The sequence below is a fragment of the Poecilia mexicana genome, unplaced genomic scaffold (genome assembly GCF_051168715.1).
Source record: "Poecilia mexicana isolate PSO_F unplaced genomic scaffold, ASM5116871v1 scaffold_5, whole genome shotgun sequence".
Classification (NCBI taxonomy): domain Eukaryota; kingdom Metazoa; phylum Chordata; class Actinopteri; order Cyprinodontiformes; family Poeciliidae; genus Poecilia; species Poecilia mexicana.
The window spans coordinates 15,874,422-15,943,149 of record NW_028263374.1 but is presented as its reverse complement, the minus strand read 5'-3'; the positions used below and the strand labels follow the sequence as shown (position 1 = coordinate 15,943,149).

Here is a 68,728-nt window from a genome sequence, read left to right as displayed (position 1 = left end):
TGTGTGTTAATGATTTCAAAAGAGAAAAAAGTATCAGAATCATTAAACATTTTCATAACATGATCCAAGTGGATGAACTGACCTGTTGTCTTTGATGTTGAGAAAGTAGAAACTGAGCCTGAAGTTTTGACTGTGGTTCTTTCACTTGGATCTGAAGAAAATAAAGTAAAACAAAACATTTTTCATGAATAACATTTTTCAAAGGTTGAAGCTGACGATGTTTCAGAAGTTTTGACTGACCTGTCGGAGCAAATAATGTAGTTTTGACTGATGCTGGGGGAGGAGAAGATGGACTTTCTGTTTTCACTGTTGTCCTAAATGTTTCACCTGATGGATAAAGACAAGGCAGCTAGAAAATACAATTATATGTGTTTAATAATGTCTGGTCTTGGTGTTAGAAAGCAGATATCATCTGCAGTCACTCTGACTGTTGTTACTCTCTGAGATGTGGTTGAATCTGTTTCCTGAACATCTGGAATTATAGAGAATAATGAGCATTTAAAGACTTTCACATGTATGTGATAAATATAAACGTGTGATACTGTTAAGGAAGAATTTCTAAAATAGTTAACTTTGGAAAAAAAGTTGGCTCTCTCTCTCTTCCTTTAGATCCCAGGTCCTCTCGGCAGGCCACGTGTGGCCACAAGGAAAACAACAATGCGTGTTGACATCACAGAATTACAGAATTTAATCCAATATAAGACAATGCATAAACTTAGAAGTAAGACAATGCACAAACTTACACCAGAAACTGCAGAACAACGGAGACATACATTCATTTACCTGACATAAATGGAAAAGAAAGAAAAAAGAAAAGCAAAGACGTGGAAAGACATCTTTGGAGAATTGCAAGGGCAAATCTGATTTGTTACTTCTGTGTAGAAAGTTTTATCCTCTTGTATTTAATTTATTCAAATAAGGCGTATCTTTGCTCATCCAACCAGGAGCTATCTCTGACCCTCTCTCAAGCCAGAAACCCCTGCCGTGTTTACGGCCTTTCACAGATGAGTGTGAAAAGCTACAACTTCCACTGTATTGTTTTTCCCACAGACAAAAGGCAGTTCAAACGATCCTAGCAAACCATCTGCTGTAACTACAAGTAAAATAAAGGTCAATAGGCCAGAATAAGTTACTAATTTCAAAACCACAATTAGGCCATTTGAATCAAGACATGTTAAGTTTTAAAACTAGCTTATTTTAAATTTATTTTCTCAACAATACCAAACTAATTAATATGTCAAAGATGAAACTATATGAAGATGAAAATATATGAAGAAAACTGACAGACATGAATATGTTTTATATTTAGAGAACAAAGAAGAGGAACAGTTTTTAACTCACTCTGGATGGAGACTGAAGTCGTGTCACTGTGTGGAGACTGATGCGTTCCTCCACCTGGACTCTTCACATTGTAATAACATTTTAGTTCAACCTCAGCAGGTGAAGTTTGAAATGTCATCATCAGGAGCTCACTTCCTGTCAGTGTCTGCTCACAGGAAATGCTTTTGGACATCTTTGATTTTATGAAATATAAAGAACAATTCTCCACAGAAACCGATGAAGGAGTCCCACAGTTCACTGTGACTGAGTCTGTCTCTGTCATCTGCTGTGGATTCACAGTCAGTTTAGGTGGAGGAACTGAAAACATAAACAAGATTAAATAGTTTAACATCATAATAATCTGTAATAGTTCATCACAGCTGTTTTTACTCACGCTGTATGATGATGGTGAGCAGGTTACTCTTTGGAGATGGATATAAATTCAGGTAAAAACATGTTACATCAATGTTAGCTGGTGAACTTTGTTTGGTTGAAGACAGAAGATCAGCTCCTGTCAACGTCTTCAGACAAGAATGTTTTTGGGCCATTTTTTCTCTCCCAAAGTTGAAAAAACAATCAGTCACAGGAAAAGATGGTGGAGGCTGACAGTTTAACGTGACTGAGTCTGACTGTGTGATCACCAGAGGATTCACTGTCAGTGACGGAGGAGGAAGATCTGAAAATAAGAGTAAAGAAAAGCAGAAACAAACAGGTAAAAGTTAAATACATGATGGATGTCCAGTAAGTTCATAATCAATGTTGCTACAATCTTTGATAACCAGATCACTCACTGTTTATGGTGATGGTTGTTGGTTCACTGTCTGATGATGGGACATTGAGAGCATCATTCTTTTTAATGTAGGAACATTTAACTTTGACATCAGCTGGTGATCTTCTGTTTAACTTCCTCAGCATCTCAGATCCTGTCAGTGTTTTCACACAGGAGGCGTCTGAAGACATCTTGTTGTTTTCAATGTAGAAATCACACCGAGACACAGAAACATTTGGTGGAGCCGAACAGTTTAATGTGACTGAGTAGGTTTCTCTCATCACAAGTCGATCCACCGTTAGGTGAGGTTGAGGAAGAGCTGAAAGTTCAAAACGTGTTTAGGTTTCAACTTTTATTAACAAATCATAAAGGAGATATTTTATGTAAAACAGAGACATTTCACTGAATCAAACCTTCAGCTTTGGCTTCATGAGACAAATCTGTAGAAAATGAGATAAAATTTGTGTCTTTTCTGACTGGGAATTATGATAAACAGTTTGTTACCAAAATAGCAGAAAATAAATAAAAACTCACACTTTATACTAAAGAAGAAATCAACGATAATGACAATAAAAATAAACTAAACTTACTGAGGAGGATGAAGATCAGCAGCTGTAAAGCCATGATGAAGCACTGAATGTCTTCGTCTTGTAACTTTTACCTACATTTGGTTTCAGAAGTTGCTGTTAAAAAAAGCCACATGATCAGTAGAGGATCCTCCTACTGACCACAGGAACAAAACCCACATGATGAATAGTTCTTTAGTATTTAGACTCTACGTGTGTGCATGTATGTATATACAAGCATGCAAATAGATAAAACTTACACAGGAAAACTCAATATTTAATCTCACAGACAGGTTTCAGATCACAAATTTAAAAATAGTGAAATGCATCAATAAAACTAACTGCATTACTTTGTGTGATTCAGTCTTATATGAACCAGTCACTATTTGAACTGGGTGAAGACGGATGCTGTCAGCAACATGTTGATGTTTTTATTATCTGTTGCTGTTCTCACCTCTTCCCAGCCTTTAGCATATTGTCTGCTTCACATCAGCCTCAAACACAAAGTGAGTCAGATTTTCTGCTCCAGATTAATTTCAAATAAAGCATATTTCCTAAATCTTTCCCAGATACTTTGGTTGTTCTGCAGTTGTTTACTTGATTGCATGTATCAGACCAGATGATGTAATCAAAGGTTCAGTTTCTCTATAAGCTCAATGTTGATGTTCCTGTAAACAGGCCTAACATGAATAAAACACACAGCAGAATGAAAACAAATGAAAAATGTATTTTTATAGGAAAATATTTGGAACTGATAACATGATTCACAAGAAATAAACTCAACAAGGTAAGTAACCATTAAAAAAACTAACAAAACACTGACCAGTATATCTCAGGATTATGGAGAACAAACATATAAACACAATAAAACATGTAATCTAAAAGGCTGAGTTACTTTTTCAAGTCAAAAACTAAAATAAAAAATCTTCTAATTTATTTATTCTCTTAACAAATCTGGTAGCAGTAGAAATGGTTCCTAAATATAATCCCCAAAAACACTCATAAAATAAAGATGTAACACACAAAATGCAATGTCATTACATTCTCCTTCTATTCATGATGGTTTTTACATTTTGTATTATTATTATTGTTGAGCAAATTACATCTTATTCCATCTGGCATTTTTAACAGATCATATGTTCTTTTTTTATTAAAACATCTAAAATCATGGTTTATGTTATGCAGTGAATTCAACTAACTTTGTTTTTAAAATGCTGTTATGATATTCACAAAGGGACATTCATTTAAAAATACAGATTTACAAATTACACAAGATAAAACAATAACTAATATTATACATGACTTTAATTTACAGTCAGACTTCCTGTGGTTCAGTTGGATGAGGTTCTGCTGTTCAGTCGTCACTCTGTGAAAACAAAGAAACATTTTTAAACTCTTATTCAGTTTTGTTTTTACAAACTGACATATTAAACTGGTATTGTTAAACTTTAATATTGTTACTTTTAAACTTAAGAAAACATGTGATTTATTTATACCTTAGCAAATGTCAGTTTCTACAGAAACATTTCAACCGTTTTCAGCAGAACAGCGCCACCAAGTGGCCAAACTACCAATCAGTAACCATTACACTTCATTCACAGAGACAAACTCAGCTCACCAGAGTTACAGCAGCAGCGCTGCAGGATCGTCACATCCTGCCTGTAAATGTTTTAATAGATGTTTGAGGGAAGCAGGAGGACAGTCTCCACTGAGACAGAATAACTCTGTGATTCATCATTTTAGCAGAAGCAGATATTTAACAAACCGTCTCTGTTGTTCAAACTGGACATCTGGATCTGCTCCTCTGGAAAATGACCAACAGGAAAAATCACACATTGATAGAAATGCCGTCTGGTAGAGACATTAAAACACAATTTATTGTTGATGAGCAGCAAACTTTTTGTTTTATTTACCTGAATCTTCATCTTTTGATCTGTGGCAGCAGACAAGAATTAATTTGTTGTGTTTTAGATAAAATGGACATAAAAATGTCTGAAAATGATTTTTATCTATGGTGAAGTTTACACTCAAACCAGCAACATAAACCCAAATCATCATCTCTGAAAATTCAGGCTTGACACTTGTAATGAGGTTTTATTCTCATAATAACCTGAGTTTAGTTTAAAAAATAAAAATAAAAAGTCACATTGGCAATAACCTCAGGTATTTTTACTGTAGTTCAGTCGGATGTAGCTTTGCTAACCTAAGCTGTGAGGCCACATTCATTTTTCTTTGTTAACTATAATATCAGAAGATGAAAGCATTAAAACCAATAACCTTCCTGCAGGGAGCCATTAGATAATATTTAAAATAGAAGCAGAGGCACACAGAAAACATTTAACTGATATTTTAATAGTGTGGCTGTTGATTTTTAAACTTCTTCATTGTGAAATTAACATTTTTATTGCTACTGGACTTAAACAGGACTTCTTGTGTCCATATCCAAGACAATGTAAACCATAAAAATAACTGAGATTTTCAGAAGGCATCAAACATTTATGCAACAATATTTAGAAAATATGTTTTCCTACCTTTTTGAAAAACATTTCCCTAGAATAAAAAGACAAATAACAGAAATATTATTTTTTTTGTACTGTGCCAAATAATTTGTTTAATGTAGTTATTATTTAAGTAGATGTAGATGTAACTTGTACATGAAAAGGTATTTAAATTGAACAGTTAGTGCTATATAGTATTATGTTTCCATTCTTACCCAATCTGCTTGTACAACATTTCAGAGTCAATCCAAAAAGGACTAAAGATGTAATTCCAACTGCAATGAACCTCAAGATCATCATCACTGCATGAAGAGACAAAACAAGTTCAGCACTTATTTTATAAATAATCACATCTTCATAATTAAGTAATATTTAAATATTACAGGACACTAAAGTTGTTCCGTATGTCTTTAATATTTCTTGTTTCTTTTAGGATGTGAACTGTTTATTTTTATGGTATCCATTGTGAAGCTCAAATAATTTATTTGTTTCCAACTATTGATAAAAAGGTGACTTTTAGATTCATAGAAATAAAGTTGTTACATCCTGATGTAATAAAAACTGTTGTTCAGAGTCAGATCCTACCAGTGGACACTGGGAAAGCTGGGACGACAGTCTGGGATGTTGTCCAGTCTTTCTGGACGGGGGTCAAAGGTTGTGTGAGCAAATCTGACTCACTTACATCGGTTCTGTCTGGAGGAATGAAAACCCAAAACCATTCAACTCAAGTTATATAGTTTAAAAGGCATATATGTTAAATAATAAATTATGTATATGAACTTCTCCAGAGAAAGTAATAAAAGATGTTCATAATAATACAGTGTTTAATGTTTGGTTTTTAGCAATGGGAGGTATTTTAGAAAATCCTAACTCACAAAGAGAAATTAAGTCTAATGTAAAATCAGGTAGAGAGAGGTTTGCAGTCCATGTAAACATCTGGTTTTAAATATCTATATTAAAATTTGTGTGATGCTCTAAACATTTAGTCAAGACAGAAAAGCAAAAAACAGAAATCTGTAAGAGGAAAAATACTTTTTCACTGCTATATTAATGTGTAAACTATAGCAAAGTGTAACACATACAGCAGCTTTTAAGTGTTAATGTTATTAAAAGAAAAAGTATCAAAATCATTAAACATTTTCATAACATGATCCAAGTGGATGAACTGACCTGGTGTCTTTGATGTTGAGAAAGTAGAAACTGAGCCTGAAGTTTTGACTGTGGTTCTTTCACTTGGATCTGAAGAAAAGAAAGTAAAACAAAACATTTTTCATAAATTTCATGTTCAAAGGTTGAAGCTGACGATGTTTCAGAAGTTTTGACTGACCTGTTGGAGCAAATAATGTAGTTTTGACTGATGCTGGGGGAGGAGAAAATGGACTTTCTGTTTTCACTGTTGTCCTAAATGTTTCACCTGATGGATAAAGACAAGGCAGCTAGAAAATACAATTATATGTGTTTAATAATGTCTGGTCTTGGTGTTAGAAAGCAGATATTACCTGCAGTCACACTGACAGTCGTTACTCTCTGAGATGTGGTCGAATCTGTTTCCTGAACTTCTGCATTTACGTTTAAACATTTACGTGACAAATAAAAATGTGTGATACCAAAATTACATGACCCTTGTTTTCTGTCAACGGTCAGAAAACAAAACTTTATAAAGCTGAAATTATATTAACAAAACATAATTGACAGACTAACATATATTTTACATTTAAAGGTAATTGATCATAGAGAGAGTTTTTAACTCACTCTGGATGGAGACTGAAGTCGTGTCACTGTGTGGAGACTGATGCGTTCCTCCACCTGGACTCTTCACATTGTAATAACATTTTAGTTCAACCTCAGCAGGTGAAGTTTGAAATGTCATCATCAGGAGCTCACTTCCTGTCAGTGTCTGCTCACAGGAAATGCTTTTGGATATCTTTGATTTTATGAAATATAAAGAACAATTCTCCACAGAAACAGATGAAGGAGTCCCACAGTTCACTGTGACTGAGTCTGTCTCTGTGATCTGCTGAGGATTCACAGTCAGTTCAGGTGGAGGAACTGAAAACATAAACAAGATTAAATAGTTTAACATCACAGTGATCTGTAATAGTTCATCACAGCTGTTTTTACTCACGCTGTATGATGATGGTGAGCAGGTTACTCTTTTGAGATGGATATGAATTCAGGTAAAAACATGTTACATCAATGTTAGCTGGTGAACTTTGTTTGGTTAAAGACAGAAGATCAACTCCTGTCAACGTCTTCAGACAAGAAAATCTTTGTGGCATTTTTTCTCTCCCAATGTAAAAATAACAATCTCTCACAGGAACAGATGGTGGAGGCTGACAGTTTAACATGACTGAGTCTGACTTTGTGATCACCAGAGGATTCACTGTCAGTGACGGAGGAGGAAGATCTGAAAATATGAACACAGTAAAGTTACACATATGATGGATGTCTAGCACAGCCATATTACAATAATCTTCCTCAACAGAAACTCAGATCAGAATAAGATCCCCTATTAAATTAGGCTGAATATCTGTTTACTCACTGTTAATGGTGATCACTGTTGATGCACTGCCTAATGATTGAGCTCCATCCTTTAAAGTGTAGACACATTTAACTTTGGCATCAGCTGGTGATCTTCTATTTAACATCCTCAGCATCTCAGATCCTGTCAGTGTTTTCACACAGGAGGCGTCTGAAGACATCTTGTTGTTTTCAATGTAGAAATCACACCGAGACACAGAAACATGTGGTGGAGCCGAACAGCTTAATGTGACTGAGTCGGTTTCTGTCATCAGAAGTCGATCCACCGTTAGGTGAGGTTGAGGAAGAGCTGAAAGTTGATTTTCAAAATAGTTGATTAAACAATAATATAGTAAAAACAGTAAAATTTATATTAACACTGACCTTCAGCTTTGGTCCCATAAAGGGAATCTGATAAATAAAATGTTGAAAAGGAGACAAAGAAGCACCAAGATTTAAACATGAGAATATTTGCCTTGCTTGATGGCAAAGTGCTTTGGATCATTTCAATAATAAAGTAATTTACTGCAGGATAAAGAAATCTATACTCACTGAAGAGGATGAAGAACAACAGCTGTGCAGCCATGATGATGCCATTGATGCACTGATACAGACGTGTTCCTGTTTCAACTTTCACCCACATTAGGTTTCAAAAGCTGTTTCAAGAAAAACGTCCACATAATCTGAAATGGACACTCCTACTGACCATAGTGGCACAATCCAGACATCAATCCAATTGTGGTTTGGGCTGAAGAACTGAAAGTTTAGAGATATTCATGAACCACTTGGCCACATGCACATGAGCAGTAAGAGTCATTAGACGTGGAGCAACAATGTTTGCTTAATTTCTATTCGTTTTGGCAACGTTTAACTAGATTTTACTGTTTAACCCTCCTGCAGTTTTAGCTTGACGCTCAGGAAGAGGGCAGCAGATGTCACGGTCAGCCAACCGGTTTACCGTCTGCTCCTCAGAAACCACAAAAAACAATAACCTTTTACACAATTTCCAGATGTACTATGCTTTTCTCAGTTTTTTTCTCCTAATAACCCAAATTATTGCTGTTAATATTTGACTGTAACTTTACAAATGGGCAGCAGGCTAACACACGGGGAGCCGATTCAACTGATCACTTGTTCAGGAAATAAATGACAGATAAATTTAGGATGTTCAGATTAAAACTCAAAACTCAAAATGGTTATGTATTAATGTTATTTACAATTATTGTTGTCATTGGCAGCCATACTGAAAATTGTCACTGTCTATAAGTTAAATCAATCAATCCTTTATTTATGGATCATTTTCATATTCTAAGGTCAAATATAAAATATTAAGAGGCTTGTATATTGGTTTTCAACTTTTCTTTAAAGTTCTTTAAATTCAAGATGTAGATTAAATTGTATTATAAAAATATTCCATCTGAGCTGCTGGTCATCTTCTACATGACCAGGATTCATCGGAGCCTGTCTGTCCATCACTGTGTTATTTGATTCGTCCATAAAACAAGAGAGGACCAAACTGCAATGAACAATAAAGTCTGCATCAGACCTCAGGACACAAAGTGTTTAATCAAGACTATTTAGATTAAAAAAAACGCAACAAGAAACAAACAGAACAAGATTTAATGATTGTCTAAATGTCCAGTTAAAAAGGCTGCCTAATTATAGTACAGGAAAGTTAAAATATTCTGAACAAACAGACTGCAAGAGTCTATTTGCTCATACAAATTATCAGACAGAGGTCAAAACTAAATAAAAATGTATTTATTAAGCACATTAAAAGCAATTTATTCTGACCAAGGTGCTCTACAAAGACACAGAAAGAAAGGTTGCCCTCATAAAATATGAGAAATCTCTGAAATAAACAGGTTGTGCTCTCTAAGCAGTGGCGGTTTAGAGTCCTCTGTCCTACACGCTTGAATTAAAAGGCAAAACTGCCTCACTGACATGCAGTCAAGCTGCACAGAGCTCTGCTGATGAGCTAATATTGGAGCCAGATGTGATGAAGCAGAGAGACGTCTAAAGGTTGCAGAACTCCGGCCGTTTGGGACTGGAGCCCGCCGCTCTACACCCCGTCACCGGTAGATAATGGAGGGGGGATGGTGTAGTACACACTGTCCACGTCAGGCTGGAAAACAAAAACACCAGGATGTTTTTACATTTATAACATTTACACACAAGTTAAGTTCACAAACATAATTTTGTTTTTGTGATCATTTTTTCGTACGTCTTCAGCTGAAGAATCTTCAAAGGTAGATTTATCAGAATCTGGAAAAGTAGAAAATACAACATGAGTCAGTATCAGGTTTGACTGTTCACTTTCTCTGATTATGAAGAACAAATCTGTCATTTCTGTAGCTATAAAAACAGCATAAATTACTTTTAGGAAATATTTTCTTGTAAATTGTATTTTAAATAAACTTCAAGTGGGAATCAAACTAAAGAAACTCACCTGTAGACCAGTCAGCAGCAGGTGCAGATGTGACATTACAGTAGACGGTGTCTCTTTGTAACTTGAAACAACAGAAAAGATATCAGTGGAAAATAAACAAAAAATGCAACATAATGCAATGTGAATGATGCAAAAACCATTTATTTACCATCTCTGTGTTATCATTCATCTGTACAGACTGATCTACAACAGAGATTAACATGATTGATAAAACTGTAAAGACTAAATACAAGTTAATAGGACAAACAGTAGATATTTCAAGATCCTAGTTGTGTATTACCTGCAATGTTGGTTTGTTTTCTATGCAAAAATAAAAAAGAAACAGATTTATTTAGTCAATTATAACACTAAGCAGCAAAGCAAAATCAGATTTGGACAAATTAAGAGTTTATTCCCTGACATGTGAGCATTTCAGAGAAAACTAAATGCAAAACCTTCTGATTTCTGAGGTCAAATTTACTTTAAAAACCCCCATTAAAATATGAATTAATTTTAAAGATAAAAATAGATCTAGCCATTAAGAAAGCTTTTAAACATCCATAAATTAAAGCAATATTAAGGAGGCCCACAGATCCACAAAGTCAGATAAACCAGTAACTTTATATTTCTCTCTGAGCTATCATAAACAGATTTATGTTTATTTATCAGAACCTGAATTTGATAAAAGAACAATAATAGAAAGTCTTACCTCTTCTGTGATTCATTTTCTGTACAAATAAAATGTAAACTGAATCAGATGACTTAGTTGTATTTAACCATTCACACACCACAACTCAAGACTTCAAATTCTGTTTCTATGCTGCTAAACATCCCTAATTTAATATTTAAAAAGCTTGTGTTCAGCAACACAATCTAAGTGTCTCTGCTCTAAATCTTATTTCTTAGGAACATCTTTAAACTCTAATCAAATATATTATATCTGTAGTACGTCACTGTAAGAGGTTTGATTTGATATTGGATTTTATTTGTATTTCTCAGCAGAGCCCCAGACAGAAACTTTTTAACGTCCTTTATTAAACAAAAGTTTCAGTGTTTCTCACCAGTCCTCCGTCTGGCTCTGAAACACGCTGCCACCATCAGAATGAAGATCACAATCACTCCACCCACAGCTGGCGTGATTATTAAAGCCTTCATGTCTGTTTCAAAGGTCAGAAAGTTTCACTTTGACTTTCAAACCACAATCACTTCCTGCTGCTGCAGCTTTCATCATCCGACTTCAAGTCTCAAAAATCTGTCAGCTAAGATTTTACTAAGATTTACATAAATAACAAAAACAAAAATATTAAATCAATTAGTGATTCAAGTGGAAAATAACTAAACTACAGACGACTATTATTCATATTACAACGCAGAGTGATGCACACAGCAGAAACCATCCAGAAAACATGAGCTTCTTTAAATTCAAGAGGTTATAAACCTTGAAATAGTCTAATATCTCACTGATATCAAAAAGCTGCATTTTAAAAAATACAAAACAAGGATAAAACAAAATAGACTATTTTAATACCGACAGTAAAACAAGAATCTCACCTATATTTTTGCCTTTAGCTTCATGATTTCCTGCTTTTTCTGTAATGGCCGCCACTTTATAACTGGAAGTGACACTTGAAGACACTAAAACAGAGATGAGATCAAATTAATATTTTAATGACATGTACACCAGATGACACCTGCTTTTTAGAAACATCTTGAGAAGACATGTTTCTTTCTCTTTTTTCATTTAAAAATAAATTAAGTTCTGTGGTCGATCAAATGTCCTGTTAAAAACATATTTGTGTTCAAATACAGGTCAAATAATGCATGGTTTTCCCAATTAAATACAAAATATAAAGATCTATAAAGCATGACATGGGGTTATATTCAGAATATGGCTCTCTCCTCTAACTGGGGGATTTCTGAAGACAACTGATCACAGGATTATATTTAAAAGTATTGATTAGTCAAGATTTAAATGCAAATGCATAGCACTTATTGGGTTCTATCTGTAAATAATATTCAAACTCATGGTAAAAAAAAGATACAGTGTCCTGTTCTTCTATAGCTCTTTGTTTAATCTAGACAAGACACTGGACACCACATTCATCCATTCATTCATTGATGGTGGTAAACTACATTTTCAGCCATAGCTGAAATTGCTTTTACTAACTCTTTACTCCTGCGACCTGCTGAAAACCAGCACATTGAGATGTTGACATTGTGATCTCAGATTATGACAGTTTTCTAAAATATATTTAATTGTTACCCTTGGTGGTGGGAAACTCTGAGTCCACTGAGCCTGTGGTCCTTGTAGATTTTGTTGTCGTCGTCATGATCTCAGTAACTTTTCCTTCCACAACACCTACAAATAGAAAACAGGTTCTCAGTTTTAAGTTTAAATAGAATCCCTATAATATTTTTGTAAAACTGGCTGCAGAATTTGTCCTATTAGCTCTCTGCACTAAGAAGCGTAATTTTAGTAATTTTACTAAGAATGTGTAAAAATGCATTCCTTAGAATGTACTAGGAGATCCAAACAATATGTTTTTGAGAAGATATTGGATTTTTGTTAATTTTCAGGGGGCTTTTTTCATTAATTTTCTTAAGGACTTTGACTTATCAGAGAGTTTTAACCCTTGATTCAGTGTGACATGGTGAAGAGACACGTATAACTGCATCCATTCTGTTTCCTCAGTTGTTTTGAAAAGCTGTATGTCTTTTGTTTTTATTTTGGTTTATTCAACGTTTTATATTGTTTTCATTTCTCCGACCTGAGAGAAAAATTATTACTGTCATGTAGTAAGTCTAAAAGAAGCTTGTTCAGACTGGTGCATGACTGTATTTTCAAACAAACAATGCGGCTAAAATTAATAATTTTATACTTATAATTATTTTTAAGCCCGTCTGTACATGTGGGTCATGCTGGTCAAGCAAGACTGACCCTGAAGGCTCCAGCTCGTAACTTATGGGACTTAAATGATCTACATATTGGTGCCAGATCCTCACACTGCACCTTGAGGGTGGCTTCATTAAAAACAAAAACATCTATTTTTATAGTATTTACTGTATTAATGTCATGTTTGACTCACCACTGAAGCTGTATGGATCACTACGAGGTGACAAACTTTCCCTGTCACCTTTCAGCCTATAGTCACAGCTGGCCTCCTTTTGTTGAACCAAATGAAGATGCTTCTGTAGTTCATTTTCTCGAATGACAGTCCGACAGAACCACTGATTGGTTTCTGAGCTCCTCGTCGTCCATATTGCTTTTGTTTCAGCTGGATGACTTGATTCTCCAAAGTACAGGTTACATGTTGCATCAGGTTTTACGGATTCAGGCAGGAAGCAAAGGAAGAGAGCGTACAAACCTTTAAAATGGTGTACACTCAGCTGTGGTTTTAGATCTACAGAAGAAGAAATTTGTGTAAAATAAAACATATGTTGTGGCAGTAAACCAGAGCTGATAACTTTTCCTGTCAAACTTTGAGAAGTTTTTATAAATTTTTCAAAAATGAAGAGGTCTGACCTTGTTTGACTTGAACCTCGTGAAAAGAACCTGTTTGAAAGAAAAATGTAACACAAAACTTATGTATCTATACTGAAAAGCTTTATCTATAAACATAGAATTAACTCGTACATTATAAAGTCAAAATTAAATATTGTGACTTTCAAACAGCATATTATTCTCTGAATAAACTGCACAACTGAAGCGCAAAGCCAGTAACAACAAACAAAGTGAACATGTATTTATCAGTGAAAATGTTCTGATGTTGAGAGAATGCAGGAACATTAACTTACCCAAAAGAATGATAAAAACCAGGCATCCCATCATGGTGAAGGCAGATTTAAGATGTTCATAACCTTTGAGAGAAGATAAGTGTCTGACTGCATGAACGAGGAAGATCAGAAGAACTCAAAGATACAACCCACAAATTCGACCGACAGGCGAAAAACAGTTTCACTCCAAAAGCAACATCAAGACAGATTTTAGTGCAAATGGACTCAGAGACAAATACTTTAATTTTTGCTAATATCCCCTGATTGATTATCATGACCATTTGTTACATTTCAATGGTAATGTTAGGCTGAAGGTGTTGACCATTAGGCGTTCTTGTCAAAGCATCTTATTTATCGTTATATTATGAATTAGCGTTCATTAATAAACTATTATTCTTCACTGTCTGTGAGTCCAAGCATCTCTTTAGCCCTGATAAAATTCAAGGCAGTTGACTTTACACGTTGTACAATGTTTTTGTGACAAAGAATCTTCAGAAATTTGATGAAATAAAGACATTAACACAGAAGCAGCGTGACAAAGTTTGATACGATCATTTGCTGTTTCTCTGAGGTGAAGATTGCATCTCATGCTGTGCAGCTTTGTTTGTACACATCAAAGAACCTTCAGTGTAAGCGCCATTTCAGCCAAAATTAAATAAATAAATAAATGAGTGAAATAAATAAAAAATGTGTTAAATAAATAATTTAGCTTTTTCATTAAACCAATTTTTCATTTATTAATTTTTCATATTATCAATTTCCCAATTTCTCTTTTTCATTTATCTATTTTTACGATGTACAGTCAAGTCTGCTCCTTATAGTTGGATCACAGCTGGTAGCTACAAAGGCGTCCCGAACCTTCAATCGTAAGCCAACTTCAGCGGCCGCTTCGTCCAAACTATAAAACCCCCGAAGGTGAAGCTCTGAGTCCATGAGAGCCGCCAGCTGAAACATGTTCTGTCTGAGCGGTCACGCGGAAAATAAAGTCAGGAGTAATAACAATATTTTCTAATGAAGTTAATGAGCTTCAGCTTATTGATAACACGTTAGTAGGTCGCCATCTTTCTTGAACCAAAGTACAGGTGACGCTAACCAACCAATTGGGGAAGGTGTAGCCTGATGACGTGCCTCTCATCATTTGCATTTATTTTTTTCTAAGTTTTGCGGGGAAATAGAATGTGATGAAAAAGAAAATAAGGAAATACTAAATGAATAAGGGGAATTGGAAAATGGGAAAATAAAAAAAATTTCAAACAAATGTTAAATGAAAAATAGATAAAAGAAAATGGGTAAATAAAAAAGGGATATATGAGAAATTGATTAATGAAACTGGGAAATAGAAAATCAGGTTAATGGAAAAAGGAAATTGAAAAATGGTTAAATTAACAAATAGATTAATGAAAAATGGGTAAATAGATAAAGGGATAAATGAAAAATAGGCAAATGAAAAATAGATAAATGAAAAATAGATAAAAGAGAAATTGAGAAATAGATAATATGAAAAATAAATAAATGAAAACATTTGCTTGATGAAAAAGGGAAACTGAAAAGTGGTTAAATGAGAAATAGATTAATGAAAAATGGGTAAATGGATAAAGGGACAAATGAAAAATAGATAAATGAAAAAGAGAAATTGGGAAATTGATAATATGAAAAATAAATAAATGAAAAATTGGTTTAATGAAAAAGCTAAATTATTTATTTAACAAATTTTTTATTTATTTCATTCATTTTCTTCATTTTTTGATTTATTTTATTCATTTTTTATTTATTTCACTCATTTATTTATTTATTTAATTTTGGCTGAAATGGCGCTTACACTGAAGGTTCTTTGATGTGTACAAACAAAGCTGCACAGCATGAGATGCAATCTTCACCTCAGAGAAACAGCAAATGATCGTATCAAACTTTGTCACGCTGCTTCTGTGTTAATGTCTTTATTTCATCAAATTTCTGAAGATTATTTGTCACAAAGACATTGTACAACGTGTAAAGTCAACTGCCTTGTATTTTATCAGGGCTAAAGAAATGCTTGGACTCACAGACAGTGAAGAATAATAGTTTATTAATGAACACTAATTCATAATATAACGATAAATATTTGACAAGAACGCCTAATGGTCAACACCTTCAGCCTAACATTACCATGGAAATGTAACAAATGGTCATGATAATCATTCAGGGGATATTAGCAAAAGTTAAAGTATTTGTCTCTGAGTCCATTTGCACTAAAATCTGTCTTGATGTTGCTTTTGGAGTGAAACTGTTTTTAGCCTGTCGGTCGAATTTGTGGGTTGTATCTTTGAGTTCTGATCTTTCTCGTTCATGCAGTCAGACACTTATCTTCTCTCAAAGGTTATGAACATCTTAAATCTGCCTTCACCATGATGGGATGCCTGGTTTTTATCATTCTTTTGGGTAAGTTAATGTTCCTGCATTCTCTCAACATCAGAACATTTTCACTGATAAATACATGTTCACTTTGTTTGTTGTTACTGGCTTTGCGCTTCAGTTGTGCAGTTTATTCAGAGAATAATATGCTGTTTGAAAGTCACAATATTTAATTTTAACTTTATAATGTACGAGTTAATTCTATGTTTATAGATAAAGATTCACACAGTGAGAGAAAATGTTGGTGTCTTTTCTGGAAGAAATGTCCACAACCTGCCTCTGAAAAGCAAAGTGTTTCTCCTTCATTCATCCCCAAATAAACCACTGTTACCTGGTGTCAGGGTGAGCGTCGCTCACTTCAAGTTTCCACTCAAGAACATCAGCACATCTACAGCCTCAGGGACAAACTGGTTGCACAGGTTAAGTAAAGTTGGCAAATACAATATAAATGTATGTTTGGATTCCAGCTGTGATTTTTAGCCACTTTGTGCAAAATACCTTTCTTCTATGTTCTGTATAAATGTAGAGCAAAATCAACTTTTAATGTCAATAATCAGTCCAGTGTAATTGCAAATAATACCTTTTACTAAATAAAGCACCGAAAGACATTATGAACACAACTTACCAGTGAAGAAGTACATCATAGACAACAAATAAATCACAAAAAAGGATGAATTCAAATGGCCTTTTCCATGTCATCCCAATTAAGGTCTAAAAACTCACAGTTGTAAAAAACAAAGATGCTGTTGTACAAACTAGAGTTACTTCATGGCACCATCAAGTGGCTGATCATAGTTAAATATCTGATCATGTAGATTTGTTCAATCACAAATTTCAATATAAGGTACGTCTAACAGCCTCAGTAAAGTATTTAAACCACAGCAAAAAAAAAAAAATGCAGTCCAAGTTGTTCAGTATGAAAAACATAAACTTTTCAACGGCTGCAAATCTGTCTGCTCTGCTTCACATCTAGAAATGTGGTTGTATTTTTGTCTTTGTGTAGAAATTTAAGAATGACAAATTCAGTTTTATTGAGATCAAAATCGTAATAGAAAAATTAAACACAAATCCTCAGTTTGTGTCTCACTCTAGGAGAGAAAGCACTCCAGCTTCCCACACAGGTGTGTGTGTGTCAGGGTGAGACTCACACACCCTGTGTGAGCCACCAAACAACTACATAGTTTGGTGTTTAATATTTTTATCAGCGTGCGTGTCTCACCCTGACACACACATCCTTTCTCACAGGAAAGGCACCCTGACCATTTCTAACACCCGCCTGCCGACTGAAATGGAAAAAATTATCTGTGATCCGCTTTGCATGAAATGTAGTGCAGTTCTGCAAAAAGCATGTGACGTAGGCTCCATATTTACAGCAATAAGGAACAAGAGCATGGCTTAATTTGAGTCACTTCCTGTAGCAACAGGATCCAGGAACTTTTATTTGATAGTGCGTTCCAGTAACAGCTTTTGTGTATCCAGTAAGTCTAAAAGTAACCAATAGTAAAGTCATGAACAGATTTCACTCCTCATATGTAATGTCCAAATAATTGCTCAAAATATATTTTTTAATCTTAACATCCACTTAAGAGTTTCTTAATATCATCTAAATTATCAGTCTGCAAATTACTTATTGAGAAAAATTCACCAATTCATACAAAAATGCATATTAAAATGTTTAATACATCTATTTTTCTTTCATTATGGAGCATCTTTATGCAATGTAGTTTGACTTTTTTCCTTCACGGTGTTTTAACTTCTGTTAAATTTCTCCATTTCTGTTCAGATAAAATCCAAAACACATAAAAAAAAGTAAAACATCAATTTGAGTTGAAGATAAAATGGAAACATTGATTGCGAAGCTCAAAATAATAAAACATTATGAAATAAAAGACAAACAGCATTTATCCACCCATGATAAGATGAACAATGTGAATTTTCTGAAACACTTTCTCCATTTCACTTCTTTGACTTTTTCAGCTGTTTGAAGCTTCAGAAAAGCGCTCTGAGGAAAACCGCCGCTCTGCAGCGACTCGCACGCCGGCCACAGCATCACAGGATGATATACTAGGTAAAAGTTTAATATTCAAATCGCCTCTGCTCTTTGTGCTGACTGTCGAGTTCAGAATATGTACAAGGTCATTCTTTGTTTTTCAAAAACATTTGTATCCTAAACATTTTGGCTGAAATCACATTGTTTGGTTTTTTTCACATATTTATCTACAATGTAAAGAAACAGCTCAACACACCAGTTTATGAAGCTCCTGAAGTTCAGCGTTTGGTCTGATCCAGGACAGCGAAGCGTCCAGACAGCAGGTGAGTCGGCCGATGTGATCAGAACCACCTGGAGCCGAACTCGCTCCAGGACATGGAGGCGATGGTGGATTCCTCCCTCCCAAACAACACTGTATGCTTTGGATCACCTCCATTATATTACAGCCTTTGAAACTTTAAAAAAATCTTGTATAATCCTCTTATAAGTTTATAATACAAGCTTGTTTGACAGTGAGGTCGACTCTTTATCCACCATATTTCTTGTTAAACTTTTAACTAGAATCAAACACGCCTGATGTACAGAGAAACACACAAGTACAAAGGAGTTCTGAGTAAAACAGTTTTCATAAATTATTTAAATTAAAAACGATAAACTTTGTAAAAAAATGTGTCAACTAAAAATATTGATAGTGACCTCATCAATCACACAGTTAAATCTACTTGTTATGTTTGAGATGAGAGAGTAAAATAAGTTTTTTTTTCTCTGATCTGCTGGGATGAAGATCCAAATCTTTAACAAGTTCTGTTTGTTCATCGGGTTTCTATAACAAAAGTCTTTTGCAGAACATCACATCAGCACAAAATGGCGCAGCATTATTAACTAATGATTATCTTCAGGGAGTTTGTTATTTTTTTCTCCATGAAAATGCGTCTCAGTGCTTCTGCAGGAGGCAGTACTCTCTGTCATCCTTGGTTGATGGAGGAGGTAAATCAGGGATGGTGCTGTACACGTGGTAGACGTCAGACTGGAAAATAAAAACAGCAGCTGTGAGAAACACTCACATTTACAACAATTCCTGCCAAGACCAACAAACATCGTTTCTGGAGAAAATTGTGTCACACATCTTCAGTTTGTGGTTTTCTGGTGGCAGATTTCCCAGGACCTGAAAAATAAGGAAGAATAACCAACATGAATCAATATCCGGTTTGACTCTTTATTTTTTGTGTGAATCCATTACTTCTGCAAATTGAGACAGTATAAATTATATATATTTACTTCAAGATCAGTCGTTGGATGAATGTATTAAATATTTTTAAAATATCACTAAGCAGTAAAAAGTAATAATCACATATTTAGGGTTAAACGAAAACATTTACATAAACCTTAAAAAACTAATTTTACAGTTATATTTCCCAATTATGAAACGTTTTATTGTTGATGTATTTTTAGATGAATTTCAAGTGGGCGCAGAAATAAATAAACTCACCTGTAGGACGACCAGCAGCAGGTGTGGATGGGATGACGCTGTAGATGCCATCTTTATCTAGTGGTAACTTTAAATATGAGGAAAAGAGAAAATGAAGAGAAAATAATCCAAGCGAGATAATACACGTCATAAAATATATTTTATTTACCATCTCTGTGTTATCAGTCGTTTTCATCCACATATTCTGATCTGCAACATAAATTAAATATAATTTATTATAAAAGAACAACAAATATTGGTGTTTCAGTACAAATATCTAATTACCTTTAAGGTTGGCTTCTTTTCTGCAGAAACATGAACAAACAGATTTATTTAGAGAGTGTGTGCATTGCATTTGGCAGAAAAACAAAATATGATGTAAACGAAAGTATATTCCTACTAAGCAAGCATTTCAGCAAAAACAAAGAAGAAACCCTTTTGATTTATGAGATTAAATTTGAATTAAAGATAAAATCTTTCACAAATTTAAAGAGAAGGAAAAGGACAGAACAAATAAAACCTAGTAAACCTTCATGACTTGATGGTCCAAAGGTAGATAATCTAATAACTTTATGTTTTCTCTGAACTAAATGACATTATAATCAACGTCAAGGTAAAAACATCTTGCATTAACAGAAATTATTACTATTGTGATTTTCATAGAAATAATAGAATCTCCTCCTCAATAAAAACATAATTTAACCTATAATATATGTTACTAAATTACATCATAGGTAAAGAGAATGTTGAATAAATCTCCTTATTTCCCACTGCCCCCCAAAATGTCTGTATGTTAATCATTTAAATGCAATATTTAAAGTTTCATTTAAACAACATGCATGAAACTTTTTTCACCATTTAACGAATTCATGCCCAGTTGTCAGTGAGCGTTCGTTTATGAGAACCTGGCGAGAACGAGAAAGTCTTACCTGTTGAGCAATCCTTTTCCTGAGAAACAGGAAGCAGATTGAGTCACATGATTTGTTGTACTTATTAGCAATTCACACTCTATGACTTATGGCTTATACTTATGTTTCATCTCTAAATTAATGTCTAAAACCTTTGTATTCACTGCATAAAACCAGAAATCTTGCATGCCCCTGCTATAAATAGTTAGTTGACATTTAAAAATAACTCCTGAAAACTATCCACATCCTTCTTTCAAGCAGTCACGGTAGCTGGAAGTGGTCAGATTTTCTTGAAAGTTCGTTTATAAACACATCTGAGTGTCCTGGGTGTTTGTTTCTCACCAGTTCTTCTTTTGGCTACTAGACACGCTGCCACCACCAGCATGAAGACCACAGTCACTCCTCCCACCGTTGCTGCAATTATCAACGTCCTCGGGTCTGTTTTAAAGATCATAAACAAGTTTCACTTCAGCTTTCTCACAAAACATTCACTGTGTTGCTGCAACACTCAACTAGATGAATTCAGGCTTCATATCTCAAAAATCTGTCTTCTAAAATTTAATTATTTGGATGTATATAGTAAATAATTCTAATTTAATTATTCAGTATTTAATAGGAGCAAAAATACTGTATGGATTTTAATTAATGGTTTAATTTGAAAAACAGTGTTTTTTGGACTTTAATGCAAAGTGATGCATTGAGCGGAAACATTTAGAAACTTCAAGATTCATCTTTAGAATCTAGTGGTTAGAGTTCAGCTAAAACTGACCACTTTAGAGTTCAGCTAAAACTGACCACTTTAGAGTTCAGCTAAAACTGACCACTTTAGTGTTCAGCTAAAACTGACCACTTTAGTGTTCAGCTAAAACTAACCACTTTAGTGTTCAGCTAAAACTGACCACTTTAGTGTTCAGCTAAAACTAACCACTTTAGTGTTCAGCTAAAACTAACCACTTTAGAGTTCAGCTAAACACTGACCACTTTAGTGTTCAGCTAAAACCGACCACTTTAGTGTTCAGCTAAACACTGACCACTTTAGAGTTCAGCTAAACACTGACCACTTTAGTGTTCAGCTAAAACTAACCACTTTAGTGTTCAGCTAAACACTGACCACTTTAGAGTTCAGCTAAACACTGACCACTTTAGTGTTCAGCTAAAACTGACCACTTTAGTGTTCAGCTAAAACTAACCACTTTAGTGTTCAGCTAAAACTAACCACTTTAGAGTTCAGCTAAACACTGACCACTTTAGTGTTCAGCTAAAACTAACCACTTTAGTGTTCAGCTAAAACTAACCACTTTAGAGTTCAGCTAAACACTGACCACTTTAGTGTTCAGCTAAAACCGACCACTTTAGTGTTCAGCTAAACACTGACCACTTTAGAGTTCAGCTAAAACTGACCGCTTTAGAGTTCAGCTAAACACTGACCACTTTAGTGTTCAGCTAAAACTGACCACTTTAGTGTTCAGCTAAAACTAACCACTTTAGAGTTCAGCTAAACACTGACCACTTTAGTGTTCAGCTAAAACCGACCACTTTAGGGTTCAGCTAAACACTGACCACTTTAGAGTTCAGCTAAACACTGACCACTTTAGTGTTCAGCTAAAACTAACCACTTTAGTGTTCAGCTAAACACTGACCACTTTAGAGTTCAGCTAAAACTGACCACTTTAGTGTTCAGCTAAACACTGACCACTTTAGTGTTCAGCTAAAACTGACCACTTTAGTGTCCAGCTAAACACTGACCACTTTAGTGTTCAGCTAAAACTGACCACTTTAGTGTCCAGCTAAACACTGACCAGCTAAACACTGACCACTTTAGTGTTCAGCTAAACACTGACCACTTTAGTGTTCAGCTAAAACTGACCACTTTAGTGTCCAGCTAAACACTGACCAGCTAAACACTGACGACTTTAGTGTCCAGCTAAAACTGACCACTTTAGTTTAAACATTTTGCTGCAGGATGCACAATATCAAACAGCTGTTTTTTTTTAAAATATAAAACAGTTAAATAACAGATGATCAAAACACCGACACTGAAATCGGAGTCTCACCTATATCTTTGAATATATTATCCACATTTTTCTTTGTCGTTCTTTGAGATGTGGAAGTAACAGCTGAAGAAGCTAAAACAAACATGAAATAAAATAAATGTTTTAGTGAAATATACATAATGTTTGTTTTGTGCAAACATTTTATGAATAGACATTTCTTTCTATTTTGCAACTTTAGGGGGGAAAAAACAGTTATTTGGTCCATCAAATGTCCTACTTAGAATATAAAGTTTTTACTTCCTTACATTAAATCAGACTATGCTTTTACTGTTTTTGTTGAGAACATCAGACTTATTTCTGGTAAGTTAATAGCTAAGTTAATATTTATATTATTCTGACTGAATCTCAGAGTAAAATAAAGTGTTTTTAATTACCTTCAACAAATTCAAAGGTTTCATACAAGGAGAACTGCTACAAGTCTTATTCATTCCTTATTATAATTTCCAGAGCTGAAGGGGCCTCATTCATTTGTTTATAAACAACATATGAATGTCCAGGCATCATACAGTCCAGGAAGGAGACAGGTTTTGTGTTTTAGTGCAAAATATATGAGGCCTTGAGCATTTCCATCTTTTGATGCAGTTTCAGCTTCAAGACTGTTGATGTGTTTCTATCAGCTTTGCACATTTAAACACTGAAATTTTCATTTATTCTTCATCGTTAAGCAGCTCCAACCCAAACAGACTGAATGGAAAGCATCTGTGATCATGTAAAGTAAAACTGTGAAGGTATGAAATATAATGTGTCCAATCAGACCAGTTAGGTCTGGTTTTGTCCCAGTGCATCATTAGAAAACAATATGGTGCCTGACCAGAGCAACTTCCTCCACACTGTGTCATTTTCCCTCCATGGTTTGTAGTAAACAGTAAATCACCCTGTGGCATCTAGTTAGTGTAGCCAAGGCTACTGGTTACACCATATTTTATTTAAGGGCATCAGTAAATTGGGGACTAAATAGAAATGCACTGTCATGAATCGTTTTCCTTCCTGTTCACAATCCTGAACCACTTTGTGTTGATATTATTTATTTTGTACCAGGAGGCAGTTCAGACCTTTTTGTCAGAGTAAAATGCAACAAAAAAAAAATCAAATGACATAAAAAGCATTTTTTACACATATTTTCAGACTATAATCTGAATTTCATTCTGATTAATACAATAATAGATTACCGGATGTAGAAGTGGTCTTACTCTTTGTTGGCTCTGTGCCTAAACATAAAAAACATGAAGCCATCACAACGTTCTGGGTCTCTGCTGTTATTCTCATACCAGTGGTGAAAACTGCAATAGTTGTTGGAGTGACTGATTCTACTGGGGAACTAAAAGGAAGTAGATTTGTGAAACTATTGGATCTAAACTTATCTGAACTAATTTTCAAGAAGCAGTATTAATGTGAGATTTTAAAAAATTATCAAAGCAGATTGAATATCAGTAGTGTTGTTGGAGATCTCAAGCAGGTAACTAAGCAATATGTTAGAAAATGACAGTATTACTGATATTAAACATGAAAAGTAATGAAGGAGTTTGAAAATGCAGGTAAGTGTTGAAAGATTTTAGGTAGAATAATTTTCTAACATCAAATAACACAATTGCAAATATTGTAAAACCAACACACTGAGATGTTGACATCATTTCAGAGACAGCAAGGCAATAATCTTTTTCTATGTCATCTTTACCATGGCTGGGCAAAACATCATCTGATGAACCTTTGGTCGTCGTAAATCTTGTTGGTATTTTGCTGGTCGTCATTAATTCTCCTTCCACTTTACCTAAAATTAGAAAACAGATTCTCAGTCAGTCAAATAAATAGATAAAAGTTACAGCAGACAGACATAACATTATTAGCACAGACAGGTACAGAAAATAAAAGAGATTTTTTTTCTGCACCTGTTGGGATATTTTAGACAGCAAGTAAACATTTGTTTGTGATTTTATCTCAATACAGCTGAAGCTAAAAGTGCATCCCCTTAAATGTTTATTTGTTGTTAATCTAATGGATAATTTCTGAACTGTATTTATTCACACAGCTATTTTTTTTAGATATATTCTGTGTTGTGTTTTTATTGTTATTTTACACCAGTGTACATTAAATTGCAGGGCAAAAAATACCTCACTGTCATTTTATAAATTATATAATCCTTAAAGTAAAAACTAAAACATCATATTTGCATCCATTTTTCAGATTAAAACACAATAAAACACATTAAAATATGTTTGTTTATACATATTTTCACCATATTGTCTCAGTGTTATGGCTGATTATTACACATTAGTACATTTTCCTACCTGACTTAGTAGAAGAGGATATATTGGGGATTCTCGTTGTCAGTTTTGTAGTACCTAAAAATAATATAAAAAATTCACAATGTTCTGGCTCTCTGCTGTTATTCTTGTCACATTTCACCATACCTGTGGTAAAAACTGTGACAGTTCTTTGAGTGACTGATTCTGTTGAGGAGAAGTTAACGTCATACATAAACCAGCAGTCATTCTGCTTTCATCCAAGCTACATTTACCATTAAACAACCAGAGTAACCAGAGCAGTCCAGAGTAAATAATCTGGTGGATTTTCAAAGGATTTTTAGCAGACTATAACATTGAAGGGCATTTGATGCAGTAAAACAGGTTTGACAAACAGAGAAAACTTGTATTTCAATGATTCCTATAACTTCTGGAGCACTATGTAGTTACTTGGTGACTTTTCTTTTTCCCACTAGGCCACTAATCTTAGATTAAGCTGTTTAAAAGTTGTTTTTCTAGACTGTTTACTCCTGTAACCTGCTGAAAACTAAAACATTGGGATGCTGATATTATGACCTCAGTAGAGACAATAAAACAACAAAATTTTTCTAAAACATATTTCATCCTTACCCTGGATGGGAACAACAGCTTTCGATGAACCTGTGGTCTCCGTAGATATTGCTGGTGTTGTGCTGATCTCAGGTAAATCTACTTCCACAATACCTAAAATTAGAAAACAGATTTTCATTCAGTTTCAAGTGGAGCTAAATGATGAATCATAAGGATGCAGCTCATTCAAGGATTATTTGGATTTCTTGTAAAGATTATAATAAATAAGTACACAAACAGGGCACAATATTAAAACAAGGGAACAAGAAGGATAAATTCTTCATCATTGCAACTTTTTCAGGTATGATATGCAGATGAAACCAGAAGTTTACATACACTAAATAAAAACACATAAAACCTTTTTTTCCCACTTTCTGACATAAATCAGACCAAAGTTTTCTTGTTTTAGGTCAGCACTGTGTTCCAGGTGTAGCTTTAAATTACATCCACAGGTGAACCTCCAATTAACTCAAATATGTTCAGTAACCAATCAGAAACTTCCATAGACATGACATCATCATCTGAGTTTTCCTCATTGTTTAAAGAGATAGTAATCATTCTGTCTATAAACTTATCTCTGACATATTCTCTCATTACTGTGACATTTAACAAATATAAATAATTTTGGTATTTATACCTGATCTGAAATGAGAGAAGTTTGCTTTACTAGGCAGCAAGAGATCATTTTGTACTCTAACTTGATGTGTTCGTAGCACATAAAGTTGGAAAGAAACTGAATTTAAATAAATTTAGCAAGGACCAAATAACTATGTCTAGATTTCTGCTTCAAAACATCTACAAAGCTGCAGGTCTTGTTGAGAGTTTACAGGTTTAGATGGGCTAGTCTGTATTAAAATTGGAAAAAGCAGCAGTAATGACCTGGGTCAGGAGTGGCCAGGTCTTCACATGAGTGATGGCTGGCCCTGTGGTCTGACCAAACAGATGAGTTACTGTAGCTCAAACAGCTGTAGATTAATGATTGTTGTGATATATGGCTGTCAGAAAAACACACCAGTTTGTGGTAAGGGTTAGCTACTTCAGTAGCCTGTTAAAAATCAAAAATGATTCAGGAATGGTTGAAGGAGCAAAACTAAAAAAACTGAGGTGAGGATTCGTCTCCAGACTCAGCAGATCTCAGTCTATGGAGGCTCAACCTCACATCTTACAGGACTTAAATTATCTTCTGCTTACATCTTGGTGCCAGATACAACACCAAACTTTTGATGGCCCAGAGAAGTCCATAACTTAATTAAAAACAACAGGGATTTATGAAAAAATGCATAAATTTAAGAGTATTTACTGTATTCATGTTTGACTCACCTGTCAATCTGTATGGGTCACTACGAGGTGACACAGATTTCCCATCTCTTTCCAAACTATAATCACAGCTAACCTCCTTCTGCTTAACCAAACGTAGACGCCTCAATAATTCATTTTCTTGAATTTCAGTCCAGCAGAACCACTGATTGGTTCTTGTTTTGGTCTTTGATATTGTTGTTGTTGCTGCTGGACGACTTGATTCTCCAAAGTACAGATTACATGTTGTATCATGTTTCACAGATCCAGGCAGAGAGCAGGTGAAGAAAGCATTCTGGCCCTTACGATAGCTTACATTCAGTTGTGGCTTCAGACCTAAAGAAGAAGTAATTAGTGTCAAAAGGCAAAGAAAAATATGTTAAATGTTGTGACATTGAAATATAATTTATTATTTGATTCCAACTATTAAATCTGAGTTTCTTAACTTTTCCTGTTAAACTTTGACAAGTTTTATGAATAAACCTAAACGTGAACCCGTCCATGAATGAAGCAACAACTTACTTATAGTTATATAGGATCTTTCACTGTGGGGAGATGGAGAATTTACAGTTCCATTTTCTACAGTATAGAAACATCTCACTTCAACCACAGAGGATAAACTTTGCTTCGTCTTCAGCAGCAGCTCAGTTCCTGTGATTGTCTTCATGCAGGAGGAGGCTCCCATAGTTTCTTCATTCACATAGAAATAACACTGATGCACAGAAACATGAACTGGAGCCTCACAGCTTAATGTGACTGAATCTGTTTCTGTGATTAATGATGAATTCACTGTTAGTTTAGCCGGAAGAAGAGCTGAAACAGAGACAGAGGATCAAATGTTCAGTTGTTACATCAACAACATGACCTTGATAAGAAATTATTCTTTAATCTGTAATAAAGGGAAACATGTTGGATTGGATTTAACCGTTCATGAGAACTAAAACAAGCATAAGAATAGATAAATAAATCAATGCTCAGTAACAATTAAAATAGACAATCAACTACAGAGGGTAATGTCAACATATCATGTTCAAAATGGAGTATGGACGTTTCAAAATGAGTTTTTTTTTTTTTTTTTGGTGTTTTTTTCCATTATACCTTGTTGAAGGTATAGAGATAAAGGTAGATATTAAATCACTAAAAAACTAATAATACAGCTGGACATAAGAAACATCAAAAACTGACCTTGTACTTGCAACTCTTGAAAGGAACCTGTTTGAAAAAAAGATTAATAAAATACTTATTTAAATAAAGTGAAAGACTCTAAACATAAACTGAACTGGAGCATTTTAAAGTCAGGATAGAAAAGAACAATTTGTGAAAATATTTTCATTTGCAAACCTCAGAATAATCTGCACAACCAAAGCATTCAGCCAATCAAATTAAGTGTTGTGCATATTTATATTTATTAGTAAAAACTCACATTGATGTTGAGAGAATGTAGAAAATTAACTTACCCAGCAGAACAATAAAAACCAGACGTCCTAACATGGTGAAGCCAGACTTAAACTGATCAAAACCCTGCAGAGAAGATAAGTGTCTGTCTGCATGGAGGAAGGTGTCTAGCAGAGTCCATCAGTTGCAGGAAAACCACAGAGTATCAACATGACTCAGTGGTACAACCCACAATCACACACAACTTGTTCAACCTTTAATAAGCTCCAGTCTAAATGTTCAGGGTCTCTTATGTTTCCTTACATATGCACAAAGTATCTTCACTTTTATTTTCTTAACGTATTTCTCATCTACACAGTAACTCTGTTTCATGTTCTTCAAAGTTACCATTGTTCCTGAGTTTAACTGAGACATAACCACCTCCCACGTTGCCATGGTGATCATGCATGTTCACAGTCTGCTGTGATTAACCCCACCATGACACCAAACACAGCTGACAGCGGAGAAAGTCTGTTGACTTTTGATTATTATTTTTGTTAAGGCTGAGTTGATTATTAATACACATTTCTTATTCAATTAAGGGCAAAATTATTCATACACCAAACCTGGGTTGAATGTCGTGTTTTAATTTTAGTAAGACGTTTATTTAAGTATAAAGCAATATTAAGGTCAGAGTCCTGCCTCGAACATGAGAGAGGATCAGTAGAGGGAGCTAAAGATTAGGGTGATGGCAAAGAGGCGTTCTAGTCACAAAGACTAATTAAAACACCGGTAATTATCACAAGTATTGATTCCTGTAATAAAGAGTTTTCTGTTGATTAATGAGTATCAAATATATTATTTCCAACACAACATTTTTAACAAGTAACTAAAAACCAACTTTTACTTTTTCTAAGTTTCTGCTCATTTTATTTTACTTCATAATAATTTTAGGAATGTCTGACTCTTCAGAAATAATGCTTTGATTTAGTATGATTCATTTTAAATCTTGCAGTAATGTGAATAATTTAGGGGTATTAATGTAGCTTTCAACCTGCTGCTTTCAGAGGTCAACCAGCTAGCAGAGTCCATCAGTGTGCATTATATGATCTCAGTATAAATTCAACTTATCCCTCAATATCTCAGGTTTATTATAAATCAGTAATAAACAAACAGCATCAGTCTGTATCGTCTGGAAATGGAAAGAGAGCAGCACGGCTACCAAGACACAGCTGTCCAAAACTGACATGATGGAAAAGAAGCACATTACTCAGATGAGCAGCCAAAAGGCTCATAATGACTCTGGATGAGCTGCAAATACCTACAGCTCAGTTAGAGAAACATTTTGACATATTAGTTGTACACTCCACAAGTCAGACTTTTGCAGAACATAAGAGAGCCTGAAATATTCTCTCTTCAATTTTACCACAGTAAGGCCAGGAAATGCAGCAACATGTAGAAAAGGCTCCAATTTGACCTTTTTTTAGCCAACATGCAGCATTTTCTGTGTGAAAGGAAACTGCCACCAAACAGCACCTTCCCACTCCCTTCTGCGGTGGTGGCAGCATCATTATGTGGGGATGTTTTCTCTTCACCAGAGATATGGGATCCGATCAGAGTTGATGAAAAGATAAGTGAAGCTAATTCAAGAGCAAGAAAACAAACCCAGTAGAGGCGTCATCTGATTTGAGGTTAGGGTGGAGGATCATCTTCCACCTAAACATACAACCAGAACTGCAGAGGGAAGTTTTACAATGAATCAAGTTAATGTGTCAAAACGGCCTAGTTAAAGTCCAAACCTAAATCCAGCTAAGAATCTGTGGCGAGACTGAAAACATGAGAAGCTCAAAAGTTTCAAGAATGTTGTTTTGTTCTTCAGACAATCCCCCCCAAAAACAAGCAGTTCTTACAAAATAAAACTGTATTTTATTTTTATTTCCAAAACATTTTGAGAGTCATGTATCATTTCCATTGTGTGCTACTGTGTTCTCCGTTATTACAGAAAATACATTGACACAATGTGGTGGTAAAATGACACAATGTGGTGGTAAAATGACACAATGTGGTGGTAAAATGACACAATGTGGTGGTAAAATGACACAATGTGGTGGTAAAATGACACAATGTGGTGGTAAAATGACACAATGTGGTGGTAAAATGACACAATGTGGTGGTAAAATGACACAATGTGGTGGTAAAATGTGAAAAACATTTAAGGGACATAAATACTTTAGCAAAGTGCAGGAACTAGTTTGTTTCATGATCTTGGAAAGTTAACCTGCCGCAAAGCAGAAAATATTTAAATAGAAAGAAAAAACAGTTAATACAAAGTCCTGTAAAATGACCTCATTTCATTAAATTAATTTTCCAAGGGAAAAAAAAGACTGACCTTTGTTTTTATTTGAATCCTTTTTTACTGAGATAATTTGTCATATTTCAACAGAAGAGTTTTCTCATCTACCATCTCCAATCATTGGTCATCTTTCTTTAACACCAAGGATTTAGACTGTGAGTAAAAATGCATCGTCTTGTAATCAATTTGTTCATTTCTATTTCTATGACACTCTAATAAAATGCTTACGAGACTCATAAAGATCATTACTGAGATAAAACTTTGGCATATTTAAAGCTGAAAGAGATTAACAGATGGCTGTAAATTAAATAGAGTGAAAATAATTCAAGATTTAATTTTTAAAAAAAGAACAGTTGTTTTTGAAGCGCTGCATTCATGGTGTCTCACAGCTGATGTATTATCACTCTGTAAAAATAAAACATAGATAGCATTAACATTCAATTTTAAAAAATCACATTTATTGCCTTTCTAGTTAGAAAAAGCTTTTTTATTTTTCAAATAATGGCGCCACCAAGTGGCTGGTTTTGTTGGATCCGCTCAGAGTTGTTTACATTTTCTGTTTACTACCACAAGATCTGCACATGTTGTCATGGTGACACTTTCTGACCTGAAAAAAATGTAAATGGATCTAATTTCCTTTGCAGTAACATAACAAATCCTGATCTTTCTTCAGTTAGAATAAATACAGGTTTAGAAAAAACTCACCAAGTATCAGTTTTGTAATCACAATAGATAACAGTGGTGTAGATTTCATCGCAATCAGCCTGCAGATGATCAAACATTATGTTAAACAAAACAGAGCAGGAATAATTTTAATCCAATCACAATGGTTCAATTACATATAAAGACAGATAGTCAGTAACTCACCGTACTTATCCCAGCTGCTGCAAGGAAACTAAAACACAATTTAAAGTTAGAAGAGTTTGTTTTTGTTAGACAAGGAAAATCTCAACATGAAAATATAAATAATGTTCTGGTTGTTCTTATGGTGATACATCTGATGTTTTATCTATATTTTAATCCTAATCTTTGCTAATAAATGAAACCAACTTTATTAATCCCTTAGGACTTAATGCTCTGACAAATAAAATTAAGATTCTGACTAATTCTGCTAATTTTTTGCAAAGTTTTTTTTTTTGATACATATGTAATCTATTAAATATTTGATTGATCACTATGTTCAAATTTATGGGAAAAAAAAACTTTAGGCTTTCAACTTCACTTGTTTTCCGACTGTGTGGATTTCATTATAACCTCCAACTAACTTGAAACATCAGCAAATGTATATTTATCTTTTATCAGAGCAGGTAATATGTCTCGTCATCAATTTTAACCATTTGTATGATACAGAAAGCAAGAAATCTCCCTGCAACAATGACACACAGCATATTAGGTAGCAATATAAGAATATTTTAGCAAAACGTCTTTACCTGAATAAATATTTAAATTTAATGTATTTGAACAATGTGATAAGAAATTTGTTATTTTTATTACAACAAAATCAATACTGAAAAGAGTAAAAGCAAAGAAAAAATCTTGCCTGGACTAACAAAGACCCAAAGCAGTTCAATTTAAAAATTAAATCTACTTTTTCTTACCTGCTGGATTTCTGTTTCTCTGTAAAAAAGGAAGAGAAACAAAATGAACTTGTTTGCATTAAGATGGTATAATTAGTTAATGACTTCTGAAATATTTTCTACAATCACAGCAAGGTCATAGTCAAACGTACGTAAAAAATTAATAAAGATAAATGTAGTAATTTGATTCTCACCAGTTTTGCAGAGACTGAAGAGAAATGTTGCTGCACACAAGACGCCTCCCACAGCCAGACCTGATGCAAAGCTCCATAAAAGCATCTCAGCAGTGGGAGACGGGGCTGCTGTCCAGTTTCTACATGGTGCTACAGAGAAGTTTGGTGGTATAATTCATATACTGTTCAGTGAAACACTCTTTGTCAGCTCTGCCATACTTAAATAGAAAAAAATATACATCTGATCTTAGATTAAGCTGTTTAAAAGTTGCTTGATTGTTTACTCCTGTAACCTGCTGAAAGCTAGAACATTGGGATGCTGATATTATGACCTCAGTAGAGACAATAAAACAACAACATTTTTCTAAAACATATTTCATCTTTACCTTGGATGGGAACAACAGCTTTCGATGAACCTGTGGTCTCCGTAAATATTGCTGGTGTTGTGCTGATCTCAGGTAAATCTACTTCCACAATACCTAAAATTAGAAAACAGATTTTCATTCAGTTTCAAGTGGAGCTAAATGATGAATCATAAGGATGCAGCTCATTCAAGGATTATTTGGATTTCTTGTAAAGATTATAATAAATAAGTACACAAACAGGGCACAGTATTAAAACAAGGGAACAAGAAGGATAAATTCTTCATCATTGCAACTTTTCCAGGTATGATATGCAGATGAAACCAGAAGTTTACCTATGTTAAATAAAAACACATAAAACCTTTTTGTCTCACTGTCTGAAATAAATCAGAGCAAAGTTTTCTTGTTTTAGGTCAGCACTGTGTTCCAGGTGTAGCTTTAAATTACATCCACAGGTGAACCTCCAATTAACTCAAATATGTTCAGTAACCAATCAGAAACTTCCATAGACATGACATCATCATCTGAGTTTTCCTCATTGTTTAAAGTGGTAGTAATAATTCCGTCTATAAACTTATGATGATTTAATAAATAAATCTCTGACATATTCTCTCATTACTGTGACATTTAACAAATATAAATAATTTTGGTATTTATACCTGATCTGAAATGAGAGAAGTTTGCTTTAGTAGGCAGCAAGAGATCATTTTGTCCTCTAACTTGATGTGTTCGTAGCACATAAAGTTGGAAAGAAACAGAATTTAAATAAATTTGGCAAGGACCAAATAATCATCAAAAATTATTCAGGAATGGTTGAAGGAGCAAAATTAAAACATTTGACTCGTCTCCAGATTCAGCAGATTTCAGTCTAATCCAGAATCTGTGGGACATTTTGATCTAACAAGTCTGATCCTGGAGGCTCAACCTCACATCTTACAGGACTTAAATTATCTTCTGCTTACATCTTGGTGCCAGATACACCGAACCTTTGATGGCCCAGTGAAGTCCATAACTTAAATAAAAACAACAGGGATTTATGAAAAAAGTGCATAGATTTTAGAGTATTTACTGTATTCATGTTTGACTCACCTGTCAATCTGTATGGGTCACTACGAGGTGACAAAGATTTCCCATCTCTTTCCAAACTATAATCACAGCTAACCTCCTTCTGCTTAACCAAACGTAGACGCCTCAATAAATCATTTTCTTGAATTTCAGTCCAGCAGAACCACTGATTGGTTCTTGTTTTGGTCTTTGATATTGTTGTTGTTGCAGCTGGACGACTTGATTCTCCAAAGTACAGATTACATGTTGTATCATGTTTCACAGATCCAGGCAGAGAGCAGGTGAAGACAGCATTCTGGCCCTTACGATAGCTTACATTCAGTTGTGGCTTCAGACCTAAAGAAGAAGTAATTAGTGTCAAAAGGCAAAGAAAAATATGTTAAATGTTGTGACATTGAAATATAATTTATTATTTGATTCCAACTATTAAATCTGAGTTTCTTAACTTTTCCTGTTAAACTTTGACAAGTTTTATGAATAAAGCTAAACGTGAACCCGTCCATGAATGAAGCAACAACTTACTTATAGTTATATAGGATCTTTCGCTGTGGGGAGATGGAGAATTTACAGTTCCATATTTTACAGTATAGAAACATCTCACTTCAACCACAGAGGATAAACTTTGCTTCGTCTTCAGCAGCAGCTCAGTTCCTGTGATTGTCTTCATGCAGGAGGAGGCTCCCATAGTTTCTTCATTCACATAGAAATAACACTGATGCACAGAAACATGAACTGGAGCCTCACAGCTTAATGTGACTGAATCTGTTTCTGTGATTAATGATGAATTCACTGTTAGTTTAGCCGGAAGAAGAGCTGAAACAGAGACAGAGGATCAAATGTTCAGTTGTTACATCAACAACATGACCTTGATAAGAAATTATTCTTTAATCTGTAATAAAGGGAAACATGTTGGATTGGACTTAACTATTCACTTTGGACATGAGACAAACAGAAACAACAGTTGTTGCATCAACCTTATAACAATATTAAAGGAAAATTAAATGAATGTAAAAAATGTTTTTACCTAAGCATGTTTAAGATTCTCACAGTTCAATTTTACATTGTACTAGATATCAGGTAGTAGCATAGTATATAATAAATATTGACAAAAATCAGAAACTTACCTTGTACTTTTAACTCATCAAAAGAACCTGTAGGCCACATGTTGTTTTTTTTAAATCATTTACATAAACTGAATTATAATTGAATGTAAAATTTTAGTAAGAAAAAGTTATAATTCGTGTAAATAGTTTCGATTCAAAACTGTACTTCCTTCTCAGATTAAGCTACTCAACTGTACTATGCAGGCAGTGACAAAACAAATCACTGTTTTAAAATATGAAATTGTTCGATCAGCAGTAATTTACAAAAATGTTGAATGAATAACAATTAACTTACCCAATAGGATGAGAAAAACCAGGAGTCCCATCATGATGCAGAAAGTCACCGTTCATAATCTGTGAGAGAAGCTAATGAGCGTCTGCATACAGACGGGCATAAACTTCTTGCTACTTGCAGGAAAACCACAGAGACCATCAGAATGAGCTCATGGATAAAAATAAAAAATGCCGACAAAGATAATTACATTTCACAACACTATTTTCTACTACAGGGTGTCAAAACTCATTTTCCTTTTGGGCCATATCAAGTTGTTCTCAAGGCTCGTTTGCTTTGCAATGTACTGATAAAATCCATTAGCAAACTATTAAAATACTAATAAATACATTTCTCTACACTCAGTAAGTACTTCGAAAAAATTTTTATCATACTGAGCATCGTTTCACATTATTCAGTCCATCTAGGATTTCGGGATTGTTTTTGTGATATTTTTGCAGTCAAAATTACAGAATTTGTGGTGCTGATTTAGAAAAATTTGCAAGAAATGTTGCAATATTTGCATTTATGTATGACTTTAAATGTGACAGCTGGCACATCATTACACATGCCAGCTGCATGTGTAATGATATGGCATTATGTCGGGAATGCCATATCATTCCCGACATAAACATCAAGTAAGGTGGAGGCAGAAGAAGTACTGTCACTTGCAGGTGGAGACAGAAGTCATTAAACCCAATGTTTTTGACCGCATACATTTTCTATAAACTCACTTCTACAGTTTCCAAGTAATTGTAAACCTCAACAGACAACAAAGCTTTAATAAAAAGTGCATTTTATTCAGGTGTGACCAAGTGACAATATTAAAACTGGAACTGCTCTAACAAAAAGAAACCATTTCAAGACAAACTAAAGTAACAAAATAATTCAAACAACTTTAAGAGAAAAATATGGAGTTGAGATACAATTATGGCAACCAAAACAACTTTAGAATCTCTGACTGTATAAATGTTATTGAACGTTGGTTTCATTTCACATTTCACAACAGGAAAACCACGGCCAGAGTCATACGTATCTCTCATACAGAACACAAAGTCCCACTTTAGATGGCTGTGTTTAAACCTGTCAAAACTAGTGGCTCTTATAGATCACAGTGAAAATGTATCTACAGAAACAAAACAAAAATTATGCCAGCTGCATGTGTAATATCATGAAAACAGCACTAAAAGACACAGTAGTTTAGTTTGAGGTTTTTATACATAAAACTGTTGTACATCGTGTGGGTTGTACTTTGACAGTTATCTTATTCTGTAATGGCCCTAGGCCTTGTGAGCTGGGTTAGGTGTCCTGACCTTTTAACTCCTTCTCTGTGCAGGTCCTGGTGCTGTGGATCCAGAGAACAAAGCAATCAGATATCTGTCTCTTCTCCTCTCCTCCTGACACTTCACTCTGAGCTGCTCTCCTGTTGGGCCTCGTCTCATCGTGCACACTAGTTTATTTTTATTTTCACATCTCATCACTTACACATGCATACACAAAACACATCCAACCTTTATCATTACAACTCTGATGATACCGATGTTTACATCAGCTTTTGTTAACCGTATACTTGATCCTTAATAAAAGTTCCTTCTTTGCACTTTTACTTGTAATATGGCCTCCAGTTTTTGTTTTGACCCTGAGCCAGTCATAGCATATATTTATACTTGTATTCTATTAGCTGTACACAGATATTAATTGTTTGAGATTCATTGAATCAAATGAAAATGTCCCCTGCCATTTGCTGTTTTAACTTTGGTTTCAAATGCTCATTTTTAGTCGTGGTCTTGGAACATGTATCCAGTTTACTTTTAAAGAAATTGAAACCTTTATAGATATCAGATGAGAAAATTGACAGAGAGGCCAAGACTTTTCAGTGTCCTTAATAAATCCGACTTTTAAAAGAACTTAACAAATATTCATATTGCTGTAAAATAAAGAGGAATTAAATTACAAGTTTTCTGAAATTGCTAAACTATCAACAGAAATGACGGAGAGCCAAGAGGTGCGCACCATTTTCCACCCAGCGCGAAAACCGGTGTGTTCCTAAACGGCTCGTCATGCGAGCCATATGCGAGCATACTGAGATAACCTGTTCAGATTCAAACAGCGGCGCTCGACCACATCAAGCATGAGACTGAAAGAAACACTAAGCTACTTGTTTTGGTGTTTAAAATTCTTCAGTAATTTTAATTAATCTGCTAAACTTAATGTTGCTAAGCAAATTATATCTAGTCTGCTCGTCTTTAGTGTTGTCTAGTACAAAGTCTTTGTCCTCCACTGAAAAGAAAAACTCCTCCCACTCCGGTTTGCATCACTTCTTTACGGCTCTGCCTGCCGTAGACCCCAATCAGAGTGATGTGAATCACCTGGTCTACCTACATAAAAACGAAGCCAAGCTTTTAGTTTTCAACGTGCGTGTTTATTTTTTGTCTCTTGTTTACGTTGCAAAAACCGATGCCTCCCAAAAAACAAGCAGCGGATCCTCAGCCTAGTTCAAACACTGCTCCTGCTGAAGAGCCCGATGAGAAGAAAACATCTGGTTTGTATACGAACGGTGAATGGTTCGTTTTTTTGTTTGTTTGTTTGTTTGTTTGTTTGTTTGTTTTTTCTAAGCGGTTTCACAAACTTCTCTCTGCAGCACGCTCCGTGGCGGCGCGAAAACCCGCAACTCATCCGTCCACAGCCGTCATGGTGAGAGAGGCGCTGAAAGCCCTGGACTCACGCAAAGGAGTTTCCTCCCAGGCCATACAGAACTACATCAAACAGAAGTACTCCACTGTGGAGCCGGTGAGGCTGAAGCACTTGGTCCGCAGAATCTTGAAGAACGGATTATTGAACGGGACGCTGGTGAGGCCTGTCAACGCCACCGTCACCACAGGCGCACTGGGGAAGTTCAGGGTAGGAAACTAAAGAGAACCAGATAAACATCCTAACTAATTAATCTACGTGACTTGAGTCTTGTTCTGTCCTTGTTTTAAAAGCTTGCACCAAAAGTTAAAGAGGTGAAGCTGAAAAGCGAGAACACTGATCCAAATGTGCAGAAGCCCAAAGCCGGAGCCAAGAAGACCCAGACAGAAGGTATTAAAATGCACATCTGACATCAGTGGATTCATGTAGATTCATCCCTCGCCAACCTTTGTTTTGTTTCAGACTCCAAGAAGAAGCCAACAAATGAAAAGGCAAAATCTACAAAGGTAAGGTGAGACCAAACTGTGCCCAGATCACTGGTCTCCCAAATCTGCTCAAATATTAAAAAAAAAAAAAATGCTACTGCATACACCTTTAACTTCCATCTATGCTGTTTTGTTGTTTTTAATCGCAGAACCCAAAGCCTCCAAAAGCCACAAAGGATGAGGCAGCTGCTCCTTCAAAGGTTCCTCCAGCAAAGAAGCCAAAAGCTAAAAAAGTTGAGGCGAAGGGAAGTGCTGCTGGGAGCTCTGAACCAACCAAAAATAAGACTGCAAAGGCCAAAGGGGCAAAAGCCGAGAAGAAAACCCAAAGCAAGGCTGTAAAGTCGGGCAGCGACGCCCCTGCATCTAAAACTGCTGGCAAACGAGTGAAGAAGGCAGTGTAAAATAAGGAAACGTGTGTGTTTGTATATGTTTTTAGATGGTTGTTTACAATAAATGTGTACTCTTAAAGTTCTGGCTTTTCTATTGCCCAGTTGGAACAAATGGGTCAAGCGTCTGTAAAAGGGCTATTTTTAGAAGGTTTAAAAGCAAAACCTTGACTTTTTGCTTCAACTTGAGACTTGGCTTATTTCACCTTAACTGAGCAGATAAACTTTGGGGATTTTTGCCACTAATGTAGAGGTTACTCACCTTTTGTGCTCCATAAGCTTAGCAATTGTGGATTTCAGCTGATTATTGAAATCCTCCTTGTCTAGTTCAAAAAAGTAGTTTTGTTTTTAACATTGGTTGCTGGCATGTAACCAGCCATGACTGCAAACAGCATCAAGGTTTAACGAGACCTGTCAAACATACACTTTGATCTTCAAATACAAACCTTGACTTTCAAATGACCTCTTAAAGATTTCCTTTAGGACTGGGGCAATAAGTGCTGGTGTGGTATACCACAGACCTGTTATTCACATGGCTTGAAACTTTTATTACGGGTATCTCAGAACTCAAGTTGCAGACCAATACAGAATATTCAAGAAAAAAATCCTCTTAAAGTGACAAAACGGCAAAAGGCCTGGAGCCTTATGGTTTAAGGGTCATGACTAAGTAGCCCAGTATGGACAGAAGCACTAGAAGGACCGACCAAATGACAAGTGGGCCGTGTTGAACTTTTTCAAGGATTATAGGCAGAGGCTTCTGTTTTTGCCGTTGCTGCTCTTCAAGCTGCTCCAAACGGTACTGAAGAGCCCCCAGCACCTCCTGCAGACCAAGAAAAGATTTTACAAGTTAAGAATTTGCATCATTAACCTTGACTTATAAAAGCAGTTTTAACCATTTCTGAACAATGCATGAATGATCATTTGAAATGTAATTGTCAGGTTTTTTTGTGGCCCAATCTACTTTTTCACAATCTGCTTCAGTTTATGCAGTGGAAATTTGAGTCCTGTGTTTTTTTTAAATTATGGTTAGTTTTAAGGTAACATTTGGCTTTGCCATGTGGCAAAGATGGCTACTGTTAAGACTGCTCTCATATCAAACATAAAATCCAGAACTTTACACAGAGAGGTTCAACTGTGACAGAGGCTAAAGCAAATGACAGATTCAACCAAACAATCCAGTGACACCAGTGCAGAACTTCCTGTCTGCACCTGGCACAAAATCACATTCCTGCCTTTTGACTTTCAGTGCATCAACACTTCTGGCCACCACTGCAATATGTATCACAATGAAAACTTACATGAATATCTGTCGTAGCTTTTAAAACCAGATGCTTGGTCATCTCCTTTGTACTGGTCAGCTCCTCTTTCAAGTTCTGCGTTTCATTCTTATAAAGTTCAGCGATGTCAGCAAGTCCCTTTGTTAAAACATCTTTGCTGCAAAACCGTTAAGAGTTTGTCACAAAACCAAATGAGGACTTTTTAAAGTATAGCAGTGAGCATAAATTACCTTGATTTTTCTTCTTCAAGTGCCTGCGTTATCATAGCGAAATCTCTGTGGTAGTTGGCTCTGAGGGTTTGCAGGCACTTCTCTTGTTGGATTTGGGTTTCTCTAAACTCTTGGAGCTCGAGGATTGGGCCATCAGGACCAGACACTTCTCCATCAGTGTGACGATCCTTTGTGATGGCAGATTTCTCAGTAGCGCTGTTATTATTACTGCTACACATTTCGGTTGACAGATCATCTTCCAAATTACATGACAAACAATCCTGGTTGTCGAAGGCATCACTAGACATATCCAGTGATGCGTCACTGGATGCAAGGGTACTAGATCCGCTGTACCGTCTGTGAACAAACAGAGATTTTTTTTCTAAGAACTGACACCACGGATGTACACATCTAGAAAACATTTAAGAGCATCCCTCATCACATAGATATATTTTTAAAAAAAACAAGGTTAAAAATTCAAAAGCAAAATTGCTTAAAAAATGTGTATCTTGCAAAGATTAGTCTAATGAAACTCACGCCTCTACAGAGTTGATATTTGAGATCTTGTCATTTTAGTCTAGATTTTAAAGCAATTATTTTGCTTCAAAAAAAGAAACATTTTGACCCACAAATTATTCCCCTAAGATCAAAAAATGAACAAAGATTCTGATATCTTTAAGAATTTTTTTAAAAAGTGCATCTGTAGGGAACTTATTAACAGCATCATGACACAAAAATACAATTTGCTCACATTTCTTCATTTGCTATGAAAACACGAAACAGCAGTTTGATATTTCTTTCTGCACTAACAAGATTATTCAGAAAGTACTAAAACAATTTATACCTTTATAACAAACAGTTTAATTGCTGTTATATGCAAAGTTGTGAAGTGGAAGGAGAATAATTCATCATGGCTTTCAAAATGTACAATGTATCAAGACTTTTGCAGCCACTAACAGGTTTTCTTGAGAAGCTTTTCTGTCCGTGCTGAAGGAATGAACAGATTTGAGATGTTCAAAGCTTGGAATATTGTTTTATACCTTAAATCTCCATTAAATTTCTCCAAAACATCACCCTTGACCTTTCTGATGTGATTATTAGTCTTCATTTCACCCTCTGGGAGACTTCTACTCAGACAGACTTTAATACGGGGTTTCAGAGTAATGGGGCTGAACTTTGTAACTCTTTAAGTTTAAAGCACAAAAATACATAATCCTTCCACAGTCCACCATAAGGTTTGGACAGAAATTACTGTAAACAGGTTCAGAACTTTGGTCATTTTCAATTATTTTTAATTTACTAGTATAATAGTAGTAATATAGTCTTTGTAAATACCATATTTATAGAGTCAATGGAGCATTTCACAAGTGTTTATGGAATAAAAATTATATTTACAAAAAAGTAAGCTATAAGCTTTTAAAAGTATATTGGAAAAACAAATCGAAAAAAAGTTAACTATAGCAAATAACGAGTTTTGAAGGTAGCTTCAAGAGTTTCAGTAGACCGAATAAATAAAACACAGCGGAATAATATTTCTTGTGGTGTAACATATTTAAACTTGAGGATTCTAGTTCAGTTTGTCCAGTGCGGTAGCTACACATTTACACGACAGAAACCATTTTCTAACCCACATGGAGAACACGCGTGGAAAAAAGATGTTGTAGCTGGTATTTCTGGAATGTGATTTTTACCTACCTGGTTTTAAAGAAACTCAGCTTGCGAGGCATTGATGGTTGTTTGGTTAATTATCGTTAATAAAGGAACTAGTTTCAAGAGTTAAGCTAACGGTTAACCGTAGCTGTTGCGGTTCTGAGACGTTAAGAATCTTTTGATTCCGAACGCACAGGTTGTTACGTTGCTAGGCAAACCTTTGGTTTTAAATGAAAGTATTTCCGAGATTTTTCATTCAGAACAGACGGTTTTTTTTGTTGTTTTGTTTATTTTAAAGGCGGCTTATGCTGCAGGCAGTTTAAGCGTGATGAGTATATTTTTCTACCTCTGGAAAATGGAAAACGGGACTCATCAGATCACATATGACCTTTATTACATCAGAGTCCAATGCTTGGGCTCCTACCAAACTCAAACCCGTTTTTTTTTTTTTTACAAATAACCTCCCGAGCGGTTTTTACAAGTCTAAGTTATCTTGTAAAAATAACTTAGACTATTAAGTTATATTTGGCAGAACTAAGTCTGAGTTCTGCTGTTTTTTTCTTGTGATTTGATTTTACCAAAGAAAATTGACTGATGTTGATTAAACATGTTTTCAACTCAATTTCTTTTGCGAGGATGGCTCCTAATGTCCTAGTTTTTAATATGTTAAACAGTTCTTAACCCAATTTTAGTAGTTTCAATTACCAAACGTAAGAAAGGCCTTTAGATCCCAATACTAACACCAAATGCTATCTCAGACAAAATGATTCACTTGTACATCAAAATGTTTGAAAATTAACTCCAATCGTCCATCCCATAAACCCTGACCTTGTGTTTGTTTCAGACAAAAAATAATCTAGATGCATTTGTCCAATAAAAAAAAAAATAGAAGGAACACAAAGAAGTTTTTGTTTTTGGTTAATGTATTGCGCAACTTGAGTTCTTGACAATTGCACACAAATACAAGTTAGACCTTAAACAGAGCCTTTTAAAACAGCAAATTTATTTCGTTTTTAAAAATAAAAAATAAATCAACTAAAATGTGTTACTATTTCATCATCACTAATAGAAACAGTACGGAAGCACTAAGTCTTTGAGCAATTCAGCCGCTCTTCAAGTATGTTAATTCAGTTCGTAGATTATTCTTTCTGCAGTGAAAGAGTCACCAGGAAAAGTGTAGTCCAGTTGGAGGAGAGGGTCACATCTCTGGATAGTAGCATCCCGTTTGTGGCAGAACCAGTGTGTTCGACTCCACGCGTCTAAAGGAAACAATTCAACGGCCCACAGCTATTTAACTCAGTAACAAATGTGATCTCAGAGCACTGATGCAGATTTGCAGGCACCCGATCTGAAGCGATCTGGAAGGAGGACTTGGTTACATAAGCTGAAATGCAGTGATGGAGAGAGAGAGGGGAGGAAGCAAATGATAAAAATATAATCACAGAACCGAAAAAAGAAATTTCTTACAAAAAAAGAACAAAACAAAACCTTGGGATACTAAAACTGCAGAACGACGTCAGCTCATTACCGTTTTAAAAAGAGAACCGAGCAAGCTGGATTAAAAATAGCAGTGACTTCAAAACGATACGATTTGAATAAACTACAGATATAAACTAAGGTGAAAAACAATGCAAGGTTTTCCACTTGTAAACAAATTCACTCAGAAGAGAGAAATCCAGTGTGCAGTTCTCTCAGCTCCTCCTTCAAATACGCCCCGTCAGCCTCACAGCGTGTGCTTGTGCCTCCATTCCACCTGTGATTTAGAGTCGATGCCCAACTTCCAGGCTTTTTTTTTTTTTATCTCCTCCTCCTTGATTTTATTCTCCCGGATATAAAGTTCTCAAAGTGGTAAAGTGACAAACCTCTGTTACACTCCCGAGTGCTTTTAGAGAAATATGATCAACTGGACGATTAAGACACAACCTTCAGTATACATGTCTTCCCTTTAACCGTTGACCTTGAAGCCCCCAGTCCCTTTCGTCGCTTCGATTAGTTTCTCCCAGCAGGTCATCTGGGGTTTAGCAGGAAATGATGCAGATACTCTGAAATGGCCTCCCAGTGCCTCCAGAGGAAGGCGAACAGGATCACGAGGAGCAGCGTGGAAAGCGTGCGGCTGCGTGTTTTCATCAAGGGGACAACGCAGTTGGCCACGGTGGACACGAACACCAGAAGGACAGCCATGACGGCCAGGAGTACGTTGATGAGCTTTCCGAGGAGAGTCCGTGCCGTGGCGTTCTCCAGGCCCTCCAGCTGCACCACCTGCTGCTGCTGCTGCTGCAGCTCCATCTTGGATATGCGAGTCTGACAAGCCTCCAGCGCCTCCTGGAAGAGGAGATCAGAGGTGTCAGATATGCACGACGGCAGAGCATCGGCGTGAGGGTCAGTCAGACGAAGCTTGCCTGTATGTCTCTGGCCCGTTCGTAAGACTGGTAGGCAATCTTCTCCTCCATGCTGGCTAGTTCCTGCTTCAGGTTCAGGATTTCATTCTGGTGCAGTTCTGTCAAGTCATTGAGTTGTTCTTCTAACCGTTCACACCTAAAAAACAAAAACAAAAACAAAAAAAAAACAGGAACAAAATATATTAGAACCAATATCAGTGCATCTTATGTCAGAATATCAACAAGCATTCATTTTCATTAAAAAATAAAGGAATAATAAGCACAACATTATTGCTAAAAGAGCTGGCTCTCCAGAGTGCTGTATCCAAGAAACATAAAGGAAAGTTTAGTGGAAGAAAAAAAACATAGTAGAAACATGTGCACAAGTAAAAGGAATAACTTCAACCTTTAGATGATTGTAAAGCTCTTCTAGAGTTTGGTGTGGATAAAATGTGGACAGCCGGTGGAGTCAGAGCTTCAAGTTCAAGCCGTGTTTATAACATGAGTTGAAGCAGTTGCACCCTTTGTGCGAAGCTATTCCAGAACCAGAGACAATATCCGAAGCGTCTTACCTCGACTAAGGAGAAAAAGGACTGGGCTGTTTAATGGACCAAAGTTCTCTTTCAGTTGAAGGCGCACTTTTAAATTTAATCAGCAAAATCAAACCTCAATGCTTTTAATCACTTTTCTTTTTGACACAGGTGACCATAGTTTAGGGGAGACACGGTTATATTTGTTTTGAAGACATAAAGAGGAACATCAACCTGGCAGAGCACTGAAAGTGGCTGCAATTCCAAATACAACGCCATGATGACTTCAAAATGCTGCGAGTTTGTGTGGCAAACTAAACATTAACCTTTCATTTCTCATTAAACTGAACTTGCTAGGTGAAAACGTACCTGTATCGTTCTTCCTGCAGAGCCTCCATGATCATGGTGTAATCCCGCTGATAGTGGGACTTTAAATTTTCAAACGACTCTTCCAGTCGACCCTGGTTGTCCCGAAGCTCATGGATCTCATGGAGCAAAGCATCAAACCCCGAGCCTTGTGCATTATCCAGAGTGTTGCCCCTGGAGCTGGGGGGCCCACCTGGGGCCCCGGGCGTGCTGTTGGCTCCGGCGGACCCCGACGTCGCGCTCGAGCAATCGTCCTCGCTGCCGTATCTGGGGCTGGACTGTAGCTGTCCTGTTCCCAGAGGTCGCGACCCCCCCGGATAGCTGCCCTCTTCTCCTGGCGTTTCTTCCAGAGAGTCTTTCAGAGCGGCGATGTTGTCGGCGCTCCCAAACTTGTTCCGGATGAGCGAAGCGATTTCTCTGGGCTTGGACACCACAGCTCCAGCTGCAGAATGAGTAGCTTGAGAAAAGCTGGACAGCCCACCTGTTACCTGAGGACAGCAGCGACCAAGTCAGTGTCCAGTTTATCACTCAAACTCAGACTGGTTTAAACAGCAGCTTCAAAATAGTTTCTTTGAGTTCAGGTGGTTTGATGATATCAAGTGAACGTGGCAAATCACTCTAGTGCTTTGGAAAAGTGTACTTTTGCTATTTATTTTTAAATGACAGTCAAAATGTTTAGTTTTATTTTGAATTTATTTATTAAACAAAAAAAATGCATGATTGTGAGGTGAAAGGAAAAAAAAAATACATGGTTTCAAATTAGTTTTTCCAAACAAAAATCTGAAATGTGCTGTAAAAAATACATGTTGTGACAGGCAAAAACACTGTTTCTAGTGTTTTTATATTAATTTTTATAATACTAGCAGATTGAAGAGCTGACCGTTTACTGTCTGCAGTACCTTGTTTTTGTTATATCAGCTGCTCCAGTTTGACTCCATTGTACTACATATAGAGTCAAAAGTAAAGCCAAATCATTGGTACCATTTATCAACCAAGATAAAAAAAAAACAGAACAGAGAGTAATTGGGTGTTTCCCTTGTTGTGGAGGAACCGTGAAGGTCTCACCTTGGCTCCAACACCTTTCAGACCCTGGTGCATGTCTCGGAAAACATCTTTGGGCTGCCGAGGGATGCCGTTGTGCTCCACCTCTCTGAGTTTCCGGTGGTAGTGCTCCAGCTTCCTCTGCAGCTGCTGGATGGTCTGAGCAGACTTTTGGTTCTTCTTCTCAAACACCTGCTTGATGCGCGCACTCTGCTGTTTGTCTGCATTGTTGGCCAGCTTCAGGTACTCGGCCACGTTGTCGTCGCGAGCCGTTTGTTCGATCTTGAGTTGTTCTGTGAGCTTCAGGATCTTCTGCTGCAGCTGGGCAATGGCCTGCTTGGTGCGCTGGGGGTCCGGCGTGTTGTCGACCACGTCGTACCCCTCGGCGCCGTAAGGCAGGGCGTTGGGCGACACCGCAGGGCCTGATCCGTCGTACCGATCCAACTATTGAATAATAACAAGCATGCATAAAATAAACTCCCCTTTTCAGAAAACTTCAAAATTCAACAGTAAGCTCACCAACAAAAGACTAAATTTCCTCTAATAAGGAAAGAAAGAAAGAAGAAACTGACACAAGAGAGGGTGGAAGGACACAAATAGGGAAGGATAAAAGGAAAGAAAGATATGACAAGGAGAAGACAAAAAGGGACACATGGAAAAAGACAGGCATGAAGGATGCAGACAGAGAGAAAGTCAAACGGGAAGGACAGAAAAGGACTGAAAAGACAAGAAAGAAGAAGGAGGAGGAAAAGATGGAACAACTGGCATGCAAAAGCAAGGGAAGAAACAAATGGAGAGAGGAGTAAAGGAAGGAGAAAAAAAGCAACAAAAAAATGACAGAAATAATGACAACTTTTAAAAAAAGAGGATTGAGAGTTTTCCTCATCCTTTTTACTTTCTTACCAAACTCATTTAGAGCTGAAATACTGAAATCAAATCCCAGACTGCTCAAAAAAAAAAAAAAAAACAGTGTAGAACAGGGGTGGGCAATCCTGGTCCTGGAGGGCCGGTGACTCCCAGATGTCTCCCTGGTCCAACACACTTGAATCCAACAGCTGAATCACCTCCTAAATGCAGTCATGTTCTCCAGAGTCATGCTAATGACCTCATTATTTGACTCAGGTGTGTTGAAGTGGAGACATCTAAAAGTTGCAGGAGACCGGCCCTCCAGGCCTGGAGGTGCCCACCCCTGGGGTAGAACAACTCTTCAAACTCAAAATGATTTCCAATATAAACATAATGCAGCACCATCACTGACACTAAAAAACTGAGAAAAATCTCCAACAAAGTGACAAGTTAAAAAGGTTGTTCAGACAATTGAATAATTGTCTGGAGTTAAAAAAGAAGATATGTTATTTGTTGGGCACAGCAGAACTAACTTTATACATTTTGGAAATTGTTAGCAAAGCTTAATATGTCTGCATGTTTTTGTTAACTTTACACAAAAAAAACTGCATGTTGACGTCCGCAATAAAAGTGTAATTTCTCATTTATAACAGCAGATGGCGCCTGTAAAATGAAAATAACTGCAACCCTCATCTTCAATCATTACAAAATACATTGACAAGCAGTCAAAGAAAGTGATGGGAGGGGAAATAATGATGTAAAAAAAAAAATTATGGTTCTTTTTTAGCACATAAACTCCTAAATATCTACTGAACAGCATTAATTAAACCATTAATTAAATCCGTTCCTGAGATTCAGTCTGAAATTAACTGACTGAGTCGTCTATAAAAGCTTCTCAGAGACAAGAGTTAAAAGTTGCTGATCATTAGTTTTGATAAAGAAATGTTAAAAAGATTGAAAACCGAGTAAAAAGAAGCCTTCAGTGATTCCTCTAGAAATCTAACACTTTTAATCTTATACAAACTTTTCAGTCTGTGCAAAGAAAAGTTTTTTTTTTCCACTCTGTAGCTCTACTGACATTAGAACTAGTCAATGAGGCGAAAAGTCACAACCAGAGACAAATCATAATTTGTCTATATAAAAACTGTCCCTTTTAGAGAAAACTGCACAGCAAAGCATTCAGGTTTTAATCAATTTGAGCATTTCTGTTCATCCTAAGTGGGTTCAACCTAAAAGGTAAACAACATCATGTAAAATGGACTTTTGGCTCTGGGTCAACTCGCCTTTTTGCCAATTTGTGCCTCAGCATTACGGCTGGCCAATATGAACTTTATCATTATATTTTGTGGCATTTTATGGGATAACGACATACAAAATGAGAAAATGTTTTCAAATCACAACATAAATGTCTCTGCAAACAGACAGAGGCACACAAACACTAAACTGCTCTAAAAATATAATATACACATTATTAAATAAACTATTTCAGATCCAGCTATATTAGATTGTGTAGCTGCAATGCTAAAAGCACACAGTAAGTGCATTTAATATGTTGAAATATATTAATATTATGCCACAACAGTCTAAAAACTGTTGAAACCACAAAGTAACATTTCCCAAACGTGGTTATATATCTCACATTAAATCCCAATTCTCATCATGGTAAACTTTAATATAAACAATTTGATAATTGCTATTTCATCTCCTTCTACCTGCACTAAAGCCATTAGTCTGTTTCTGCAGTTGCTGAAACCATTAAGGCAAATATTTTCTTGAATTATTACTGCAAATAATCACACATATGTTTTAATCTCCTATATGCTATCATTTAATTGAATGTCGTTTATTTTACTTCTAGTATCGACTGGTAAAATTGACTCTTAGAAAATAAGACAGATTGTTTCCCCCTGATAAAAAAAACAATAAACAAAATGAGCAACCTCTGGCTGGCAGATAAAATTAATTGGACTCATTTTATCTCCTGACCATTAAGTAGACTATGAATAAATTATAGAAATATATTTCAAACTACTAGTTTTCTGGCACTTAATGGCTGAAACTACAAAGGTATCAAAAGACGCAATCAGCAGCAATTCTGACTCATTTGCTGTACAATAAATAATTAATTAAAAGCAGGAAAATAAAACTACTGCAGCTCATGGAAAAGCCCTGGACAGATTGGTCTGCATTGACGATACTGTAGCCTCTCTGCTGGTTTAATCTGAATTGTCAGTTTTTGACAATTTCCTAGCAAAGCTGTAATTTAAAAGCAAAATGTTTAGAGAATCTCACTTAAGAAATTTTTTTTTAATCTGCTGTGTCGTAATGACTTAAATGAATTATGTGGTATTCTGGGAGTGGGACCTTGTTGCTGCAGGGTTTATATGAAAAACGCTTTAGCTTGAAGGAAAACAAAACAAAGACACTGTCTGGAAGCCACTGCATGCAGGTAATTAGTGGTGTAGCAGGTAACTAAACAGGATCGGTGAAGTTCTCCTGGGCTTCGGTCCAGCTGCACAACGGCGCGGTCTGGTACCACACAATGTGAAAACACCCGGCTACTGCCGTCGAGATCAGAACCTCCCAGATCGATAACTCATCAGTTAAACATTATTCTAATCCAAACAAAGGCTCTTCTCATCTGCACAAACGAGACACGGCCAAATCTGATCAAAACACTTCCTCCGCGTTTGATAAATAATAAATGTCTCTGTGCGGCTGAATTCGGAGTGCGTCCTCAGTCCAAAACGTTTGGTGGAAATAACAATAATTAACATTTTTACGTAAGCTGTCAGTTAAACCCGAGTCAGTTTCTCTCTGGTATCATTCCCCCCATTCGAACGTTCGGCGAGGCCCGAAGCGAAACGTTAGTTTGTTTACCCCTGCGAGCTTTCTCTGACCTGAAGTACACTGAGAGACGGCAAAAGCTAAATTTAGCGCGGCTTAAAGCACATAGTGACAAACCAGTCAAAGGCAATCGCTGACCTTCCAACGCTGACAGCTCATCTCCCCACTCAGCGGAGCATCCAGGACACAACGGGAGACTTTTAACGTGATTTCCCAGTTCGCTTGCTTTGCGAGTTTGAGCATGAGTCACCTCTAACCTTTTATTTTTATAATAATAACAAACAAAAGCTGAATACAATCCATTTGCTGCCTCCACAGTGAACAAACTCCTTCAAAGCCAATATGACTGCTTTATACCCAGAGGCCAAATCTTCTAGGAACGCTTTAGGACTTAAATCATAGGCACACTTCACCACAGTGATGGTTTATTTTATTTTCCATCACACCTCATGTTTATATGGAGTGCATTAAAGGTCAAAAATATATGTTGTATTTTATTGTTATTGAGTTCACCTCTTCTTTTGACTTGCCTGTCCAAATGTTGGTGTTGCTGATTATTTTTCATACTTTTGTGGTAAATAAAAACCCACGTTTGAATTAAACATCTGCTTGGTCAAAAGCTATATTGTGTTTTGTTTTGGGGGGGTTTTCAAAGAAAAGCAAAAATAATTTTAAATTAATGTTTGCATTCATTTCTTTATCACATTTAGTGCCTAGGAAAAGTGTTCACACTCCTTGAAATATTTTCAGTTACAGCAACAAACCTCAATGTATTTTATTGAGGATTTAAGTGGAAGAAAGACCATAATATGTGGCTGTTTTGTGATTAAAAAAATAGTATATGGGGTATGAATAATTTTTCAATGCACTGTATTTGAACATATTCAGCATTTGAAGAATGCAATCGCTATTGATCCTCTGACGTTGTTGACACATCTGAACACCTGCAGCTGTGTGGGACAGACTGATGCGTCTCAAGCAGCTTCGTTCCTGCAGCTGAGATAAACAAACTGAAGCCACATCGATGCTCTCAGAGATTCAAACCTTTCAGACACTAACGAGTCAATTCTGATTTTTAAGGTCACAACTCAAATTGGAAACGATTTTTGATTCTAAATAACTTTTATTTCAGAAACCAGATTTTCTATTGAAATGGTCAAGATTCTGGTTAAATTATGTGACTGACGAGAGGAAAAGAAGTGTAAACAAACAGAACATTTAATTAAGACATTGCTAAGATACTGCATCAAATTTAATCAATTTATATTTAAACAAAAACAGGTTTGTGAATAAAATTGTTACTTAAATTATCAATAGTAGGTTAATTTATTAAAGGAAAAGGCTTTTGTTTAGGCTTTTCCTTTTTTTGTTATTAATGACCTGTAACTTCTGTGTGCTGCTGCCAGTCTTGGCCAGGATTCTCTAGCAAAAGATATTTTTAATCTAAACTGGATTTTCCTGGTGGAGTAAAGATTAAATAAAATAAAACAAAATAGAATTGATTTTTTCTGCACCTCTAGTGGATCTTATTGAATTCTGCATAATGTATTTCATTCATATTTTTATTTCAACATGGTATTTATACTCTCAGGACGCTCTTCTGTGTCCTGCTTTGATTTGAATCCGACTTGTGGAGCTTTGAGCTCGACTACATGTGAGTGGTTCTGGTTCTGCTGATGTGCTTCTGCTTTCTGTACATGTACGCTTTGTGCCGCTGCAAAATAAACCTTCCTCTGGGTAAAGTAACCTAACTGGACCCGCTGAAGGGACAGAGTCACCCACCTTGTCGGGTTCTTCAGTGGAGTGGTACCCAGAGGTCAGCAGCACGTCCGCCAGTGCCGGGGTGCTGGGCGTGTCCGTGGTCGAGGAGGAGCGTGGGCGTCCCGCCTGCAGCAGGGCCTCGTGGGTGCTCCGCCGGTGGATCTGCGGGCTTCCTTTCTGAGGGGCCTCCCCAGAGCTCCCCGCTTTGCTGCGGCGGCTCTGCAGGCTGGTGCCTCGCTTCATGATGGGCGGACCTCGGATCTGCTGCAGAACCCGGCTCAGAGCTGCGGGAGGGGCGGAAGCGGCAGGATTGTCAGAATCCACGGAGGGGGCCAAGGAGCCCGGAACGTCCCCTACTTCTGACCCTAGGTCGACGGGCTCGGAGGGAGGGGCGCTCGCGCAGGCTGAGGCGGAGTCATGTGGGGAAACGGAGGAGCGTCGGCGCTGAGGCTGGAAGAGCTGCTTCAGGCCGTGCCCCAACGCTCCCATGTTCTCCAGGGCATTATGGGTGATTTTGGACAAGCCGTGCTCCGACTCCGACGCCCTCCTGCCGGCCTCCGGCTCCGCTCGGCCTCCTGCGTCCGGCTCCTCTGGACTCTGCTCACTACTACCCTGATCCATCAGACCCCTCCAGTTTCACAGCGAGGCACTACGCGGGGGCTGCAGGGGACTAGCTACGCCCCGTCCACACCCCCCTCTGAGAGGCCGGGTGCAGGCCGGGAAGCAGAGGGGACGCCGCTCAGCTGGTGCTTTAGAGTGGGCATGCATCTGTGGCTCGGCTCAATGTCATGCTTGTCTACCACAAAAAGGAAAATAAAACGCATTATGACATGCGGCTGTGAGGAACATAAAAAGCAGAAGCACAATGTGAAGAGAAAAATAAAACAACCAATAAAAACTGGGTTGACGCGGTCATGACCACATCTATGCACTCTCATTTAACGTGTTTATTTCAAATCTGATCCAGATTATTATTCATCACGTCAGGAACGTTCAGGACAATGGATTCGAAAAACGTGTCAAACTCTGTTAAAAAGCCAGAACAAAATGAGGCCATCATAAATAGTTTTAGAGCCAATTAACTGAAAGACAAACTATTGTCAAACTATTTAAAAGAAAATCAAAGGCTGAAATAATGTGGTTTTGAGAATCTAGTCTTCTCTGGTAAAATTTACTGACTTTAACGTTCTAGAGCTTGGAAAGAAATTCAGGAGCGGTAACTCCTTTAAACGTGAAAACTTCCCCGTTTTAACGAGAACCAAACTCGTTAAAACTACAAGGCCTTCTTGTTTTAACGAGATTTTGTAAACTTGTAACAACGAGCTTTATATCTCATTAAAACCAAAATATCTCCTCTTTTAAGGAAGAAGGGTCGTAACAGCAAAACAGCAACATCTCCTGGGATTTTTACAAGTCGCCTAGCAGAAACAGTGTGAGGAGAGTCAAAGTGAGTCCCAACATGCCTCTTTAACAAATCGTAATCTGCCGGAGGATCGGATCTCTCCATCTCGTTAAAACTAGAAACTTTCTTGTTAACGAGAAAGATTCTTGTTTTAATGAGTTTTGCATCTCATTATAAGAATATCCTGCTTTTTACGTTTCTGTAAAAATGTCACTGTTAATGTCAAAATACTCTAAACAGGATCCTGAAATCACTTCTAGACTCTGGATAGAACGATCAAAAACTTTAATCTCCTTCTCTTAAAGTCATTCGTCTGTTGAAAAATCTCACTCATGCTGATGAAAAAAGACATAACACCACAACATGATGCTGCCACCACCATGTTTCACTGTTGGTTTGGTGGTTTTTCAATGTGGTTTCAATTCAATAAGACTGAAATTCAACAAAAGTCCAACCAAATATCAGTAGAAGGGTTTGCACCAGGATTACTGCAGCTTTTTTATTTTTATTTTTGTTTGATTTTCATTTAAATTGCACCAGCTAATTGCCATATTGAAATATGAAAATGTTTTGAAATTAATAGCTGAGGTCTTATACCACATAAAGCTGGTATTTTAACCAAAGTTTGCACGATTTTGAGAGTCAGTTGTTAAAAACAACGTGACATGTCTTAAAAGCGTCAACCCAGAAATGCATAAAATTCTAATCTCAGATAGTAAAAAATCTTGTGAATAGTTTCTGAAATGTTTACCACAGTTTCCTACTTGTGTCTTCTCTTTTCTAGCAATTCAACAAACGTCAAGCCAAATTATGTTGGAGAATAAATGGACACATTTCAGAAAGTATTCAATGAATAAATTAACTAGCAACTAATGAGTAAATAACTAATTGCTCAGATAATAATTCAGAGACAACAGAGTGTAAAGTAAAAACTAAATAATAAAAACTGTGCTCTAAATGAAATACAAAATGGAAAATGACTGCGATCCAGTTCTCCTCCATCCACAGCGGCCTCCTCTCTGCATCGCCTGCCTAACGTGGCTAAAACCTGCAATGTGAAGGTTCAGTCCAAGCACATCGATTCTTTGTGTCGGTTTCAATTAATGACAATTTGCTTCTCTTTATCAAGATGTAACGACACGCTCGGAAAGGAAGCAAGGAGGAGAGAGTGTGGCAGCGCTTACCATCAGCCCAGCCTCTTCTCTTCTGACTCACAACTCAGGACGAGCTAAATGAAGCACAAACAGACAAAAATAGATCCTTCATGCAACAGAAAGGTAAAAACTGACTTATGAAAGCCTCCACTCTTTAATGAGTGGCAGCAACGGATACAAGAGAGAGTGTCGGGGCAAACCACGTCGAAGCAGCTGGCCGCATGTCAGCACTAACGACCCCGGCAGACCTTAAGCTTTAAATGTGAGAAGTTCATTCCTGCTCAATCAGCCTCATTCTGTTGCAGCCGCTGTTTTAGACGACATGATGTTCACATAAAACGACATGAAAACATTAACAAGTCATCAGAGCGGCACTTACAACAAACATGAAAACATGGCGGATGCAGCTTTGAGGAGCTCAGGAGACACACAGGGTGAAGATGCTGGGATGGAATAATTATTGATTCATGACCGAGTTGTGAGCCAATCACCTTAGAAACAATTCATTCATTCATGTATTCATTTATTCATTCTGAAACTAAAGACTCAAAGAACACGGCCAGTTATTTAAGCTCAAGACTTTGAGTACAGGTCAGAAACTTTTGTAGATTAATTAATTATAGAACGTACTCCATCACTGCTTTTAATAAGAGGAATATGGATTTATCTTTGAATCTATTATAGGCCTGCAAACTAACAATTACTTTATATTCATCAGTTAATCGATAAAATAAATTGGTATTTTCTGCAGATTTTCAATTTAACCAGTTAAGTTTTGTATTTTATATAATATTAGAAAAACATAAAAAAATTATTCCTGTTTTAAATAAAAAATGAGCCTTGTATTGCCTAAAATGCAATAACAAAGCATTCTTCTAGTGTAAAAAGCTCAGGCCTTTCTGCTTCGGTTAACGTCAACACCAGGAGGAGCTGAAGCTCAAACAACCGATTTCGTTTTACCTGAGGGGAACAGTTTGGGTCACACGGCTGAAGCAGTCGGGTTTTCCAACAGAATCTGATCCCAAACATCTAAAACTGGCTTTGCAACGGATAACTTCAAACTTCTTAGATATTTGGAGACTGTGCCTAACGGCTAGACAAAAAAAAAACATTTTATAAGGAATATTGGTGAATATCAGTGGGATGTCTAATTTATTATTGCTGAATTACTCTGACTAAAGCTGCACATTATATTGAAACACATGGTGGGATTTTGACATATCGGCCTGTTAGATGGGTTTCCAGTGACACTTAATGTGTTTATTGTGGCTGTGATGAGAAAAACGTGACTTAATTGTAGTCAATATCATTGGAATTACATCTTTTAATATCATGCAGCTCTGATTTTGACTTTGTGTAGATTAGAGAAAACCCACCATAAATTCAAACAACAGTTGCCATTTTTTTTTTGTTTTTAGGAATCGCTGGAGTTGCTTCTCTAAAACCTCAAAGTTAATATAAAATTCATGAGTGTATAAAAACTTATAGCTGGAACTCTAATCACATTTGTATATGTGGGAATCTAATTTTGCACCAAATTTACTTCCTAATGGACACTGCAGTCATGATGAACACTGTGCTACTATTATAACCTTTTAACTAATCATGTTGTTCCTCTGCAAGCTTGTATTAAAGCAAATTGAAAGCAAAGACAGTCCTCTTGTGGATGCTAAGCTAGCAGTGAACATAAAGGGATGCTTTGTGTGGACAGAACGCCTTCTTAATCACATAATTGCAGCGTTAGCCTCATTTGTAGGCACGCTCTTGAATCACCCTGAAAGGGTGTGTTAGAAGATAATGTACACTGCATGCTTCACTTAGTCTGAAAGAAGGCATGGCAAACTCCACGCGATAGGTTTTCTCTACCTAGGACACAGACTGCTTTCCAGAAAACAAGACAAACAATCCTCTGAGTCAGCACAACCATGAAGTATCACTTAACAAGCCAAGAGAGCAATTGCTCTTCCAGAAACAAAAAAAAAATGATCCACTAGTGTTGAGCTGTGACTCATTTGATGCTGATAGATCTGCAGTTTGATCCCACAGCACTCAGGCGTGTGTGTGTATATACACACTCTTTCTAAACTGAACCACATATCCAAAGGTTGCTCCACCTTGTTATTGGTGTTCTCACTACTGATGCGTAATTCAACAACACCTGAGAGCGAATGAAAACTCCAACAGAGCCAAGCTGTCGGCATCAACGAATTCAAATAAATCCACCACATAAAGCTCAGTTTATGTTGGGGAGCGGTAAAGCAAACCAGCGTTCGGTTACGATATGCTGCTTGTGTTGAGCAGCATGGAGCCCCTGATAGCTGCATGCAGGTTGTTATGGCGATGCATCACACTGACTTATATAACAGGGCTTCCAGTTTCTATATAAATCCTACAGGACAAAAATGCTTCATCTACAGGTGCGTTATCACTAAAAGCTGATTAACTTCAGAAATTACATTTAAAAAGTGAAATTTGTGCATTGTATAAATACTGGATAAAATATTTCAATCTTTTATTTTTCTGGTCATTTTTACTTAATTATGGACAACGGCTAATGAAAACCCGACTTTCAGATTCTCTGACAATTAGATTATTACATCAGAAGAATAATTATTTACATCAAAGAACTGAACCTTCATCCTAAGCTATACTTAGAATGAAGGAAGTACTGGTCGACTTCCTCCACCAGTAGGAAGGTAATTGCCATAGAAGCTTATTGTATCCGAGTACACTGGTGAAAAGTTGAGTGGAAGGAAAAACTAGTTGAAAAATCTGTTTAACCATGTTGCTTGTGCACCCTTTACTACAACGGTTTTTCCATCAACTTAACTTTCAACTAATATGCTAGCATGCAGCACTCTGAAAGCCAGTTTCTGACCTTTTGTGGCTTAACCATCCATCTGGAGGGCATCAGTGACTGACAGCTAAAACACTGTAAGGTCAGCGGCCGTCGCCTTGACTGTCTTGGCCAAAACATTAAAAATATTTGTTTAATTTTCTGAGAAGCTTAGCTGTGATATGCAGTAACTTTCATCAAGTTCATTAAGACAGACATGCCCTTGTGAGCGCATCCAGTACTTAATGCAACAACACTGAACACAAAACTGCAAGCTCCAAATTAAAGGCAAGCAATAATGAACGCTCCACACAGATGTGGAACTACATCCTGCATCTGCAGAGAGAACACAATGACATCTGACTCCTTCAGGCTGACGTCTAAAGTAGGTCAACCAGTATTCACCTGCCACTCTGCGGACGCAGCGCTCCGATGTCACACCGGCTGCACCGTCCTGTGCAACCGAGCTAACATTTTACTTGTGTTAGACTTTCAACACAGGCTGCTTTTCATGTCACATCTTTACTATTAACGCCATCATTTAGGGATTATTTTAACTTCTATTGTCCAGTGTTTGATTGCAAGCGAACATTACTCGGTAAATAAGCTAAACACATATATTCTTTTAAGTGTAAATATTATCATAATGTAGAAGTTGAATAAAGACAGCCATGAGAGCAACTCACCTTCACATGTGGTCATTTGCAGCAGGTCTGTGCGTTTATGAACACAGGGGAATAAAATGCCTAGCAATCCAAGCCGATTTCCGGCCAGGCTTCCTCCGGGTGACTTTTCCAAATAAAATAGCTCTTGAACTTTAACCCACAGCTTCCGTGGAAATTTAGAAAAATCACATGCTGCAAAACAAGAGGAGAAAAGAAAAAGAAGCAGAGAGCGTTCAGTAAATAGATTTTCTTTTTGTGAGAAGTGTGATTGTGTGTGCTTTAAATACATGTTTCTTTTTGAATTTACACTACTGTTCTCAGTTTTTATTCTGTATTAACTTTATTATTTATGGAGCATTTTTAAAGCTTTTTTTTTTGGTTTAAATGCACTACACACTTCATACATTTAAAATTTAAATCAGGAACTTCTAACAACACACTCCTAGTCTGAAAGCTGCGTCAAAACAACAGTCAACAAGTTTGTTTATCACCATTATATTAAAGTGATGGCCCTAATTTGACCTCATTGTCTGGAAAAAAGGAAGTTAAGGTTTAATTTTAAATCCCCGCAGGGTAAAGCTAACCTCACATTAAAGAACCTAATCCGTTTCATTCTGTTTCATTTTGTACAGCGCCGGCCTCGGAGGACTTTTAGAGTAATTAACTGTGAAATGTTAATTAATAGTGCATAAATGACCCATGAGGACGCTCACAAGACATTAACTATTTGCTGGTCTTATGGAAATACAGCTGAAGTAAAGTTTTGCTGTGGTGATGTGATGTTATAAACTATACTGTGTTGAAGCTGAGGTTAAAGAAACCATCCAGCCGTGGATTTTATGTGTACTAACAAACATAGACGGACAATACAGTACATAAACAGTTAATAATATATAGCTTTCCACCAAAAGACTTCTTAAAATACAAAGATTTTATTAATAAAAAGCTTCCAATTGAGCGTATTTCTGTTGACGACATCACAAGAGGCACAAGAACTGAGACGATCTGGACGCATTGGCAGATACAATGTGGTTTATGAACATTTTTCCTCCGTGATTTAACATCTCAAAACCTTAATATGCAACTACATGGTTTCTGGTGTTCATCTGTCTTTGCCGGGACATTCGTCTGATTTCGCTCCCTGACTCAGACCCGGTTCCTGTCTGACTGAGGAGCGGCTCGGGTCTGAGGACACACAGCTCCGGTAACCACAGCAGCGCAGCCCAGAATGCAAATAAAACAGGGAAATCTGACTCAGGCCGCATTAAACTCAGATTGTTTCGAAACTGTTGTGCTTTAAAATGCACCAACTATGTGAAAATGTGCAGATAGAATAGATTTTAGGTGAACTGCGACCATCTTGCAACTCTCATCTACACACACGGAGCCTCTGCAGCAGCTCCAATCAAATGGGTGAATGATTTACAATCCTGTGCAGTTTGATTGCTTTAGTCTGCATCCCGGAACATAAACCCTGAAAACTATTCTACATTTACTGAATAAAATCTCTGAAATAAAGCTTTGACACAAGCATTACATCATCTATGTGCAGAAAGCAGAGTACTGCTTTTCCTTTAATTAAATGTTTCCACTGACCATGGTGGATTTTACCCATTTATTTCAACACAAACTTTGTTAAAACACATATATCTATACGTTGGGGGGGTCTACATGTTGTGTTTACAGACAAAATATAAAACTCCACCTGTGAGATTTAATGTTAGCAGGAGAGGAGATGACTGAAATAAATTGCCGATTCAGAAGCATTTCCATTTGAAACAAAAAGAAATATATAATTGACCAAACTCAAAAAACTGCAGCTGCCTTTTAACCTGTGTGCTTACAAGCTTGTTTTTGGGATGGAAGATTTTATATTTACATTTTTATTATATATTAAAGGAGTTTTATGCAAACTGATACACAAGTCCTTATTAACTACCAGTTGTGCATATTCTTTAATTTACACTGAGTAAAAACACAGCCAAGCAATAAGGCACAAATTTCCACAGCAGAATTTCTCAAAATACAAATCACACTGAAAGGGAACCAAAAGCTAATTCTGCTTTGTGTGAGTTTAGACTAACAACCTCATATGTGCCAGAACAATCACTCTAGTCCTCTGGTAATAACACACAATATTTTTCATGGATTTTGACTTTAATTCAGAAACACTTCTAATGAAAACACCAATAAATACCAAGAAACATAAGCAAAACAAACTGATAAGTTGTTTCTTGTGATGTCAAAAGTGAGATTTTAAATCTAGTAATTATGTTTTACGACTAATCTAAATGATTTAAAGCCAGTTTGACTGATTATACAAGAAAGTAGAGTGATAAGCAAAACCATTTATAGCTGTAACAGTTTAGAGAGCTCGCTGTGTGTAACCCTGATTAGTTCAATAACAGCCAAGCAGGTCACAGGTGCATCTGGCGTCTTCATGCACTTTGCTTGTTATAACCATAAAAACAGGACGTTTTATCTAGTAACTACCTTGCTGTGATGTAAGGCAGGTTTTGCAAGTGCAGCTGTTAAATTACAGCAAATACTCTGAGGTCTGCTGTTAGCTAAAGGTAAGAACTGAGTGACATTAGCACCCTGCTAGCCAGTGGTCGCAGGCCGGGCCCTTTAAAAACACAAAACTGTGAACAATTTTCGCAGAATAATTGTATCATTTGTAAGTATCTTACATCGTTTTTCTAACCTTTGTTTTATTTCAAATCAAGACGTCGTTGTTTCAACTTATGCGGCTTGACTGTGCAACTGATATGTAGCATTGGAAGCTAACGTGGTGCGCTGGAGGGCGTTTATTTTATCAGAGAGCGCACACCGGTGCTGCTGTGCGGGGCGAGGACGTAAAACCTTCATGTGAACAGCAAAACCAGATTAAAGGATTTACAACAGCTGCCTTTTTCATCCAGGAGACTAAACGCACGGCTTTATTAATTACTAATCACTTAATGGAAAAAAAAATATGCTTAAACAAAAGTGAGCGCATAGTTTCTATGCCAACAGTCCTGCAGTTCATAACATACAGTTGTTGCCATAAATATATAAAACTGGTTTCTAAGTTTCACTCTCGTATTCGGTTTCACTGACCACCTTGACATGATTTGAATGCAGAAATCAAATTATCCTCACATTGTAACGTGATCTTCCTAAAGTAAAGTTGCTTTCCTTTGCAAGGCATTATTACATCTCTGAATAAGTGCAGCAGCTCTATTACAACAGTTATGTCTGACCATTAACATATTGTAATTGTTTGAATCACAAATATAGCTACTGAGTAATAAATATGGAGTTAAATACACATTGTAATGTAAAACAACTCGATTATTTTTCAGGAAAGCTGCAAACCGAGGCAGTGGCCAAAAACGGTCCTCGCAGGTGTTAAAATCTCGAAACCCCGTTTAGATGGGAGGTATTGAGTTGCCATCTGTCACATACTCCCACAAGCGTTCCCGTATCACACCTTCCACTCTATTTCATGGTTTTTAATTCAACACTTTGTGAGCGTTAACTTCATCAAAATACAAAAAAACGAAGAACTATTTTTAAAGAATCATAACTGAATGTGGCCTGGGTGTGTTCGTGAAAGTTAAATCTTCTCAAGTTGTCACCATAAGCATTAATTCCGCCTCCTTTAATCACATTTAAACGCACTTAACATCGCCCATCTTGGATCTCCTGGGTGGCAGATCGGGCTTTATTCGCCGCCTGTCCACTCAGCCTGTCAGCTCCCCGGCTAAAAAAAAAAACATCGCCTCGGCTTCAGCCATGGTTAGCTACAGGCAAAAAATGGCACACCGCCAGGCGGCAGCGACAGCAGGGTAAACACCGCAAATCCACTTTTACCCTATCCGCCCGGGGAGGGCAATAGCATATGGAAATGCATTTCATTCATAAAGCAGTTCGTTACACACAAAAAAGTGCATTTTAAAGGCTTCAACTTACATGGGCGCTGAGACGGTTGTGTTGATGACCGTTCATTTCTCCCGATGATCGACACTCCCACGGTGACGTCAAATAGCGTGCTCAACGTCAGGGTATGGCAAGCAGTTGTAACAAACAATCAATTCAGCTGTAATTACTTTTTTCTGCATCAATACGCCCTTTGCATCGTGACGTCACGCAGGACCGTTACACTGTTTTCGTAAAAAAAAAATTGCCAAAAGTGAAAGTCACAAAAAATGTCTTAAACCATTATTTTTTACAATATATTGTAAAGTGCTTACAAGCTGGATACACAGCAAGAAGTCCTGACGTTTTTAAAATACAATAAAGGAAAGGTGAACTCGCATCAAGTCAAAGTTAAATATTCGCATGCTTAAACAGTGATAAATAGAAAAAAATATATAAACTATGCAACATAGGCAAAGTTACAACATAAGAAAAATACTGTCAAGTTATTTAAAAAAAATTTAATATTCTGACCAAAACCAATAGTACAGTCATTTTAATAAATGTATATGCATGTATATTTTGCATAAAGGATTTTTACAAGCAATGAAAAAATGCAAAAAAAAATAAGTGATATTATTTGAAATAAAGAAAAACTGTGCATATGTAAACATGGACCTTTGTTCACCTATGATGTAGCGATCTGACCCTGAAGAAATTATCTAGGTTAATAGCTTTATGCATAGGGTTGGAGACATTCTCCAACAGTGATGTTTTTTTCCAAATGTTTTTGGGTGGTATGCCAAAATGTGTGTAACCTAAAGAAAAATTTAACATCTTGGTTGGCACTGACCTAACCACATATGGTCTCAAACTATGTGTTATTTAAATGCATCATGCATTTATTTAAAAATAAAACTTATCGTCTCTGAAGTGAAAATTTGAAAATAGTCATTTCCTTTATTGAATTTTTTTTAAGTATGTAAATTAGAGGTGGTATAAAGATATAAAATGCTAAAATTTTATACCAAGATATATTAAAAGCCCAATAAATATGAATGGGAAAGTGACATTTCTCTTACACAGGACATGCTTGAGGTAACTAAAACATTGATTTGTATACTTGTATTCTGAACAGCTGAAATGGTGAAGCTCATCTACTATATGATCAAATGGCTTGCCATACATTCCAAAATGAATCACCAAGGTGAGCAACTCGGCGAGCAGGTTTACACAATGTGCTTTCATCAATATGGTCAGTCAAGTTTCTTTTCTTCAACATTCTTACCGTGTTAAGAAGTAAATCATACATTTAGATGACTGCTACCGAAAGCAGTTAATAAGTTGCACATAAAGTGTAAAATTGTCACAATAAATACCAGAAAAGATACAAAAAACGAAAGAAACATTACACACCAATGAGGGTAATGAATAGAGATTGCTCTGGAATATGCAGTACCTGATTTTCCTAATAGATTAAATATCACGTGTTACACTTTTTCACGTTGCCATTCCATTTCAAAAGAGTTTTAAAACATGTGAAACTGTCAGCAAAAGAACTGATCACAATTTGTTTTTTTACATACATTGTTCAATGGAGACTAAATGGAGCATGTCACTAAAGTAATCTTAAAATTAAAACTTTTTGGCATCTGTGTAAGTACATAAGTGTAAATACAGTTTGGAGGTTCTACATCAGACAATGACTATGAGAAAGCTCACAAGATGTATTATTGGTTTATGTTTACAATTTGTGTAAACATCTGAAGATACATTCCACTTAATTAGCATAAAAACATTGGAGGAGTAACATTTTTATGCGACTGCCATTATTGGAATTTGATATTCCACGTGGAAGATCAAATTCCACCTGGGAAGATAAAAAATGATCAGAGAGAATAATCATGGCGGCTCAGAGGTGAAAAACATTAAACACACAAGGAGAGAAAATATCCTTTCAACTGAGCAATTAAACGAAAGCAAGGGCTTGGCTTTAGAGCGTTATTTCAGTCGGCCTTTTGAACAAGCTTATTTTTTTCTGTCCAGTTTGCTTATCTGGGTTTTACAGTTATAATAAATGCATTTAGGGATATCTTGTCAATCCCACAAAGCAAGCAAAAGTTCACATTAGAAAATACAAGGATTTCCATTCAAAAAAAAAAGACCAAAGTAAGTTAGTAGAAAATGCATCTTCAACATTTATTTTCCAGATGAAAGTATTTTGTTTTCAATTTCTTGCAAGCCGTCTGACCTCAAACACTTTTATTCAGTAGTTGAGTAATCAGCAGAGGATGACACGGCAGAAATCAGTGGCAGTGAACCCAATCCATGATGGTCTGAGAAGTTCTGGCAGAACCCTGGTCAGATGTTTGTTGGTGCGGGTAGAAAGCCTGCATGGCGTGGTAGACAGGTTGATGCTGCTGCTGACTTGATGGAGCTGAGTGTGAAGAAGTCATCGCTGGAGGATGAAGAAATGCAGGTATGGAAACCTGCTTGGGAACATATACGGGAGTGCAACAGGGTGTTGGTATACAGACTTTTCAGGAGGACGTGGGTCAGTGGAGGCCACTGGAGCAGGAGCATTTTGTAACTGGGAAAGATGACTGAAAGGATACAACATGGGGATCTGGAAGACCTGAGGATGGAGATGCTGTGGTTTGGGTTCTGCATTGGCCACAGTTTGTTCCTGTGGGTATTTAGAAAACGGTGCAAAGGGATACTGAAGCAGCGCTGGAAACTCTGGCTGCAGGGAAGGCTTCCCTGTTGGAGCAGGTGTGGTCACAACAGCCTCTGCGCTTGTTGCAGGAAGTGGTGCGGGGGTTGTTGGCAGAAAAACTCCAGGCATCATGGGGAATTCTTGGAAAAGTGGAACTGGATACCGAGACAGTGGTGTCTGAGGTGACCGGAGTCGACTTGTGTGTGCATTTCCATCTCTATGTGGATGCACTGGCGATTCAGATCCAGGAAACGAATAGAAGTTTTGCAGTAAAGGAGGGCTCTGATTTTCAGGCATCTTTTGGTTTTCAGAGAAGTCTGCAGCAACAAAGGAAAACGGCAACAGCGCCACAAGCCCAGGATTGTGTGCTGACTGCGATTCTAGGAACTGCGAAAATATTGGCCATTGAGGGAGCTGACGTTGCAGGGCTTCGTTGCCGTCAGTAGAGGGTGCAGCTCTTCCTGTGGTGAGGTCAGAGTTTGGTACTGGAGGACAAGATGCTGCCAGTTCAAAATCTGCCCACTGAAGAGAGAGTAAATACTCCCCATCCTGCAACACAAGACACAATCAGAAGATAATCTATAGCTCAGTTTCCATGACTGACCACAAGAGGGCCTCATCATACCTTGACCTCTACACACAAGTCTTGGTTGTAAGGTGCGATGAGCGTCAGTTCACCAAAAGACTCATTAAAAGTCAGCCTGCAGCTGCTGCATGCCGATGACAAAGGCTGCCATGTCCCAGACACTGCAACAGGTTTAACAAGAAATTTAGCCAAATGCGTTTTAATAGCTAAGAGGATTCATCTAGATGCACAGAACTAATGTCCATTACTGGTAACATTTAACCGACATCCTGAAAAATTAAAATGAGTAAAATAAAGGCTACAGAGTGCTTTAAAAAATACCGTAAACTTTTCACATTGCAACCAGAGTGGAAGGTACTGGGATTTTATATGATAAATCAATACAAACTTCTATTGGATAAATATCAGTATTAAACATTTTCAAGTCTTCGCATAAACCAAATTTGTGAAAAATCTTTTTAACCTCGTTTGCATAACCTTTGTTTTTAGAAAGAGCAATTACTGATTGTCCAGAGACGACAGATGAAAAATCTACAATTATGACGCATTTACAAAAATATCAATATGTATTTTCAGGATCGGGCTGCCTTCAGCTTCTTGCATCCTCCCACCAACTCTAACCAATCCTCAATTCCTGTCATGTGGTAATATATTACATAAAGTACACTGAAGTTTGTGGTTGCAACATGAAAATATTCAAAAAGTTACAACCATTTTTGCAAATCACTGCTATAAACAACATACCTTTTACTATGAGTTCATTTGCTGGAACACCGCGAATCGTCACCACCATCTTGTCTGGAAAGCAGAAAATGGAGGGCAGTGGCAACATACCAGGACAGGACATGGTCATCGGTTCGCCCCATAATCGCAGTGGTAAGGAATATTCATCCCCCTGTGGAAAGGAAGCCCGAGGCAAGGTTGACCTTATTTTTATGATGTTAAAACAAAATCTGGCCCGTCGAAGAATAAAACTTCTACCTGCTTGTTAACATGACAGCCCTGATAGGAGGCCGCATACTGCACATCTCTGCGGGATCGCTTCACAAAAAAGCCACATGTAGAGGGCATCTGGGACAGAGGAGTAAGAGGCTCCTCACCTGTTTGAAATTCAAAGATGATGTTAATCTCTTTGCAAACTGAACAGCAGTTCTTACTCTACAAAATAAAAAAGGGACCAACCGCTGTCGATGAGAAAATGATGAGTTCCTCTCCGTTTGACAGAGAGGGTCATCTGGTTGCTGCCACAATGCACCGATGGAGCCAGGCGCTTCAGCTTTGCAGAGTGCAACGCTAAAACACAAGTAGAGATTAAACCAAAGACTTCTGCCCAAAGTAGACTTGCTAAAGTTATACACCCAAGTGTCATTATTCATTTAATTAAAAAGCAGGGAAGCAGTCGAATAGCTAAAAGGCAAACCGTTCCAAAAAAAAAGTACAAAATATTTCCACGTTACCATTAGTTCTGCTAAATTCTTCAAATGCAGGCCTATAAATCTAGAAAATATTTACATTAACTTTGTAAAAGACCAAGCGATATTCTGTATATGCTAAAAAAAAATAAAATACAGAATGCGCCGATTGTGAAATTCTCTGCAGCTCATTAGCAGCCATTTGCATTGCGTTTCCAAAGTTACAGGAGATCAGCAACACCACCGGGATCAAATAAATGTTTCATTTTAAGAAATAAAAAGACAAATCCCTTAATAATTGTAACAACTAATACACAATAAATGTCATAAAGCCATCTAACTAAACTAGTTGGTAAGGAACAGTGTTGGCGTGTTACTAAAACACATTTTTTGCAGAATAAAAACATTTGCCTATTATTTTATCCACTTCATGGTACAAACTGTGGCTGAAGGCTTCTGTTGGTCATTTATTCACACAGTTTGCAATATATAACCTGAAGCTTTTGACACATTTAACCGACATCAGGGCATGTTTGTTTAGCTCATTTTACATGAATGCTGTATAAAAATGTGCAGCAGATTGTAGCGTTAGGTCAGACTACAAAAGGCCTGATTTAATATCCCAGTCGGTTACCAACATTATTTTGTAAAATGCTCTGGCTTCCTCAAGTTAATTTTCATCATGGACACATGAGGCTTTTCTGGTACAATATGAATTATTAAAAAATAAATAAATCATGACACAAAAAATATATATTTAGTGGTACTTTAGTCCATAAAATTCCTTTTGAGGGAATGGCAACTCAATTGAAAAGATGCTTGCATCAAAACCGAGACATTTGGCATCATAAAGGGTTAATTTACATGATGTTCTCAGCATTAATTTATTTTACCCCGATGGTGAAAGATTAAAAAACGCTTTTTTTCATAATAAATTGTCATCACATAAGTCTCTACACGATTGAAAGCATGTCATGTGACTACCAACACAACTCCTTAAATATGCAAGAATATACTTATATGCTAATAAAACTCACCTTTGGTGGAATTAAAGTCTCCCTTTTGGTCATATGTGAAGGTCAGTGAACCAGGTTCACCTTTCCGACCAGACCCCACCCGGCTGAGGTGATGGCTGCCTGGGACTGCTGCAGGTCTTTCCTCCTCCGCTTCACCAGAGAGTCCAGCACACACAGTGCAGGACCTCAGGACGATGGTCAATGCAAAATACGACAAAATGCTCCTCAAAGGCATCACAACTCTTCAGCCTGTACAGCTTGAAAAAACTGCAGCTAATCGCCAGGAACTCCGTGGCGTCCAACGACCGAACATATACTGTACTGTGAGATTAATTAACCAATCAGGCAGCGGTACGTCACAAAGCACACCTGTCTGTATTGCAGTGCTGTGACGACGATCACGACTAAGATATTGTGTAGTAAAAAAATAAACATAAAATGTTGTTGAATTTTAAGAAATAACATTTAAAAAGAGAGAGAGTTGTTTAAGATTCAGCCTAAACATGATGTATGTTTGTGATTTTTGCAGTTACTTTGTTATGTTATGAAGATATTTTGAATTGATATACAGAGTTATATTATATTATATTATATTATATTATATTATTATTGATAGTTTGGCTAACTTTAAATGAAATCAATCAATCAATCAAATGAATTTATCATCAATTTATTGAACACATAAAAACATTAGATAGTGTTTGTCTGGGATCTTTAACAGACAAGCATGTAAAAACAGAGACACACAAAAGATCAAACATATAAAATAAAAACAATTATGTTTTATAATAATATACAACAGACCCATTTACAGAGGGAATGAACTTCTCTGTTTCTCAGTTTCCTCTGCATGGTTTTCTTTTGCCGTCATACTGCAGCTGAGCTACCACTCCAGTTTCTGCAGGTCACAGTCTGAGCACAACACTCTTTAGCAGCAGTAGCAGAAGTATTTAAGAGAGCTAACAGCATTAAAATCTTCACAGTATTGCAGAGAAAACTACAACAAACATTGCTTCCTATATTAGCATTCTCACCATATGAGCTGTGGTTGAATGATCCTCTTCTTCATTTTACTCATGAACAAGCAGGTTGTTTTCACCTAACTCAGGCCTTGGTTTGTTTGACATCTTCCCTACACTTTTTTTCAATATTCCTATGGATGAGGAATATACTACTTTTCTGGTTTCATCTGCAAATGTAAATGATCAGGTTTAACTCTTCTGGGGTACACAGTTGTGTTGACATCAATAACCTGAGAACACAACTTTGCAAGAGCCCAGTGGGATGAAGGTGAAAATGTTTTTTCCAAGGTCGACTGACTTTGTGTCAGAACTGTTAAAGTTCATTTAAGGCATCATTTACTTTTGTTTCTTTTGTACATTTTAAAATCAATCAGCCAAACAAAATGTTAAAAATGTACAGTTTACTAAAAATCGAACTTATGAAAATTACAGATGAATCCTAT

The 68,728-nt window shown here is 36.6% G+C and overlaps 8 protein-coding genes and 1 pseudogene across 12 annotated transcripts; 1 reads left to right on the top strand and 8 right to left on the bottom strand.

Moving 5' to 3' along the window:
- Window positions 1–1,216: 1,216 nt before the first annotated feature.
- LOC148159668 (uncharacterized) lies at window positions 1,217–2,730 on the bottom strand. Its single transcript, XM_088005628.1, has 5 exons — window positions 2,680–2,730; window positions 2,503–2,529; window positions 2,112–2,408; window positions 1,715–1,996; window positions 1,217–1,638 (listed from the first exon to the last, which is right to left on the bottom strand). The coding sequence occupies exons 1-5, from the start codon at window positions 2,711–2,713 to the stop codon at window positions 1,250–1,252; spliced, it is 1,029 nt and encodes a 342-aa protein (XP_087861754.1). The 5' UTR covers window positions 2,714–2,730; the 3' UTR covers window positions 1,217–1,249.
- Window positions 2,731–3,362: 632 nt separating this feature from the next.
- LOC106918055 (uncharacterized) lies at window positions 3,363–8,316 on the bottom strand. The gene is made up of 14 exons (XM_088005976.1): window positions 8,226–8,316; window positions 8,058–8,084; window positions 7,696–7,983; window positions 7,279–7,560; window positions 6,906–7,202; window positions 6,653–6,712; window positions 6,481–6,567; window positions 6,324–6,392; window positions 5,739–5,846; window positions 5,369–5,455; window positions 5,187–5,205; window positions 4,569–4,588; window positions 4,274–4,459; window positions 3,363–4,021 (listed from the first exon to the last, which is right to left on the bottom strand). Exons 1-13 carry the CDS (start codon window positions 8,314–8,316, stop codon window positions 4,395–4,397), a joined length of 1,500 nt encoding a protein of 499 aa, XP_087862102.1. The 3' UTR covers window positions 3,363–4,021; window positions 4,274–4,394.
- A 904-nt stretch (window positions 8,317–9,220) lies between these two features.
- On the bottom strand, window positions 9,221–12,289 carry LOC106918040 (uncharacterized). Its single transcript, XM_088005627.1, has 8 exons — window positions 11,653–12,289; window positions 11,163–11,258; window positions 10,811–10,829; window positions 10,403–10,422; window positions 10,271–10,305; window positions 10,123–10,183; window positions 9,898–9,938; window positions 9,221–9,798 (listed from the first exon to the last, which is right to left on the bottom strand). Exons 2-8 carry the CDS (start codon window positions 11,254–11,256, stop codon window positions 9,736–9,738), a joined length of 333 nt encoding a protein of 110 aa, XP_087861753.1. The 5' UTR covers window positions 11,257–11,258; window positions 11,653–12,289; the 3' UTR covers window positions 9,221–9,735.
- Window positions 12,290–17,661: 5,372 nt separating this feature from the next.
- On the bottom strand, window positions 17,662–28,410 carry LOC106918036 (uncharacterized). 4 transcript variants are annotated; one of them, XM_088005622.1, is made up of 16 exons: window positions 28,289–28,410; window positions 28,017–28,043; window positions 27,354–27,644; window positions 26,856–27,167; window positions 25,557–25,649; window positions 24,972–25,025; window positions 24,362–24,454; window positions 23,856–23,894; window positions 22,687–22,758; window positions 20,975–21,070; window positions 20,654–20,672; window positions 20,010–20,029; window positions 19,894–19,934; window positions 19,746–19,812; window positions 19,381–19,421; window positions 17,662–19,283 (listed from the first exon to the last, which is right to left on the bottom strand). In XM_088005622.1, the coding sequence occupies exons 1-16, from the start codon at window positions 28,320–28,322 to the stop codon at window positions 19,191–19,193; spliced, it is 1,392 nt and encodes a 463-aa protein (XP_087861748.1). In that variant the 5' UTR covers window positions 28,323–28,410; the 3' UTR covers window positions 17,662–19,190. The 4 variants fall into 4 exon arrangements, with proteins under 4 accessions (XP_087861748.1, XP_087861749.1, XP_087861750.1 ...); XM_088005623.1 differs by lacking the exon at window positions 23,856–23,894; XM_088005624.1 differs by lacking the exons at window positions 22,687–22,758; window positions 23,856–23,894.
- Window positions 28,411–30,145: 1,735 nt separating this feature from the next.
- Window positions 30,146–35,230, bottom strand: LOC106918041 (uncharacterized). Its single transcript, XM_088006012.1, has 10 exons — window positions 35,134–35,230; window positions 34,860–34,886; window positions 34,258–34,548; window positions 33,760–34,071; window positions 32,695–32,787; window positions 32,330–32,458; window positions 32,157–32,175; window positions 31,426–31,453; window positions 31,264–31,322; window positions 30,146–30,963 (listed from the first exon to the last, which is right to left on the bottom strand). Coding segments are annotated over exons 1-10 (993 nt in total). The 5' UTR covers window positions 35,168–35,230; the 3' UTR covers window positions 30,146–30,962.
- Window positions 35,231–37,487: 2,257 nt separating this feature from the next.
- Window positions 37,488–38,753, top strand: h1m (linker histone H1M). The gene is made up of 5 exons (XM_014987506.2): window positions 37,488–37,651; window positions 37,751–38,010; window positions 38,094–38,190; window positions 38,263–38,306; window positions 38,435–38,753. Exons 1-5 carry the CDS (start codon window positions 37,567–37,569, stop codon window positions 38,684–38,686), a joined length of 738 nt encoding a protein of 245 aa, XP_014842992.2. The 5' UTR covers window positions 37,488–37,566; the 3' UTR covers window positions 38,687–38,753.
- Window positions 38,754–39,195: 442 nt separating this feature from the next.
- LOC106918058 (transmembrane and coiled-coil domains protein 1-like) lies at window positions 39,196–41,884 on the bottom strand. Its single transcript, XM_014987507.2, has 4 exons — window positions 41,853–41,884; window positions 40,179–40,514; window positions 39,970–40,105; window positions 39,196–39,491 (listed from the first exon to the last, which is right to left on the bottom strand). The coding sequence occupies exons 1-4, from the start codon at window positions 41,882–41,884 to the stop codon at window positions 39,315–39,317; spliced, it is 681 nt and encodes a 226-aa protein (XP_014842993.2). The 3' UTR covers window positions 39,196–39,314.
- A 906-nt stretch (window positions 41,885–42,790) lies between these two features.
- tmcc1b (transmembrane and coiled-coil domain family 1b) lies at window positions 42,791–61,680 on the bottom strand. The gene is made up of 8 exons (XM_014987501.2): window positions 61,588–61,680; window positions 57,655–57,825; window positions 54,163–54,206; window positions 51,598–52,372; window positions 46,147–46,566; window positions 45,085–45,569; window positions 44,207–44,342; window positions 42,791–44,129 (listed from the first exon to the last, which is right to left on the bottom strand). Exons 4-8 carry the CDS (start codon window positions 52,195–52,197, stop codon window positions 43,815–43,817), a joined length of 1,956 nt encoding a protein of 651 aa, XP_014842987.2. The 5' UTR covers window positions 52,198–52,372; window positions 54,163–54,206; window positions 57,655–57,825; window positions 61,588–61,680; the 3' UTR covers window positions 42,791–43,814.
- Window positions 61,681–63,707: 2,027 nt separating this feature from the next.
- LOC106918059 (uncharacterized) lies at window positions 63,708–67,566 on the bottom strand (annotated as a pseudogene). Its single transcript, XR_015762851.1, has 6 exons — window positions 67,285–67,566; window positions 66,018–66,128; window positions 65,817–65,935; window positions 65,580–65,730; window positions 64,875–64,996; window positions 63,708–64,798 (listed from the first exon to the last, which is right to left on the bottom strand). The product of XR_015762851.1 is annotated as an uncharacterized LOC106918059 (transcript).
- Between the last annotated feature and the right edge of the window lie 1,162 nt (window positions 67,567–68,728).

Bases quoted from the DNA above. Each gene is read 5' to 3' on its own strand.
- LOC148159668 (XM_088005628.1), bottom strand. From the start codon at position 2,713: ATGGCTTTACAGCTGCTGATCTTCATCCTCCTCA. The intron at 2,530-2,679 runs GTAAGTTTAGTT...CATTTTCTACAG, and splicing joins GCTGATCTTCATCCTCCTCA to ATTTGTCTCATGAAGCCAAA. The intron at 1,639-1,714 runs GTGAGTAAAAAC...TTATGTTTTCAG, and splicing joins GCTCACCATCATCATACAGC to TTCCTCCACCTAAACTGACT.
- LOC106918055 (XM_088005976.1), bottom strand. From the start codon at position 8,316: ATGTGGGTGAAAGTTGAAACAGGAACACGTCTGTATCAGTGCATCAAT. The intron at 5,456-5,738 runs GTAGGATCTGAC...CTCTTCATGCAG, and splicing joins AGCTTTCCCAGTGTCCACTG to TGATGATGATCTTGAGGTTC. The intron at 4,460-4,568 runs GTAAATAAAACA...GTCATTTTCCAG, and splicing joins ATCAAAAGATGAAGATTCAG to AGGAGCAGATCCAGATGTCC.
- LOC106918040 (XM_088005627.1), bottom strand. From the start codon at position 11,256: ATGAAGGCTTTAATAATCACGCCAGCTGTGGGTGGAGTGATTGTGATC. The intron at 10,306-10,402 runs GTAATACACAAC...TCTCTGTTGTAG, and splicing joins AAAACAAACCAACATTGCAG to ATCAGTCTGTACAGATGAAT. The intron at 10,184-10,270 runs GTAAATAAATGG...TGTTGTTTCAAG, and splicing joins TGAATGATAACACAGAGATG to TTACAAAGAGACACCGTCTA.
- LOC106918036 (XM_088005622.1), bottom strand. From the start codon at position 28,322: ATGTTAGGACGTCTGGTTTTTATTGTTCTGCTGG. The intron at 27,168-27,353 runs GTAAGTTGTTGC...CTTCTTCTTTAG, and splicing joins AAGATCCTATATAACTATAA to GTCTGAAGCCACAACTGAAT. The intron at 19,422-19,745 runs GTGAGTTTATTT...CTTATTTTTCAG, and splicing joins TGCTGCTGGTCGTCCTACAG to GTCCTGGGAAATCTGCCACC.
- LOC106918041 (XM_088006012.1), bottom strand. From the start codon at position 35,167: ATGATGGGACTCCTGGTTTTTCTCATCCTATTGG. The intron at 34,887-35,133 runs GTAAGTTAATTG...TGTGGCCTACAG, and splicing joins GGTTTTTCTCATCCTATTGG to GTTCTTTTGATGAGTTAAAA. The intron at 34,549-34,859 runs GTAAGTTTCTGA...TCTCTGTTTCAG, and splicing joins TGATGAGTTAAAAGTACAAG to CTCTTCTTCCGGCTAAACTA.
- h1m (XM_014987506.2), top strand. From the start codon at position 37,567: ATGCCTCCCAAAAAACAAGCAGCGGATCCTCAGCCTAGTTCAAACACT. The intron at 37,652-37,750 runs GTTTGTATACGA...TTCTCTCTGCAG, and splicing joins CGATGAGAAGAAAACATCTG to CACGCTCCGTGGCGGCGCGA. The intron at 38,011-38,093 runs GTAGGAAACTAA...TTGTTTTAAAAG, and splicing joins GCGCACTGGGGAAGTTCAGG to CTTGCACCAAAAGTTAAAGA.
- LOC106918058 (XM_014987507.2), bottom strand. From the start codon at position 41,884: ATGCCTCGCAAGCTGAGTTTCTTTAAAACCAG. The intron at 40,106-40,178 runs GTAATTTATGCT...ACGGTTTTGCAG, and splicing joins CTTGAAGAAGAAAAATCAAG to CAAAGATGTTTTAACAAAGG. The intron at 39,492-39,969 runs GTAAGTTTTCAT...CTTGGTCTGCAG, and splicing joins AAGCTACGACAGATATTCAT to GAGGTGCTGGGGGCTCTTCA.
- tmcc1b (XM_014987501.2), bottom strand. From the start codon at position 52,197: ATGGATCAGGGTAGTAGTGAGCAGAGTCCAGAGGAGCCGGACGCAGGA. The intron at 44,343-45,084 runs GTACGTTTTCAC...TTTGTTTTTTAG, and splicing joins CTGCAGGAAGAACGATACAG to GTGTGAACGGTTAGAAGAAC. The intron at 44,130-44,206 runs GCAAGCTTCGTC...CTCCTCTTCCAG, and splicing joins AACGGGCCAGAGACATACAG to GAGGCGCTGGAGGCTTGTCA.